Source organism: Melitaea cinxia, chromosome 9, assembly GCF_905220565.1.
Source record: "Melitaea cinxia chromosome 9, ilMelCinx1.1, whole genome shotgun sequence".
In the NCBI taxonomy this organism is placed as follows: domain Eukaryota; kingdom Metazoa; phylum Arthropoda; class Insecta; order Lepidoptera; family Nymphalidae; genus Melitaea; species Melitaea cinxia.
Genome location: NC_059402.1, coordinates 16,776,161 through 16,848,249, shown reverse-complemented (window position 1 = coordinate 16,848,249; position 72,089 = coordinate 16,776,161). Strand labels below are relative to the sequence as shown.

The window sequence follows — 72,089 nt, the reverse complement described above, 5'->3', positions numbered from 1 at the left end:
CGGCAACGCGCTTGCGATGCTTCTGGTGCTGCGGGTGTCTATAAGCTACGGTAATCGCTTACCATCAGCCGTACGCTTGTTTGCCGACCTAGTGACATAAAAAAAAAAAAACGACAGGATAGATACGTATATGAATAAAAATGAATCGTGCTAACCTCGAAAATGTTTCCACCAATAAATTGTAGCCTTTTGTAAGTTTTCTGTTATATTTGAAGAGGAGCTGTGGAATGAAAAATATAAACAATAAGCAGAAAAATGCGAAATTTCCGAAAACAAATTACAAACATCCTAACCTAACGTTTGATAATTCTTAGGACACGGCAACGTCTTCCGGTTCGGTTAATTTTATCAACTGTATTTAGAACGATGTATTGAAATCTATGTAACCTTGATGTAACCAATCATCATAATTAAATTTCTCCCGCCAAGCAAACTTTAATTATCAGAATTGTAACTGATAACAACAAATTCCCTTTGACGATTCAGCGATGTAATTGTGAGCTATGGAATAAATAGTTGTAAAAAAGTTTGTGATTAAGAGGCTTGACTAATTGACCAGTAATTCTATATATTTTTTATCAAATAAATTTACAGTGCAAAAGACGTCCGTAACCTTAATGAAAGCGTACGGTTTTTGTCTATAATCACTTATGATAACAGATGTTGATGATATGATGTCTAATGTATAGTCCGTTCAAACTATTTAATAAATTTGACATCCCTAAGGAGTTATGTAAATGATACCGATAAAGCAGGTTTCAGATACTACGATTAACGCCATCTGTTATAATTGTATTGAACTACAATCAACTGTACAAATAAATTGCAGACTTTGTTCATTCCCTTTTTCGTCTCTTATTCTGTCTAATTTTTATATAAATATACTTACTTTATTTAACACAAGGTTACCGCCACATTTTGGATCACATCTAAATGTGACATAATAAATTCACTGTTCCATATTATCTTAACTCTATGTAAATCTAAACTACATGTAAATGTTACCTAAAGATTTGTTACATTATTTTAATAATTATTTTAACAGTTGAAGTTATTACTTTAGCAGTGATAAATCTTTAAACCAAGAGATAATAATGACAAAAAGATCTATCAAAAGAATTATTTTGTTTTTAATTTTTTTTTTGCAGAGTATCGCTACGGCGTCCGCCACATCCAGACGCTATGTATGACATTAAATTTATTGGCGTTGTTTATCGCTCGTAGCAGCTTGGGAGTAGCTATTCTAGCTATGACTGACATGACAAGACGGAATGATCCAAATGTTACTGTAAGTTCCGATATAAATTAAGTTCAAATAATAAAATAGCGCATAGCAAGAAATCTCTCACGCAAAACTTTGAGCAGCCCGACTGGGGAAGTATCTCTTCTCTTACAGAAAGAGCACAACTAACTGTTCTAAAGCAATGTTGTGTTTCTGCTTTGAGCAAGGTAGCCAGAGCTCCTGGAGACGTGGTTAATAGGGTCGATAACGCGCTGGCAACGCTTCTGGTGTCGTTAACGTCTATGAGCTACGATATCCTCTTACCATCATGCGGATTGTGCAGATTGTACCCTTGTATGTCACCTTTGTAATAATAAAAAACTTAGCTACAAAATGAATTAATTCTGTTAAAACTTTGTACATTTTAAACTCTCATTTATTTTGTTTATGTTTTTATTGAACTCAAATTTGTCAAATTGAATATTGATTTTAAATTTCGATAGATAGATAAAAAATTCTACGTGACATTGGCGAAATCATGTGCTCATTTGGCACTTTTTAAAGCCATTATCCCTAAAGAAGAAGAAGACAAATTTGCAATAATCACCAAAAAGATTTTGAATAAAAAATGAACACTAGTGGCCATACCATGCACACAATTTCTTTAAGAATTACAGCTAAGTAACAATTGCACGTGTGTTCTTGTTCCAGGTGTATAATTGGGATAAAAAGACTCAAAGTCTTGTACTATCTTCATTTTTCGCGGGTTATATCCTGATGCAGATCCCTGGTGGTCTGCTAGCCAAAAGATATGGCGGAAAGCCTGTCATACTTTCTGCATTATTAGCTAACGGCGTAATTTGCGCTATCCTCCCTAGCCTCGTAGCATTTGTAAGTATTATTATAAATACGTATTAATTACTTGTATAAATACACAAAATGAGTTTCGTTAACTTGCTAGTAGACAAAAATATTTATTTGTAAATAAAAATATTTTAAATTCAAAATATATTTATCTTTATACCTATTTTATGTTGCTTTTTTGTTATAATTCAATTGCGTTTATATGATATTACCATAAATTTTATACAAAGACCGTTTTTTTTTTATTTTTAATAAATTTTCAAAATTATTTAAATTTGTTTTCAATTTGGACTCTAGGGTGGATGGCAGATAGTATGTGCGTGCCGAATATTATTAGGTCTCACACAGGCATGTCTGGTTCCTAGCACTCACACGCTTCTTGGCAAATGGCTGCCAGCACATGAGATGACATCATACAGCGGCATAGTGTATGGAGGTATCAATTATATTACTAATTTTTTTATTTCATTTTATTTTAAATTAATTCGTCTATTCTATAAGTTTTTACTGGATGGTCCGATTTTAATGATTTTTTATTCGCAAACTGTTTTTTATCACGTGGTTCTATTTAAATGTGAGCGTGATCTGACGCGTACTTTTTGAGTTACCACTAATAACAAAGGCCCACAAAAAAGTGCTCTGTACTTTTGACCACTCCACATGGAGTTGTGTTTCGATCCCCATTATCCGAATTTGAAATCCGTTTCGTCCCTTCACCCCTTTATTTTGGTGCCTGTGTTATAGATGATTTCTTATTTTTCGTTCACTTAACCCTAAAAAGATCACGTAATTTTTATTACGGAAAAGATAAACATGTGCCTGGGAAGCGCACAACTTTTAATATATGTCTTATTACAAGTTTTCGATACTCCAAATTCCTTGTACTTATCACCTTAACAAAGTTATTGAAATTTAGAAAATATTGTATACCAGGTATTCATAAGAAAAGAGAACTTAGATAACAGAGAGCGAGAGTAAATTCGAGTCGCTTGTGAGAGCTGACATACACACACTGTTTGCTATTTTTATGGATTCTAGGATTTCATTTCCGAAATAGTGAAATAAGGGAAAAAATCGCACAATCACACACTTTCCTTAGTAGATCTTGGTGAACCTAAATTAATCTTTTTGATTTATCATGAAGATATTTCGATATTTACAGGTATGCACTTCGGCACTATGATTTCTATGCCATTATCTGGTTTTTTGGCAGAAACGAAAATGGGCTGGAAGCTCATTTTCTATGTTGTATCTGGCATATTATTCGCGACTGCCGCTGTTTGGGCTTTCTTCTCAGCCAATTCTCCCGGTGAACATCGTTTTATAACTAAGGAAGAAAAAGAATATATAGAGAAAGGGTTAAATGTTGCTACTGGTAAGGTAATAATAAAATTATAATCTCTTTAAAAGAAAATAACACTGCACTTTGTCCTCTCATATGCCTAAAGAAGTTTCTCTTCAAAAAAGAAACGGTTAAAAAACTCATAAAAGAAACTTTTTCCACAATGAAGGATATCATCCAAAACAATATATATGTAATTATGTATTATGGATACTTTTGAATCAATGGACTAAGCGTTATAATTTAATTTTGAACCTTCTGATATTTTGGCTTTGAAATGGATGTGTGGCTGGATGTGAATTCAAAATATTAATCGCAGTAAGTCACGTAAAATGAAAAATTCATAGTGACACTGAAAGCTTAAAAACACATCTATTATGGAATCATCAAATCAATTCAATCAACAAGGTGAATAAATTAGCCACTACTCATAAACACTGTTTGTCCAGTGGAATTTTAAGTGAATTATAAAGTATAGAAGCAGAAATTCTTCGAGAATGGATGAATGAATGGATTAACTTCTTCGTTTACTTTGGTAAATGATCTATTAACAATTATTTGCAGGCATTAAAAACACCATGGAAACGAATTTTGACTACAACTGGATTTTGGGCTATTGCGGTCGCTCATATAGGCTCCGTCGTGGGATATATTCTTTTCTTCGTGGACATGCCCACCTACTTGGAGAAAGGCTTACAGATTTCATTAAAAAATGTAAGTAAATAAATAAAATCGCAATTATAACACGACATCGAGGTATATTGATCCTGTTCGATATTTGGAATAGCCCGATTGGGGTGTACTCGTCCCTCAAACCTACAGAAGATCAAGCCAAATAATCTCTTAAGTAGTGTTGTATTTCTACCGCGAATTAAGTGGTTAAAGCTCGTGGGAAAGTCAAGGGCATCCGCCCATAGGCTATGGCATCCTGATAGTAAAAAAAATGATGATGATATTTTAAAATATTTTTGGATTCTACAGAATCGATTTACCGCAATTATTATTTTGAAACTGACGATATTTTGGCGACATTACAGTTGCCATGGTCGTGGATGTCTGGAGACCTGCGAGATGTTATTTTGGTGATAGGCCGTAACGAACTAGCACCTTCCTTTTTTTTTTCTTTGAGGTTCTTGCACACTTCACTCTAGGAGTATTTAATATAACAATTTACCGAAACGCATATACCTCTTTTTACATAACTCGACTGGATCTAGAGAACGAGTTATGTAAAAAGCATGTAACGTCGCCGAAATGTCGCAAGTTTCAAAATAATAATTGTGGTACGTACTCGTAGAATCACAAGTGTTTATAGTGACCGTTATAGTTTGAAAACTTTTATTTTAAAATATCTACTTCTGGAATCTTATCAAGAGTGAAATAATTATGATATCAAATCAAATCAAAATGTATTTTTATCAGGTGTAAAGTAATTACCTTTTCATTACAAATTACATGTCAAAAATTTGCTTTTACCACTTTAAACACAATGATACTTGGATTTATTTGCATAGATGGATATATATATGTATGTATGTATGTCTGTGTGTGTGTGTGTGTGTGTGTGTGTGTGGCACCTACGTGTTTGTTTTACTTTTATGATAAAAATTTAAAATGTAATTATTTTCAACAGAGCGCGACATTATCAGCATTACCTTACATGGGCATGGCTATAGGGAACTTTGTTTCTACACAATTTTTTGAAAAATTATTCACTAAAGGATTTTTGTCCCTAATAGCCTGTAGAAAATTATGTACCTCTATTGGTGAGTTAATTTTTTTATATCTTTCATATTAAAATTAAAAAAAAAATTAGAATAAATAAATAAATAAATATCTACACAATACATACACGGTCTTCTGTTCCTAAAGTAAGCAACTTAATGCTTGTGTTATAGGTAACAGCCGACTGGTATAGCTACATTTTTTTTCGATAAACATACTTATAAATAATACATATATGAATACATAAATAAATATATATTACACCCAGACCGGGGTACGAATCGAACCGTCAGCCCCGGAACAGAAAGCAGGGTAACTACAAACTGCGCCAACGGGCTGGTCAGTTAATAAACCTTTTTAGGCAAAGTAAAAAATACAACGCGGACTAATGATATATACAAATTAAAGTCTGAAACTAATATCGCTTAAAATTGCAATAACATTTTTGATTTTTTCCGTATAAATCTTAATTTTTTCTTTATTTCCTTTTCAGGATTCGTTGGAATGTCACTTGGTCTAATAGTGCTATCATTCATTGGACCGGAAAATAAGGTTATGGCAATCATTGCTTTAACTCTGGCTCTTGCATCATGCGGGTTTTGGGGTGCTGGATTTACAGTACGTATTACAATTAATTAAATCGTGGGTTTATGATCGTGACTATGATAAACATGACTGAGAAGCATTATATTAGAACATTACACACACACACACACACACATATATATTAAACAATTTCTAAGCTATGTATAACAAGTGTGGCTACGGCACTAAAGAATTTAGCCACCCCCTCTCTTCCCGTGGGTGTCGTAAGAGGCGACTAAGGGATAACAAGGTTCCACAACCACCTTGGAACTTAACCCTTAATTACTCGCATGGGGTCAAAGCATTTTCGGATTAAAAAATGAAGCACTTGGCTCGGCCCGATTTCCCCTGCGCCCTCGCTAGCTTCATAATGCGGGTCTAAGTTTGTATTTTACTAGCGACCAAGACACAGGAGTGGAAAGATGAGTCGCTGCACTCTTCAGCGGTGACCCCGTGCGAGTAATTACGTTACTTTTTTGGAAGAGGTAAGTTTTTTATTTTAAGTATTTTTTTGTGTATTATGAATTATATTTGTGTTATTGTATGTTCAGTGAATAAATATTTGTTATTAATATGTTTTTTACATCTTTATACAATGAAATTATCAAAAAATTCCGTTTTACTACGAGTTTTGTCTTTTTGTCAGAGTTAGTCATGGATAGGAGAGAACAGCGAATTGCGCAATGGTTGGTAGAGGATGAAGGGTTCTGATGAAGAAGAAGTTGGAGGGTCAGGTTTCTTATGTTCAAAAACCAAATAAAGCTGTTGTGTTGTTATCTTCCATGCATCATGTAGCTTATATCGACTCAGCCTCAACTGATAAGCAGAAACTTGAAATAATAACATTTTACATAGCACTAATGGAGGAGTGGACACCAATGATCACTTGTGTGGTACATTCAACGTAGGGAGGTGAACCAAACGATGGCCGTTAGCCATTTCCTTCCACCTGGTAAATGTTTCAGGCATAAATGCACTCATTGCACATCGAGTAAATACCGAAAAATCACGTACTCACATGAGGCGTAATTTCTTGCGGCAATTGTCTGTTGAACTTATTCATAATAACCAAAAACGACGACTTGAAGTCAGAGCAACTCCTAAGAAGGTAAAAAAACGTCTGATGGAAGTACATGAGTTGTAAAATCGCGTCCCGCCAACCACTGCAAAACGTGGACGTTGCAACAGCTGTCCGAGGAAATGCGATCGCAAAGTACTAACAAAATGCAAGAAATGTACAAGATTTGTGTGCTATGATCATTCTAACATATACTGTCAACAGTGTAACGAGAGTGATTTGAGAGTTCCTAAAAAAAAAGAAAATTTACTATGATCTCAGTATACCTAAGTACAAATTGTTGATTATTGATAATAATTTTAGTTTAACTTGTTTTTTTATAATTAATTAGTAATTCATGTTATAACCTATAGATATTATAAAATAAACAAAGCACTTTAATAATAAAATAGTTTTATTTACTTATATATTTCAAAATATATTAAAAACTACTCATACTATTTGGGGTCATCTGTGACCCCATGCGAGCAGTAATGTAATATTCTTTGTGCGAGTAATTAAGGGTTAAGAAGCCGACCGATGGCGGGATAACCATCCAACTGCTGGCTTTGAAATACAAAGGCCGAAGACGGGCAGCAGCGTCTTCGGTGCGACAAAGCCAGTACTGCGGTCACCAACCCGCCTGCCCAGCGTGGTGACTATGGGCAAAACACATGAGTTCACGTTATTTTTGGCGTCAACTTGTGGAGGCCTATGTCCAGCAGTGGACTGTATAGGCTGTAATGATGATGTATAACAAGTAGTGGTCGGCTTGCAAATGACCTTCAACTACTGCTTCTTTCTAATTGAGTTTTTGACTTTTGTATATAATTTAGAAAAGTTGTAACCATCTTTGTTTTTTTCAGTTGAGCTACATAGACCTCTCTCCAAACTACGGCGGCGTGATGTTGTCTATTAATAACTGCATCGCTAACGTTGGGAGCGTCATTACTCCGATTGTTACCAGTTTTATTCTTCGTAATGATCCAGTAAGAATATTAAGACTTTCATGAAATAATAAGGTTCAACAAGATGATCATAATAACTGACGCGACCACAAGCTTGATCACTGTTATTAACAAATAATTGTGTAGGCTGTAAAGATACTGTATTGTCTAACGTTTGTAATTTGCGTTGCTTGACCCTCGAAAAAACATTTCATCTCTTCGAAACCCGTTGATGAAAAGTGGTCTTCACTTATAAGACTTGAACATTTTTTGATATTCTCGATAATAAATAAATTTATAGCACATACAAATTATATATAGCAAACCTCATTATTAAACACAACAACGTTTTAAGCAACGTCTAAAGAAGTACAATATGTCCCTTAACATATAATAATATTCAGAATTTTAACATGCATATTTTATATTATCAATACATATTTTACATTTTTATACACGTATATTAATACTATTTTGATTATTTATGTATGGATATTTGTACTTATATGTGTATTTGTATGAATTAATGAATCTATCATACACTATTTTTATTCATCCTTAAGAATATTGTACACTTCCTATCCGTCACTACTATATCATGTCCTGTGCCCAAAGGTTATCTGGAAGAAATCGCTCTTCAGCGATAAGATCGCCTTTGTACATCTTTCTTGTACATCTTTTCTTTCTTTCTTTCTTGTATCATCTTCTTTGTAATTACTACTGTTTGTTTATATTTTGGTGTACAATAAAGAATATATTATTATTAAACACTTTGATAAGTAATAGGCAGTAACAGATATAAACTTGCAACATCAAAGCAATAAGAATTGAATTTAAATGAAAAAATTACATATCAAATGTTATTAACTAATAGTTTTAATCTTTAATTTATGACACTTAATAAGAAAAGTTGCAATAAACATAATCGGGAAATATTGTCACGTCGGCAGTTTAAGGTCCCAATCTACGGGACTTCTAATATTTTGTGTTAAGTTAATTTTATTGCACAGACAGATATAACTCGTTGGCGTATCGTGTTCCTCATAACAGCGGGAATTTCCATGTTGGCCAATGCTGGGTTCGTGTTGTTCGCGACTGCGGAGAGGCAGGAGTGGGATGATCCGGACTATCTGGAGAAGAAGAAGGCTGATCCAGGTTGGAAAAAGCATTTAATGATAATATACTAATTTACTTACAGTTATTGAAATTATAATATCGTTATCTAAAAACATAAAATTACGTATTTTGTAATGTTTTTCTATTATAAACTTTTAGTTTTAAAGTAAAACGTCTTTACGTACGCTTTAATTGGGGAGTAAGCTGGTAAATGCGTGATGAGAGCGTTACTAAAAGTGTGATCGAGCAAGGCGAATGGAACAAGAAAAAGAGTTGCGAGCACAGATTTTCTTTCTCTTTTTCTCTCATAGCCATTTACGTTTTGTATAATATCTAAGGCACAGTGCAGGCCTATTGTGCAGGCTTATCACGAAAGAAGTTTTACATCAGTCGTGTGGTCTAAGCACACTCCTTTTTTGTTTTCTGATACTTTGAGTTAACTTTGATAGCAAAAACAAGCAAAAAAGTGTTAAAGAATGTTAAACTGAACGCTGTGTTTTTAAGAGCTTTATTTAAAAATTTCCTCACAAAGTTACATTATTATTTGTTAATGTACACAATTTAAATACATATTTCTGTTTACAGAAGAGTTGCAGCCTGCTTTAGAGCCTGAGAAAACCTCTTGAGGAATTTAACGAATAGAAGAGTACTATGATAATGATATGCTACTGCCAAAGCACCGCATCGGTGTAAATTATGCATTAGTTAAGATAACTTATGTTTAAGTATTATGAAGTAGTTTTTTTTTACCAAAATGAAATAAAAATGGATTTATAAAATATATTTATTTTACGTATACGTTTGTTTTTTTAAAAGAGCTTGCATTATCTTTTATTTAATAACTTAACAAAGATTTATGTTTATGTAAAACGAGACATCGCGCACCTTAAGATTAAGTGCCTACATATATATATTTTGACGATTAATTTTTATTTATATATAATAGATAATATCCTACTCAGATTTTAGTAATCGAACAAAAGTCAATATTAAGATGAAGAGAATTGCTACTACTCTGCAACAGCGTCAATATTAGCCTGTAAGGCTTGTACGCCAGCTGCATAGGTAATTCCCATGTATAATTTCAGATCATCAGCATAAAGAAGATGTGCAGTTTGAACAACATCGGGGAGATCATTGATCATAATCAAGAAAAGCGTAGGCCCTAATTTGCTACCCTGAATTACACCAGACATTGTGTAAAATTGAATTAGTTCAAAGCCATCAACTTTGATAAACTGACATCTATCCTATAGGTAATAACTAAAAAAGACAAGTAAATTAGTAGTGAAACTTATCAGAGCCATTTTATTCAAGGGGATATCATTATCGATTAAGTCGAAGGCCTTCCTGAAGTCAAAATACGCTGCGTCGACTTGGTGCCTTGAATCAAGTTGAGCACAAACATAGTCACTATGTGCTATTAATATTGTAGTGGTAAATCTCGCTTTACGAAAACCATACTGACTATAGTGCAATAAGTCACTAATTCGATGGCTATGAGATAGTTAAGAATTTTTTTAAATATCTTGACAAACACAGACTATGCCGCAATTGGTCTAAATGAGGAAACAAAGTTACCTGAACCTTTGGGAATTGAAGTGACTCTCGACAGTTTACACAATTACACAAATTGTATAAGAATAAAAGAGGCTTCTGAAGGACAAATATACAATCTTTACCTAGGAATACAGGAATATACCATTAAGTCCACTAGATGATTTTGGTTTCAGGCAACTTAGGTACTGCAATTTTTAAGTTCCTTACATCCACTACATGTATTAAGACAGATCTTGCATCAGACAAAGAATCTGCAGCTTTTTCGGATTTAGCAGGCTTCAAATACACTTTTCGTTCATGAAATATAGATCTAAAGTACTTAGCAAAAGCATCAGCATCCAATTGTCCAGTGAATTCTTTTTTTTTTTTTTTTTATATCAATACAATTTAGTACGATTCCTGCTCCTTTTCTGGTTTTTTTTTTTAAATATTTAATAATATTATTTTACATGCAATTTAAATGTTCCTGACCTGATCTTCGAGAGGATACCAAGCATAGCCCGTTCCATTGCAAGTTGACTTTAAATTTATGAAGAAGTCCTTTCGTCAGTGTCCACGTGTTGGTAAATGTCTAAATATTCAAGACGCACTGCTCGAAAATTTTGTTGTCAAGCGTTGCAACAATATAAAATCAATCAAATTTGGCAACTATTGTTTAAACAGACGTAACTTTGATACGAAACTTTTAATTGTTTGTAATTAGAATCAATGTAAATATATTTAAAATACTTTGTGAACAAAACGGATTACGATAAATAAAACAGTTACATATTTACCATGACCACAATAATATCTGAATTAATTTTTAATAATTTGTATACATCTTGTAAGTTATTAACAATTTTAGAATTTATTATACTTTAGTCCACGGATTTAAACATTTCTGCTTCGCCAGATACAGTGGTTATATGTGATAGGTACTCTGCTGATATTGCACTTTTTGGTGCTGGATTGATTACTCACCTTTTTTACTAATTTTTTTTATTCCACCCCGGTATTACATCCCGGTTTCCCGCAATCCTCATCCAGCCTACACTGGCAATCTTACGTAATCGTCGGTTTGCCAAGACGCGGTCTCCACTCCAGGATCCGTCTGCTCCAACAGTCATAGGTCCTGCGACACAGATGACCAGCCACACAACACACACTGCCACTTCAACTTACTAATTCTGTCGGCTATATCGGTTACTTTTGTTCTCTCGCGAATAGTCTAGACGACTAATAGTCTAATTTCTAATTCTAGTCTATTTAGAAAGGAAACTTCGTAAAAACGTCTATATTGGAAAAAACTTTCGATTTAAGTAAAACTTTTTATGTTAGAAATCAAATTATTTCATTAAGACAAGAGAAATAATTCTTTCTCAAAATCTAAAAAAGCCAACTTGAGCCCACTTAAAGAAAGATGTAGTGGGTGCCAATTTGTTTTTGATTTTTGAATAAAGTAGCCGTTACCATCAGGCGGACCTCATTCTTACTTTACTCTTAATTTATTGCATAAAAAATGTTTACGAGAGTATCATTTACACGTACACGTTTTTACTTTACATATGTGTAACATTACGGCTACAACTACGTACATTATATTAAACTTTATGTTATTTGTTAATTATAAACTGGGTATTTCGTGCAAAAGCGTAAATACAATTTACTTACGAGGAGCTATTTCCCAATAGCATCTTTTAGGTTGAAAGCTATAACCAAAGCACACAGTAATATTGATATTGATTTAGATAAAACTAAAGCTTCTTATTAGATTGAAGGGTAATAGTGTCCAGAGAATAAGAACCAAGAAAAGTAAAACATTATTTTAGGTAAAAAGTATGGAAAAAAAAACAGATGAACGTGTAAAAATTACGCAATCATTTTAAATTAAACCTAAATTGCGTAACTGAGCATATTTTTAGACATTATCTGACTTTTTTTAAGTAAATAAATGTAATTATCATATTTTGAAGAGAAACAAGTTATTTGAGAAGAGTTTTTCAAACTCATAGTTCAAATATTTACATCATATCTGAGTAATCACAAGATTAAATATTTCTTTGATGTTTTTATGTTTTATTTACAGCTTTTATTTTGAATAAGTTGCTGTCTAAAAAATCTGTTTTGTGGCTACGACAGTAAAGTATATAGCCACTTCCTCTCTTCCTGTGGGTGTTGTAAAAAGCGACTCAAGGATAACACAGTTCCACTAACATCTTGTAAATTAAAATCATTAATAATCATTACAGCCTATACAGTCCACTGCTGGACATAGGCCTCCATAAGTTTACGCCAAAAATAACGTGAACTCATGTGTTTTGCCCATAGTCACCACGCTGGGCAGGCGGGTTGGTGACCGCAGTACTGGCTTTGTCGCACCGAAGACGCCGCTGCCCGTCTTCGGCCTGTGTATTTCAAAGCCAGCAGTTCGATGGTTATCCCGCCACCGGTCGGCTTTTTAAGTTCCAAGGTGGTAGCGGAACTGTGTTATCCCTTAGTCGCCTCTTACGACACCCACGGGAAGAGAGGGGGTGGCTAAATTCTTTAGTACCGTAGCCACACAGTACATAAGTAAATTAAAAAGCTTATTTTATTTAAGTGAAACAGTAAGTCTCTCAATAGCTAGAGCCCAAAATGGATTGACCACAAATAAACGACAAATTAACTCTATAAAGGATGGCTCAACTGTCAACTCTAAAAGCAAGCCTTTCTCAATGGTACGGTATCGGATTGGACTATTTTATTGGATATGTATGACAAGCACTATAAAATCGCAGAGTTTGTTGGTGTTTCGTCATCCAGACCTGAAATGTTCCTTTTTTCTAAAAGCATTAAACATATAATACTAGTAGGGCTCACTGTACCGTGGGAAACCAACATTCCTAAAGACCACACAACAAAATTAAATAAATATTACAACCTAACAAACGAGCTTAACAAAAATGGTTATTTGGTTAATTTATACGCGGTAGAAGTAACAACTACAGGTCCCTACCAAATTCGGCTAGGCAGGGTGGGAACCTCGAGCAGTGAAGGTGAGCGTCGGTGCGCATCTCAAAGGTGGCCTCCTAAAACCTAGGTCGCAAGTCCTGGAAACTGCTCTGAGTTTCTCCTTCTGCCACACGATGGACCCGGCACCCGCACGGTGAATCCATGGAATGTTAAAAAGTTTGTCTCTACTTAACTCTAACTTTTATTTTCTAAGGAGCTAAATATCTGTCAAATAATTTTTAGTACAACGAACATACGACAGTAAACTAGAACACTAGAATAGATAAAATTGTATTAAGAAAAGTCAAGTTTACATTTTATACACGAGCAAATACTTTTGTTTATTCTTCTGTTTACTCTGAGATATGATTGTGACACGTCTAAAACACTACTGGTATTACGTCAAGATATTAAACATTAATTATCCCAAATTGATCCTTACATTCGAAACGAATAAGAATGTTATTGCTGTGTTTAAATTTATTATATCATTTACTTACTTGCAAACAAAATTACAGATCCATATTTTAATCGCTAGTTTCCATTTTTCATTCAAATTGTGACATCGGTGATGGTAACGAGAAAAGTAAATGTCTAAATAAGAGAACAGCGGTAAGTTCAACTTTGTTCAAAATGGAAAAACCCAACGTGATTTCAGAGAAAAGTGAGTACACATTGATTATTATATTTAAATTTAAGAAACGTTCTGGTGTTTTGGTGCATTTAAGCGTGTAAAGGACCGACGGTTTGCGATTTCTGTTCCCGCTCGAGATGGATTTTTGTATTTGTTTAAATATTCCTTTTCGGTTTATATGCTTATCACTGTAGGTCTTCCCACCTATTTTTATTAGAAATACCTGATAGGGATCGTTAATTATAGCAAGGAAAGTATCCGCAAACCCGCATTACGATAGATTAAGTTCCAATCCTTATCCTACATAACTGTACTTGCTCGCAAAACAAAAAACAAACGACTTCAGTTAAATCTACAAGTAATACAACGTAGGTCGACGAAAAAATAGCCAAGTAACTACGCATTATCAAAGATTACTCAAAAAGTAGTCATCAGATCTCGATAAAATTTAAATGTGACCCCATGATAAACACCACCTTTTGATTAAATTAAAAATTATCAAAATCGGTACACCCAGTAAAAAGTTATGCGGATTTTCGAGAGTTTCTCTCGATTTCTCTGGGATCCCATCATCAAATCCTAGTTTCCTTATCATGCTACCAAACTAGGGATATCTCATTTCCGACAAAAAAGAATTATCACATTATATTACATCTACATTATATTACTTGTCGATATAATTGAAGTCGATTTTTTTTCGTTTGCCTACAACCACAATTATTGATAATAAATTAACGCAAAATAAAAATAAAAATAACGATTAATTAAGAATTGATACAAAATACACAATCACAAGATTGAGAATAATTGCTTCTCAAAAACTGATAGGCGCTCTGACAAATCGTGATTTTTTTTTAAATCATATTTAAATACGAATATGTCGTATATTATATTATGTTATATTATATTATATTATAATACAAATTACATATTTATAAAATATAAATAATATTTTTTTACCGACATTAATAAAAAATATAAATAAATAAAAAAAAATCAAAAATAAAAAATAATAAAAATATAATAATGAGAAAATAAGAATAATATTTTTCAATTTTACCGACATAAAAATAAAAAATAAGAAATGCCTATTTAAATAAAAACTAACGAGTGCAATTAGAAAAAAAAAGAAAAAATTATTTATCAGGGACATGGGGATTTGAACCATGATCTTCTCGGTTGATCTCTCATTGATTGATTTCTCACCGAGCGATTGCAACTAAGTTGTCAGTTGCGAAATTTACCATCGTATTCTAACGATATTTTTTCACTCCCTAAAAACAGAGATAAAACGACATTTTCTAAAAATGAAGCCTAGCTAGATGGATTTATCTTCCCCGAAACCTCCTATATACTAAATTTTATGAAAATCGTTGGAGCCGTTTCCGAGTTTCAGATTATATATATTGTATATATATATACAAGAATTGCTCGTTAAATAGTATTAGATAAAGTCAATCAACCGATCCAAAATAACTTTATTCAAAATAAGCTTCAAAAGCACTTTCGAATCGCCATTTTAGAAATAAAAATTTAAAGTGATTATTATTTTTAAAAGTAAAATTACTACCGATTCATAATATAAAATCTGCTGAAAAAAATCGGAAAGAAACTCCGCAGTTACAAAATTATTAATATTTTGCATGAAATACAGTGTCACTAAGTCCACACGTCTTTATTAACTATGTAATCCTGCACCGAATAATACGCTTTGAGACAATTGCGAAATTCTTTGTGATATTTTATTCTCCATGCGAATACCATAACTCAGGAAGGGGATGTTTACTTTACCCAGTTTGAAACATGTGAATATACTATTATATATATGTATATGGTATTGTTATAAATATATTGCGACGTAATCGTTAATATGTCTTAATTTATGAAAAGCATCCCGTTAGCAGACTCGAGCTCCAAGATCGTAAATGCTGCGAATAGACGTTTTTTTTTTGCAAAATACACACATGACAGTAACAGACCATAAGACATAACACTATGGAAATAGCTAAAATATATTAAACGTGCAGTAGCAATGGCGTTCATTTGTCGTACTTTTTTTACTGCAAATACTGCGGAGCTGAGTCTTATCATTCAAGGATACGCTTACGCTTCAGCCTGTAATATCTCACTACTGGGCCTCTTTCCCTATGTAGGTGAAGGATCAGAGCTTAATCCACCACGCTGCTCCAATGCGGGTTGGCGGATATATTCCTTACTATGAGTAACAATCGCTATCAGGTGTACATTATAACAACCGAGACCGACGGCTTAACGTGCTCTCCGAGGCACGGTGGGGAGACCCACTAAGACTGCACAAACACCCAGACCACGGTAAACACCTGTATGGCCCGAATCGCCTTGTATCGAACCCGGAATCGCCAGCGCAACACGTACAATCCATAGCTGTAACAGTTGCGCCAACGCGGCGTCATTCAAGGATGAGAAATGTGAATACCACTGAATTTTTGAGTCCAAATTTATCCCCAAGAAAACTAGTATCATTGACAATAAGACTCTCGTTAATTGTTTCAAAATTATAATTCGGTTGCTTAACATTGGGCAACGCAAACACAACGCACTTAGTTTTCTCCACGTTCAAACCCAAGTTGTTTGTTTTAGACCAACCTTGAATTCGCGATAAAGAATTGTTCACATAGTTTACTTTTTAACCAACATCCAAGTAAAAAAGAAAAGAAAAGGGGAGGTTCTCAATTCGACTGTATTTTTTTTATCTATGTTACCTCAGAAATTTTGAGTTAGTAAACCGATTTCGATGATTTTTATTTTAATCGAAAGGTGATTAAAATTTAATTGCTGATAAGTAGTTTTCTATTAGTAACATCTAATAATGCGTATTTACTTAACTATGTTTTCGTCGACTTACGTTGTATTATACCGCTTAACTTTTTACTGGGTGTACCGATTTTGATAATTCTTGTTTTAATCGAAATATGATGCTTGTTTTGTCATACCATTTGAATTTGATTGGGATCTGATTTCTACTTTTTAAGTAATCTTTGATAACGCGTATTTACTTGACTATTTTTTTCGTCTACCTACTTTGTGTTAATTGTCGATGTAATTGAAGTCGGTTTATTTTTCGTTGGCGAGCAAACATAATTATTTCCTACTAACTTAGAGATCATTAGAGATGTATCATCAGCTAATAGCACTATATCACAAATGTTCTTAACATAAAATGGCAGATCATTTTTATATATTAAAAAACATTGGCACTTCATGCTTCCTTACTTTTCTCCGCGTAGCTACTCACATGTTCGACCTATCTTAATCTGGGTGTACCACACCCAACCTTATGCTCGCTGGGTTAAAAAAGATTTTAAAAAAAATTAGTGTATTCACTAAAGAAAATACGGTGTTACAAAGTTCGAATGGTCAGCTAGTTTTTTTTTTTTCTATTATCTACGATTTGGTTGGCAAAAAGAAAGTACCTGCGTACAAAGTACACACGTCAGAAAGGAAACTTCTTTTGCAAACTAATTTTTAAGTCTCGTTTATATTTATACAAACCTTTATAGAAAGCTTTAGATTTCCGTTCCAGCGCCATCGACAAAAATCTTGCCGTATCATCAAAGCGTTGCCGTTTTATTCGTAAAAATTTTAACCACATGAAGTCTCATTTCAAAAATCTCAACTGATGGTAAGCGATTACCGTAGCCTATAGACGCCTGCAACATAAACCAGATAAACTCAAAAAGGTTTGACCTCAGATTTCATGAGCTATCATCAATAGGTATGTAGAACTTTCCGAGCAATATGAAATAAAACCCACTTCGTTCAGACTATTTAATATCGGCATAAGTGTATGTCCTTATTACGTTCCAGTTGTGCATCGTCGCTCACACATAAGTTGGACTTCAATAAAGAGTTGTGTAGATGGTACCGACAAAGCACGTTTCAGAAACTACGATTAACGCCATCTATTATGATTGTATCGAACTACAAAAATTTGTAAAAATAAATATCAATCTGAATTTGTTTGTTCCCTTTTTCTTCTATTGTCTTGTCTAATTTTTTATATAAATATAAATTACGAGTACTAACTTTATTTTACACAAGGTTTCTGCTATATTTTGGATCATATTATTTTTTTCCTAATGTCGTATGCTTTAACTCAAAATACGAAATCAAATCAAATCAAAATCAAATCAAATAGTTTATTTAACTATAAAGATACACATTACATAAAGAAGAATTTGAAATAAGAATAATAATTTGAGAAAAGAAATTGAAATAAGAATAACTTATTATTATAGAATAGACAGACTGAACAAAATTGGATGATATAAAAACTATATGTATATGTTACCTAAAGATTTGTTACATTATTGTAATAGTTATTTTTACAGTTGCAGTTATTACTTTAGCAGTGATAGAACTTTATACCAAGAGCTAAAAATCACAAAAAGATAGACATCTATCAGAAGAATCATTTTGTTTTAAATTTTTTTTTCAGAGTTCGGCTACGGAGTCCGCCACATCCAGACGCTATGTATGACATTAAATTTATTGGCGTTGTTTATCGCTCGTAGCAGCTTGGGAGTAGCTATTCTAGCTATGACTGACATGACAAGACGGAATGATCCAAATGTTACTGTAAGTTCCGATATAAATTAAGTTCAAATAATAAAATAGGGCATAGCAAGAAATCTCTCACGCAAAACTTTGAGCAGCCCGACTGGGGAAGTATCTCTTCTCTTACAGAAAGAGCACAACTAACTGCTCTAAACTAATGTGTTTCTGCTTTGAGCAAGGTAGCCAGAGCTCCTGGAGAGGTGATTAATAGGATCGATAACACGCTGGCAACGCTCCTGATGTCGTTAGCGTCTATAAGCTACGATATCCTCTTACCATCATGCGGACTGTGCGGATTGTACCATTGTATGTCATCTTTGTAATAAAAAAAAACTTAGCAACAAAATGAATTAATTCTGTTAGAACTTTGTACATTTTAAACTCTCATTTATGTTGTTTATGTTTTTATTGAATTCTAATTTGTCAAATTGAATATTGATTTTAAATTTGCAATATTCTACGTGGCATTGGCGAAATCATCTGCTAATTTGGAACTATTGAAAGCCATTATCCCTAAAGAAGAAGAAGACAAATTTGCAATAATCACCAAAAAGGTTTTGAAAAAAATATGAATACTAGTGTATCATAGATGTAGTTATTCCTAACCACACTGGTCATACCAGACACACAATTTCATTAAGAATTACAGCAACAACAAGTAACAATTGCACGTGTGTTCTTGTTCCAGGTGTATGATTGGGATAAAAAGACTCAGAGTCTTATACTATCTTCATTTTTCGTGGGTTATATCCTGATGCAGATCCCTGGTGGTCTGCTAGCCAAAAGATATGGCGGAAAGCCTGTCATACTTTCTGCATTATTAGCTAACGGCGTAATTTGCGCTATCCTCCCTAGCCTGGTACAATTTGTAAGTATTATTATTTATATGCATTTCCAACGTATTTTATTTATTAATTACTTGTATAAATACACAAAATGAGTTTCGTTAACTTGCTAGTAGACAAGAATATTTATTTGTTATTAAAAATATTTTGAATTCAAAGCTCTGTACCAATCTACATAGATGGCTCCACTTTTAACGATCTGATTGTATCTTTATATTTTGTTTTTTTTTTTGTAAGAACGTGCTTGCGTTATATAATCTATTTTCTATTACCACAAATTTTATACAAAGTCACTGTCTTTTTAATAATTTTCCAAAATTTCTTTTTTAAAGCGACTTCAAAAAAGGAGGAGGTTACTCAATTCGACCGTATATATATATTAAATGTATGTTTGGGGATAACTTCGTCGTTTATGAATCGATTTTGATAAATTTTTTTTGTTGGAAAGGAGATATCCTAAGTGGTATGATAAGGAAACCAGGATCTGATGATGGGATCCCGGAGAAATCGAGGGAATACTGATTTTGATGATTTTTAGTTTAATCGAAAGCCGATATTTATTATGTGGTCACATTTGAATTTCATTGAGATCTGATTACAACTTTTGGGGTAATCTTTGATAACGCGTATTTACTTGACTATTTTTTCGTCTACCTATTACGCGAGTATTACTTGTCGATTTAATTGAAGTCCGTTTTTTTTCATTTGCCAGCAAACAATTATCATTTCATTTTGAACTTTAGGGTGGATGGCAGATAGTGTGTGCATGCCGAATATTATTAGGTCTCACACAAGCATGTCTGGTTCCTAGCACTCACACACTTCTTGGAAAATGGCTGCCAGCACATGAGATGACATCATACAGCGGCATAGTGTATGGAGGTATCTATTATATAACTAATTTTTTTTTGAGTTCATATTTTTTAATTTAGTCCAAAAAGGACGTGGTTCTTCCCAAAAATAAGAGTAATGTAGGGATCAAATGAAACTCAAATTCGGATTCAGCGCATCGAAATACATAACTCTAGTTGGCTCTGCTCAAGGGTACAGAGCTTTGTTTTTGTTGTGTGCCTGTATTATTTATAATTTCTTATTTTTCTTTTGCTTAATTTTGTATATAGATATATACTTAGTTAAAAGTTAAAAGTTTATAGCTATAAAAATCATTTTATAATGTGACTATGCTTGTTACTAAATATTGTTATTTTGGATCAAATTAAAATATTTTAACTTACCTTCCCGTCTCTATTTCGGCTTTGTCATCGATATCTCTTTATAAATTTTTAAAACTTTGTACCAAAACACGTTTCAATCTAAAAGAACTTGCATCAGACCTACAAAAGATTAAATCACTGGTCAAACTTTTTTCATTTCTGCTTTCGTTAATAAATTTTTCGAAGTTCTTTTTAATAAGCTGTGTTTGCGTTCATTCTTCGCAATTCGGGTGGGGTTAATGGGAATTTTATTTTTCTTAAAAATAAAAGATTTTCCTAACTGAAGTATATTGCTTAACCTTGTATCTATATATATTTAAACTAAGAGAACAAATGTGTTATTTTAATAATAATTTGTGTATTAAGTTTCATTTATATGGACGTATTTTGAAAATGAATTCATCAATATATAATAAAAATTGTAAATGTAATATGATTGTGCACGCTAATCTCAGAAACGGCTAATCCGATTCAGATGCGGTTTTCACTGATATATTATGGTAAGCTTCACCTAATATTTAATGTATATTTCATTTCAATCGGTTCATAAATAAAAAAGTTATGCTAATACAAAGATTCACGTTGAACATGTAAATACCAAAACGACGGTTTTTATAATCCAAAATAAACCAAAAGATATATCCAATTTTTTTGTCACTATTTCATGCGGACTAAGTCGTGGGCACAGATGTTATTTAGTATAATGTAATTCTAAGTTTCTTTGAACATCTAACTTTCAAATTTTTAAATCCAATCAATTAAAAAAAAATTAAATACATTCGAGATTCGATGAGTTTATCCTTAAATGAAATATAAAAAAAAATCATTTGTTTGTTTATTTGTTTCATTCTAGCTAAAGGGTTAACCTAAAAATTATTCATATCATGGGCTACAAAACTTTATTGAGGTTGTAACATTAATATTGATCAATCTACTTTATATGTCATTGGGGTAGGACATAGCAGAATATATCCTCTCAAACTCTATAGCAACACGTCTGGAGAAGTACATCAATATTTTTTAGCGGGTTCTATTCCCGCTCGGGATGGATATTTTTATTTGTACAAATACTTCTTTCCGATTTTTATGACTATTCTTGTGCGTCTCCCCATCGTGCCTCGAAGAGTAAGTTAAGCCGTCGGTCCTGGTTGTTATCATAAATACTCGATAGCAATGGTTTCTCAAAGTAGGGATCATATCTGCCAACCCGCAGTGGAGCAGTGTAGTGGATTGCGTTCCAATCTTTTTCCTCCATGGAGAAAGAGGCTTACAAGTGTGGTGTTACACTGGAGTTTATCGTGGGGGCGGTAACCGGGCCAATGGAAAATGGGAGGGCGTTATGACAGTCAAGAAGGCAGTTGCGACATATCTGCCTAACTAGAAATTTAAAATAATAAAATATTTTGAAAATACATCTATTTTGATACGAAAGCATTTTGTCTAGACGTCTAAAATTAGTGTTCATCTTATTTTATTATACCGAAAATGAACATTAAAACATTTAAATATGCATTAATGAACTATCATAATGATTCTGTTCAGGGTTGTCGGTAACAAGTATATGCCGGTTGGCAAAAAAATACTTTATTTACGCAATCACTCACCTTTCAACAAAAAATCGGGAACTTGTAACAGCCTGCTTGCAGGGCAAGTGCACCGGGGCACTGCAAACATACAAAGTCATACAAGTTGTTGTGTGCTCGAAATCAACAAATCAATCATCATCAATCATCTTTAAAAGGCAGAGATAGCTTTTCTAATGCTTACCTTCACTTGATACTCACCATACTTGATGCTCACCATATAATACCCAATCTAATATCAAAAGAGTTCGCCACAACTACGCAAATTTAGTGCAAATATCGTACAGCGGAATCCATCACAATCTCAACTGATACAAGAACGGACCGAGTTGGTTATAATTCAGAACAAAGAACATGTTTACAACACAGATGCTGTTTACATAAAACACGAGATATGGATACTTTGTCTGTTGTTTCGATTTAACTGCGAAGACGTGAATGAGGCGGAAATAAAAAAAATGTTTACGGAACAACGATCGAGGAAATTTATTGACGCGAGTCGCTTTTTATGCTATGTGGTTACCACACTGAAGAATAATGCCACCCCCTCTCCTGCCGTGGGTGTCGTAAGAGGCGGTTAAGGGATAACACAGTTCCACTACTACCTTGGAACTTAAAAAGCCGACCGATCGCGATGGCGGGATAACCATTCAACTGTTGGCTTTGAAATGCACAGGCCGAAGACGGGCAGTACACACAGAGAGCTCTGCGGTCACCAACCCGCCTGCCCAGCGTGGTGACTAGGGGCAAAACTTTTGGAGCCTTATATCCAGTAGTGGACTCCGAAAGGCTGATGTGACGATGTGCTAAGTCGCTTTTGGTGCATTTATTTATTTATTTCTTGTCTGTGTGCCTAATTGCAGTCTCGTAATCTTGTCTCGGATAACACTTAAAGCTGTCGGTTTCAGTTGTGACCATAAACAATTTATTGATAGTAAAAGAAGCCTGTGGTCATCGCTTTGATTTTTATAGCTTGTTTTATTCTAGTTCAGGTTATTCTAATTCACTGGTGATGAAATTTTCGTTAGCGTTAATTCATGCTTGGAACAAATATTTGTTTTCAACAAATGCTTATTTAGGTATGTTCTTATCTTCCTACCGTATCTTTGAATTATTGGCAAATTTTATTCATACTATACATTTGTATTTTAATCTATTGTAAGTTTTGCTTTTTGGGGAAATATATTAAAGTTATTTTTTTTTATATATTTATTTTATTTGGACAAACAGTAGTTGGTACATTACAATTTTCACATAAAACTATAGGTACTACAATTAAGCTTAAATGCGCAACATTTTAAGTTGTCACAACATTTTATGTTATTATTTATATTTTGGTAGTGTGAATAAAAGGGAGGATTCTCCAACCAGACGGGTGTTGTGACTGGTGGGCTAACGCTCCAACGGTTGTAGGTCTGATGATGTAATCCCAGAGAAATCGAGGGAAACTCTCGAAAATTGTAGTGACGACTACGTTTGTTAATACTTACGTTGTATTACTTATCGATGTAATTGAAGTCGGTTTTTTTCGTTTGCGAGCAAACACAATTATAATAAAGTTATTTTTAATATTGATTTTGATACAAAGTACACTCAAATACTTTGAAAATCTTAAAGTAAGTAGCTAGTTATATGCTTCTACAATTAGGGAAAACTACTTTTATACATATAGTTAAAATCGAAACATAGAAAACATTGGAGATTAATTAAAATTATTAAAATATACGAAAGCAAGAAACAAAAATTTTAAATACGAAAATTTAAAATGAAAAAACATTAAATCAAATAAATGATTTATCATATTACATTCAATTATCAAAAAAATTAATAGACATTGTTTTTCAGTTAATTTATACTGCCCTAAAAGTATCTTAGTACAAGTTTTTAATACTCTAAATTCCCTGTAAATTCCTTCACCTTACCAAACTTATTGAAATTTAGAAGATATCGCGTACCAGGTATTCATTAGAACTTAGAAATAAGAGAGTGAGAGAGGGAGAGATAGAGAAAGAGACAAGAAATATTACCCTTATCGTTCTTAACTGAGCAGTACCACACACCCTTTTTATTACTTTTTCATAAATTCTATGATTTTATTTTTATTCTTGATGAACTTAATATATCATTTTGATTTATCATGAAGATATTTCGGTATTTACAGGTTTGCACTTCGGCAATATGATTTCTATGCCATTATCTGGTTTTTTGGCAGACACGAAAATGGGCTGGAAGCTCATTTTCTACGTAATAGCAGGCATATTATTTGCAACTGCCGCTGTTTGGACTTTCTTCTCAGCCAATTCTCCTGGTGAACATCGTTTTATAACTAACGAAGAAAAAGAATATATTGAGAAAGGGTTAAATGTTGCTTCTGGTAAGGTAAAGATAAAATTATAATCTCTTTTAAAGAAAATAACTCTGCACTTGGTTCGTCAGTTACTTCTTCATGGCACTTAATCATCTTCCGTAAATATCTGCACAAGCTTTATTTTGCTACATGGATTATTAAAAAAAAAATTAAAAAAAATTACAAAACCGCTGAAAATAATGTGTGACATCATTTGCCTCTAAACATATTCGATAATAAAAGATATCATCCAAAAAATATATCGAATCCATGGAACTAACCGTGATTTAATTTCGCCACTCCTGATAATTTTGGCATCGCTGCAAGCGCCATGGTTGCAGATGACTAGATGTGAAGTCAAAATATTAATCTTAGTAAGTTCCACAGAATCAAGTGTTGATGGTGACCGTGAAAGCTTAAAAACTTATATGTATTATGGAATTAGCAAATCAATTCAATAATAAAAATCAATTCAATGATAATCAATTCAATAAGAAAGGTGACAAATACTTGTTTAGTGGAACTTAAAGTAGATTATAAAGTAAAGAAGCAGAAATGCGTTGAGAGTGGATATGCATCCATGGATTAGTTTTTTCGTTTACCAAGGAAAACTGTATCAACATTCGATACATCCTATATTAATAATTATTTGCAGGCTTTAAAAACACCATGGAAACGAATTTTGACCACAACTGGATTTTGGGCTCTTGTGGTCAGTCATATAGGCTCCGTCGTGGGATATATTCTTTTCTTCGTGGACATGCCCACCTACTTGGAGAAAGGCTTGCAGATATCATTGAAAAATGTAAGTAAATAAAAAAAATCACAATTAAAGCATACTTTCGAGGAAGGTCACAGTATATTGATCCTGTTGTCTGTCTGTGGAGGCCTACGTCCAGCAGTGGACTACGATAGGCTGAATCGACGATGATGATAATGATGATGATGATGATAATGATGACGATGATGAAAGTATATGCTATCCTGACAGGCCACTAAGTATTTTAATGTTCACAACCATTTAAAACGTCGTCAAAGTACTTCCACTATTGGTGATTTCAATTATACAGACAATTTAAAAAATTGCCCAAGATCACTTCGCGGGGGATGTAGAGAGCTTTGCTTGAAGACTCTGTGCGCGATTAAATCAAAAATAAGGATATACGTAGAAAAACAAAAGCAATCGAAATCTCGTGAGTTTCAAAGTAATAAGCCACGTAGCATCAAAAGTGACCGTAAAAGGTTGAAAACTTGTATTTTAAAATATCTACTTTCAGAATATTATCAAGAATTAAATAATTATCATATCAAATCAGATCAAAATTTGTTTTTATCTGGCGTGTTACATGAAAAATAAAAATGAAAAACAAACTACTTCTAAAACTTTAAACATAATGATTAATTTTGATCATGAATATGTGGGACCTACGTGTCTTCCTTATAAGGTAAAATTTTAAATGTAATTATTTTCAACAGAGTGCGACTTTATCTGCGTTACCATACATGGGCATGGCTATAGGAAACTTTGTTTCCACACAATTTTCTGAAAAGTTATTCAATAAAGGATTTTTGACTCTATTAGCCTGCAGAAAATTATGTACTTCTATTGGTAAGTTAATTTTTGATAACTTTGATATCAGAATTTAAAAAAACATAGAAGACAATTAAATAAACCTTTTTATGCAAAGTAAAAAAGCACAATGCGGGCTAATGATATATACATATAAAAATTAAAGTAAAGTGTAAACTAATATTGCTTAAAATTGTAACAATTTTACTCCTATAACTCCTATAACTAGCAATAATTTCCTATGCCCCTATCAGTCTGGCTTCCGCTCTCTATGTTTATGTATATGTAGTATGTATGTGTAATTGTATGATGTTATGAATATTATTTATTTTCAAGAATCAGTATATTGTCTACATTACTATACCTTCGTAGCCTGCTATATTACATTAGTCCATACTATCACAGGTTGGCTGGGAGAGATCTCTTCTAGAGATAAGTCGACCGTTGCTAGCTAAATTTGTATATGAACTACCTGCTAGTTAGCGCAGTTTGTAGTGCCCTGCTTTATTTTCCGCGGATTGCAGGTTCGATTCGCGCCTGTGTCTGGGTGTAATAATTGTATTTATTTGCATGTATTTATTTACACCGACCCCGGCTTCCCTAGCTATTACTGCCCTATCCCTTGCACTCCTGGGTGGTAATATCCTACATTTCCTATTTTCCCACTCTAACTTACCAATCTTCCTTGTTCACACCACCTATCCTTTCCCTTTCCCTATTTCCTACCCTCCCCGCCAATCCAACGTCTGCCGCGCGGATGGATGCATGGCTAGGGGCAAGCCTAGTCGTAAGCGTGCCATATTGCCCTGGGACCGGGCGAATAAGGCCAGCCTTACCCTGGCATGCGGGGCTCTGCCAGGGTGGACAAACTTTTCCCTAGCTACTCGTGGGAACGCAATGGATAACCGAAAAAATTTTATTCACAAAAATAGCGGCGGTGTGGTTCGCCACCCATCACGTCTCGTTTCTCGCGAGGGCGAAAAGCGGCCCATGGAGAGCCGCTTTGCTACGTTGAATGTAAGAGGAGGAATGGATGGTAAGGTAGATGAAGTATGTCAGATGATGGATGAAAGATTCATAGATATTTTGTGCGTGAATGAAACCAAGAGGAAAGGGTGTGACACCACGGTACATGGACCCTACACGGCATACTGGTCGGGAGTCCCCCAAACCAGCCGAGCCTGTCAGGGAGTTGGTGTGATCCTTTCCTCTCGAATGGTTGAATGTGTGATGGAGCATGAATGTGTAAGCCCAAGACTCCTCTGGATTAGGTTGAAAGTCGGACTCACTCGCTTGTTTATCCTTGGGGTCTATGCACCGACGGATCTGCGCGGAGGTGGGTCATTAAAAGACCAACAAGAGAGAGAGGAATTTTGGGATAGCATGAGAGAGGTCTTGAATAAATGCGGAGAAAATGAACGGATCGTAATGTTAGGGGACTTTAATGGGTGGGTTGGAGTAAAGCGTGATGGGTATGAAAGAGTTCTGGGTATGTTTGGGGACGAAAGAGTGAATGACAATGGGAGAAGTCTGCTTGAAGTATGCTTGGAATGGAATCTTTGCGTGGTCAACACAATGTTTGAACACAAAAAGATCCATTTGTATACAAGAGATGAGGGTGAGTCTAGAAGTATGATTGATTTTGTAATTGTGGATGAAAGACTGAGAAAGAAAGTGCTTGACACTCGGGCATACCGCGGTGTTGTTCTCGACACAGACCACTTCCTGGTCATAGCCCGAATACGTGGCCTCTTTAAACGATGGCGCCACCGAGGGGCCGAGCCTACGAGTGTTTTAGCCAGAATAAAAGTGGAAAATTTACAAGGAAAAGAAAGGAAAGATGAGTATGTAGAGAAACTGAAAGAAAGTTTTAAAGGCATAGAAGAGATAGGTGTGATTGAGAATTTGTGGGAGACTTTTAAGAAAGGGGTCGTGAATAGTGCTATTGAGGTGTCCGGGGTAGCTAAAAGAAGGAAAGGAAGAAAGAACTATAATGTGTGGATGGATAAAGATGTACAAAAGGCTGTGCAAGAAAAGAAGAAAGCGTGGTTGGATTGGTTAGCAACAAAAGCTAACCAAAAGGTTCAAAAGGCAACGGATGACGAGGTAAAGGAAGCAAGAACGAAGTATAAAAGATTGAAATCAGTAGCGAAAGAAGTTGTGTCTAGAAAGAAAGAAGAACGAAAGGATGATTTTGATAGGAGGCTCACTGAAGATTTCCAGTCAAACATTAAGTTGTTCTGGAAATCCATCAAAACAGCCAGAGGAAAAATTTCTCCCTCGGAGCTGAGCACAATCAGGAGTCAAGATGGGAGCGTTATAAATGGAGAAGAATGTGTGTTAAAGAGATGGAAAGAGTATTTTGAAAGTGTGTTTGAAAGAGAGGAAGTGCAGGTACAACATCCGGCACCTTCCATTGAGAGTAGTATAAATGTCGATGAAAGTGAGATAAGCATGGATGAAATAGTGAAAGCGCTGAAAAGTATGAGATTAGGTAAGGCTGCAGGGTATGACAGGATCACCGTCGAGATGCTGAGGGCTGGACATGGTATAGTGGCTAGCCAGCTGTACTGCCTTTTCAATTTGTGCTGGCGAAATGGGCAAGTACCGGAAGACTGGTGCAAAGCCGTAATCGTGCCGTTGTATAAGGGAAAAGGGTCACGGCAGGACTGCATAAATTACCGCGGTATAAGCCTTCTCAGCGTCGTCGGTAAATTGTATGCGAAAGTGTTGATTGAAAGGGTTGTGAATGAAACAGATGAAAAAGTATGGGATGCACAAGCGGGATTTAGAAAGGGAATGGGATGTACGGATCAGGTCTTTTCCTTGCGGTGCATAGCCGAAAAGTTTTTAGCAAAAAACAAAAAGGTCTATTACGCGTTCGTGGATCTGGAAAAGGCCTATGATAGAGTGGTGAGGAATGAATTGTGGTCAGCATTGTCCGTGTACGGTGTGAGCGGCGCACTCATGCGAGCACTACAATCTCGTTATAGGGATTCTAGTGCTTGTGTGAGGATAAACGGGGCATACACTGAATGGTTTAATATCGAAAAAGGTGTTAGACAGGGATGTGTAGCGTCACCGTGGCTGTTTAACTTGTTCATGGACAATTGCTTGACAGAGTTAAAAGAGAATGAAAGTGGGTTGAGAATGGGTGAGTTACTCGTCAAATGTCTTCTCTATGCTGATGACCAAGTACTACTTGCGTCCTCGGCCGAGGAGTTGCAGGAGATGGTAACTGCTATGAGTGGAGCTTTTGTTAGAAAGGGAATGAAGATGAATGTAAAGAAGACGAAAGTGATGGTGTTTGAAAGAGATGAGGTAGTGACAGACTGTAATATCGTGATTGGAGATGAACAAATTGAACAGGTGAATGAGTTTGTGTATCTGGGTTCGAAGTTTACAAGAGATGGAAAGTGTGAGAGTGATATTGAAAGAAGAGTGAATGCAGGAAACATGGTGAACGGAGCTTTGAACTCCTTTATGAGCAGTCGGAAGGTGTCTAAAAGGGCTCGTTTGGCTGTGCATGAGGGGGTGTTGCTTCCGACACTCATGTACGGAAGTGAAAGTTGGGTATGGCAGAAGAGACATGAAAGCAGAATAAATGCAGTTGAGATGAGAGCGTTAAGAAGTATGATAGGAGTTAAACTGAGTGACAGGATGAGAAATAGTGAGATAAAGAAACGGTGTGGTCTGAAAGAAGATGTAGTGACAAAAATTGAGAAAGGTATGCTGAGATGGTTTGGTCATGTCGAGAGAATGAATGAAGAACGACTGACGAAAAAAGTGTATAAGGCGAGTGTGAGTGGAAGTGTTGGAAGGGGTAGACCTAGGCGGACATTTCAAGACCAAATCGGGACGTCTTGAAAAAAGGCCAGGTCAAGAGTACCCTAAACCGACGAGCATGTATGAAGGGAATAATGAAAGTGGATGAAGCGAAACAAGTATGTAAGGATCGTAGCAAGTGGAAAGAAGTGGTCTCTGCCTACCCCTACGGGAAAGAGGCGTGATTATTATTATGTATGTATGTATTTACATGTAATTTTTTGTGTGTATATTTATCAAAAAAAAAAAAAAAATAGTTATAACAGTCGGCTGTTACTTGTAACACAAACATTAAGTTGCTTAAGGGTCCGGCCGCTCAAAGAATGCGTTTCTGACAAATCGTGATCGACCGAGCGATGTAACTTTGAACTGGCGTATAATTTACGCAATTTTAAAAATCGCAAATTTTTAAATATCTTATTAACGAGTGATAAAATTAAAAATCGAATAAGTATGCCAACTTACAGTAAATGTATTAATTTTGGGCTAAAATTATTACAATTACTTAATTAACAAATATAAAAACAATAGCTTTTAAAAGTCAAACCAAGTCAAACGGCGCTGTTTCAAGGTTATGTCGACTGTTTGTTTTTGTAGTGATGTGACAAAATAAAGAGGCAATTGTAATCGAATAATAAGAATATTTTTGTAATCTTACTATAATCTGTCGATATAATCTAAAATAAAACGTTATAATTTTATAATACATAATAGTTAGTTAATAATATAAAAAACTCGGTACGTCCAAACAAAACTTTTTTTGTACTTAATTTATTCTCATTATTAATAAATTCGGCTTTATTTTTTTCAGGATTCGTTGGAATGACCCTTGGTCTTATCGTGTTATCATTCATTGGACCTGAAAATAAAGTTATAGCAATCATTGCTCTAACTATAGCCCTTGGATCAACCGGATTTTGGGGTGCTGGATTTCTAGTACGTACGATTACGATTAACTAAATCTTGGATTTCAGTCGTAATAACGTACTCACTTATGGTATTAATAAACAATACAAGAGGAGTGTTCACTTTTTTTTTCGAATGACTAAATCAAAGCTCAGAGATTTAATAGCATTTCTTAAAGTAGGGCACAGCAGAAAATATTTGTTCAAAATCTGGAGCAATGTGTACGAACCAAGTCGTACATTTGCGAATCAGCGAATTTTATTAAATAAATTGGCTATTAATATAATAATTATTCAGTACGTTTTCGATCCATCAAGGCGATCGCGCGTGCTCGCACACCGAGTCATTTGATCATCATCAAGGATCAATAAATTAATTAATTTAATTAATTGTGATTCGGGTTTATTTCATATTAACAAGAAAAAGTGTGTAGAGTCGATCAAGGACGCTACATCCTTTTATGGTCCTTCGAGCTTTTATGGTCCTTCGAGAAAAAAAAAGTGACATTTCGTGAAGTGAACTGTGGACATTAGATTACAGACTATTTTTTATCGAAGAATTTTTAGCATATCAATTTAAGTAAACATGGAAGATCTTCTATCAACACAGCAGCAGTTGGTTGGAGCTATTGAGCAGCTCTACAGCAATTTCAAGAAAGACGGGCCGGAACGCAAGACCGGTGATTACATCAGGAGGAGACTTGAAACGCTAGATAAGTATTGGGAGGAATTTCAAAACAACCACCTTAAATTGTGTGGCTATAGTGACAAGTCGCATGATTATTTTGTGACCGAGCAATTCGACACAACTAGGGAGCGCTACGAGCATGTCAGGTCCGTCATCGTGAATTATCGACCACGTGACGCTAAACCGGGCACTCCGCTGCTGCGACCAGCGACTGCACTGGCTGGCGCTGGGCCGCCGCAGCCGCCCACTCGCACCTCGTCGACGGCAGCAAGGACGGACAGCGCGCACGAGTCTGAAGCACATCAGGTAACTTTCAGGGCACAGGGCGTCAATAACAGGACAGATGAGTTGCTAAGAAAGCAAGCGAGCAACTTCAGGGCGCTTCAGAGAAAGGTAGCTAGTATTAACTTAGATACGGAGTTAGATAAATGGGAGTTTGAGGATTTATTAAAAACGTTACAATCCCGGTGGTCGGCTATAGATACTTTACATCTTGAAATAGATAGTGAACTAGAGGGGAAAAATCAGGAATACGATGCGGCTTTCTATCATTATGAAAGATTGTACGAAGACATGAAAAGGGCTATTAATAGGAAAATGAGGTCTATGTGTCATAGGGAGAAATCAACTCCGCAGATGGAATTGCCTATTTTTAGCGGAAGCTTCCAGCAGTGGACATCGTTCAAGGATCTTTTTACTGAAACTATCCACACAAACGCATCTCTATCATACGCGCAAAAGATGCAGTTTTTAAAGGGTAAGCTCCGAGGAGAAGCCGAGCGTTTAGTTCAACATTTACAAATAAGCTCAGATAATTACGTTACCTGCTGGGAGATACTCAATAATAGATATAACAATAAAAAGCTTATTTTTACGTCACACATCAATACTTTAATGAATATTTCAGTGTCGCAACAACCGTCGTTCGGACATATCAAGAAAATCCACGATACGTCACTGGAGTCGCTAAATGCGATAAAAAAACCTGGGTGTAGACATAAGTTCATGGGACCCTTTATTAGTACATATTTTAAGCCAAAAACTAGATTCCGATACTTACAACGAATACATATCATCGTTAAAACAACCAAAGGAATTACCTATTTTAAAAGATTTTCTAAATTACCTAGAAACGAAATTTACGGCTCTTGAGACTTCACGGAAAAAGCAAGAAAACCCGACAGCGAAGTCTAGTTTCAAAAATACATATTATAATAATTCACCAACAGAAAATCGCTTAAATTACAAGAAACCCACATACTTTACACAATCAAAGGTTTCAAGTAACAGAGTTCAAAAACCTGCGCACATACGGCAAAATTACCGTGTCACTTTTGTTCAAATCGCGAACATGGCTTATATTATTGCACAAAGTTTCTAGAGTTGCCTAATCATATGAAACGAAAATTTATTATAGACAAAAATTTATGCAAAAATTGTCTTTATGATCACGAAGGCAAAAATTGTTATTCTGAATCGCGTTGTCGAGAATGCGATGGTAATCATAATACAATTTTGCATGACGTATTTTGCAATAAAGTATATACGTCGAAAAATACAGAGTCGAAGATTTCGAAATCGGACGTGGGTAATACACATGTTTCGGTAAATTGCAAAGACCCTGAAATCCTGTTGGCAACAGCCATGGTACAGGTTCAAGCTCGGGACGGTACATACCATAACATTCGAGCCTTACTAGATCAGGGGTCTGAGACTACTCTCATATCAGAGAGAATAGCTCACATTTTAGGTTTACCACGCAAACATTGCAAGGGAACTATAACTGGAATAGGTGAAAAGGAGAGCACTTGTAAGGGGATTATTAAAATCAAGTGTAGGTCTAATCAAGAAGACTTCTCTTTCGAAACAGATGCGTATATCATGAGAACTTTAATAAAGAATCTGCCCTCCTACAGCTTTCCTAAACCAGAGTGGCCCGCATTAGAAAATTTGCCTTTAGCGGATCCTTACTTCAATATGAGAAGACCGGTAGACCTTTTACTTGGAGTAGATGTTTTTAGTAACTTACTGTTAGACGGAATTTATAAGGCGGGGCCCACTCTCCCGATGGCTCAAAAAACGCGTTTAGGTTGGATTTTGAGTGGCTGCGTAAAAAAGAGTTTTAAATGTAACATAATTGTACATAACATCGACGATATCTGTCAATTTTGGCAATCAGAAAATATCTCAGAGCCATCTACTATATCACTTGCCGACCAGCAGGTCATTGATTTTTATAATAAAACTACTATACGTCAGTCGGATGGCAAGTATCAAGTGCGCCTCCCCCTTAAAAATGAAATAGAGAATAAATTAGGCCAGTCAAAGTCAAAGGCCATTGCACAGTTTAAACAGTTAGAAAGAAAGTTTGTTAAAAATATAAGTATAGCACGAGAGTATAAATTATTTATAAACGAATACAAGCAATTAGGTCATATGATACACTTAAATAATTCCGATTCATCCAGTTTTTACCTACCGCACCATTGTGTTATTCGAGATGAATCAACCACAACTAAGTTACGGGTGGTTTTTAATGCTTCCGCGCCTTCCACTTCCGGTTTGAGCTTAAATGACTTGACGGAAAGAGGTCCTAACTTACAACAAGATCTACAGAGTCTTCTTATCAAGTGGAGACAGTTTAGATATGGGTTTACTGCGGATATTGAAAAAATGTTTAGAATGGTTTGGTTACATCCAGATGACCAAAAATATCAAAAGATTATTTGGAGAGAATCGCCGTTAGACAAAATGAATATTTTTCAATTAAAGACAGTGACATACGGCACCAAGGCCGCGCCGTTTCTGGCGATGATGACACTTCGACGTTTAGCTCAAGATGAGAGACAGAATTATCAAGAAAGTTCCGCGCCGGAAGTTATTGAATCATCATTTTACATGGACGATTTAGTCTACGGATGTCATTCTATCAAATCAGCAAAGCGTTTAATAAACGACATTATTTCGATTTTAAAGTCAGGAGGGTTTAATTTACGAAAATGGAAGGCCAATAATCAAGATATACTCCCAAATAACTATAGTAATACAGAACAAATAAATTATGACTTTAAAAACACCGAGTCATCTAAAACGTTAGGACTTAGTTGGGACCCACAGCAAGATCAATTTACATTTACCTCAAAATTAGACTTCATGACGAAAAACCCTACAAAACGTATTTTACTTTCAAATATATCAAAATTATTTGACCCACTGGGCTGGCTATCTCCAATTTCAACTAAAATAAAACTATTATTTCAACAAGTATGGCAATTGCAATTAAAATGGGACGAACCTTTACCGGAAAATATATTGAAAGAGTGGGAAAGTATGAAAATTGACTTAGAAAATATAAATAAATTTTATATACCTAGGTGGTTAGGAACAATAAAGAATAATGTCATCGAACTCCACGGATTTTCAGATGCGTCAACAAAATGTTACGCTTGCGTTGTTTACTGCAAGGTAATGACACATGAACAGACATCGGTAACTATGATAGCAGGAAAATCAAGATTAGTTCCTGTAAATAATAAACTTACTTTACCGAAACTTGAGTTATGCTGTGCCTTATTACTCATAAAGTTATTGTCAAAAATAAAAAGTTGCCTTGAGACATACCAAATTAATTACTACTGCTGGGTTGATTCTATGGTAGTTTTAGGATGGATTAACGGTGTACCTGAGCGCTGGAAACCATTTGTGGCAAATAGAGTAAAGCAGATTATCGAAGTGGTACCGCCTAACAGCTGGAATTACGTTAAGTCGGAGGAGAACCCCGCAGACTGTGCTAGCCGTGGTTTAACAGCGTTGCAATTAAGAGATCATAAATTATGGTGGAACGGGCCGACTTGGTTAAAAACGCATAAAACTAAAGATCAATTTAATACTAAAATAACATTTTTTACATGTCAAGAAGCCAAAAAAAAACTAAAAAAATCGTAGCAACTGTAATTCATAATCAATATGAAAATATCATAACATCATTACTTTATAAATTTAGCTCGTTAAGCAAGATCGCGAGAATATTAGCCTGGGTCTATAGATTTATTAATAATAAACGTGAAAACAAGAAACACTTAACGTTAAGTGAAATAAAGCAAGCCAACATAAAAATCATTCAACAGTGTCAGCAAGAATATTTTATTCAAGAATTACGTGATATACAGAAAGGAAATAATGTATCATCAAAAAGCAAGATTTGTATGCTCCACCCTATACTTGATGAGGATAAAATTTTAAGAGTGGGGGGACGTCTAAAACACGCGAATATTAACCTAGATATGAAACACCCCATTATCATACCCAAAGCACTCTTTTATGTAAGACCAAGTCTCCGGTGTACACCCTGAAGGACGATGAAAGTCTTTGTGAAAGGGATGCAGCCACCGGAAGATGCAGAATTTATGAGGAACCGTGCCAATCACAGTGGCATGAATTAAATCAAGTGAATACTTACTTTTATTTTTATTGTAAACAACAGAACGTAAAATTACTATGCGACGATCAAGTTTCATCGTTACCGTTATTGTATTCTGGCTTATTGACAATAAATGATGGATGTATACTGAAGTTCAAGGACTTCACTGTGTATACTCATAAACAAGAAATGAGTACTTTGCACTTCAAAGCCGATATTATTACTCCAAAGTTATCTCCGATAAACTACTTTTTTAATATATCGGTTCCGACCCTCGGTGCTACTAACGCAAGCGACAAAGACGACGTCAGCGAGCATTCGAAGCGGCTTATGCAGCTGCAGGAGCAGATTGAAGAGATGAAGCAGACTGTTCCGTTGTATGACAGCGTTAGCAGCCACGACATTCATCATTATACGGCAACCTACATCATCGTTGCCGTGGCTACCGTCGGGATAGCTATTTGGGGATCGCGCAAGATCCTCCGCAGGCGGTCGGCGCAGGCGGCGGCGGAGCGCACGGAGCGGCCGACGCTGGCCACCCCGCGGCCGGCGGCAGCTCGGCGGCGGCCGCCCTCCTCCACAACGGTTATTGACCAACAGTGTGTGTGTAGTGCGAGTGACGATAGTGTTAAATAAATAGTGTTAAATTTAATTCTATTTAGATAATTAGTTTTTATTTTCTTACTAACAAGTGTAGGTTAAGAACAAATTGAAATCATCTTGTATCATCATCTCATCACTACTAACTTTTCTATTTTTCGATGTGGGAGCATGTACGAACCAAGTCGTACATTTGCGAATCAGCGAATTTTATTAAATAAATTGGCTATTAATATAATAATTATTCAGTACGTTTTCGATCCATCAAGGCGATCGCGCGTGCTCGCACACCGAGTCATTTGATCATCATCAAGGATCAATAAATTAATTAATTTAATTAATTGTGATTCGGGTTTATTTCATATTAACAAGAAAAAGTGTGTAGAGTCGATCAAGGACGCTACACAATGTGACTGATCGATCGATTGATTCAGCCTGTAATATCCCACAGCTGGGCATAGGCCACTGCTGGGCATAATTAGGCATTCTAATGGAATCGCTTTAGTACTTGTAATATCCTACTGCTGGGCAGTGCTGTGTGGCTACGGCACCAAAGAATATAGGATAACAAGGTTCCACTACTACCTTGGAACTTAAGAAGTTGACCGATGGCGGGATAACCATATAACCTCTGGCTTTGAAATACACAGGCTGAAGACGGGCAGCAGCGTCTAAGGTGCGACAATACAAGCCCTGCGGTCACCAACCCGCCTGCCCAGCATGGTGACTAAGGGCAACACACATGAGTTCACGCATTTTTGGCGCGTTTGTGGAGGCCTATGTCCAGCAGTGGACTGCAATAGGCTGGAATGATGATGATGCTGGGCATTGGCCTCTTTCTCCATGTAGTAACTATGATAAATATAACTGAGAAACGTTAAATTAGACTATTATATATACACGGCGTCTTTGGGATTGTTCAGAGGTGAGTCGGACAGTCCCCATGGAGAAGAAGTCTGGCCTTTTCGCCGAGGCCAGCCTGTCGCTGAAGCGGCTGAAGGCTCCTGCATGGGTTTTGGTCAGTATTGCACCCCCAAGTGCTGAAGCTGACATACGGTTTAGGAATGCCTACCCGGGCAACCTGGATATCACCCGTAAATGGGTTCCCCTGCGACACCAAAAAAATGACTATTATATATACTATTTTTTTAACTTAAATCGCTACTTATTTCTTACTAATTTTTTGTATGTAATTTAGACAAGTTGTAACCATCTTTGTTTTTTTCAGTTGAGCTACATAGACCTCTCTCCAAACTACGGCGGCGTCATGTTTTCTATTAGTAACTGCATCTCTAACGTTGGAAGCGTCATTACTCCGATTGTTACCAGTTTTATTCTTCAAAATGATCCGGTAAGAATATTAAGACTTTCATGAAATAATAAGGTTCAACAAGATGATCATAATAACTGACGCAACCACAAGTTTGATCACTGTTATTAACAAATAATTGTGTAGGCCGTAAAGATACTGTATTGTCTAACGTTTGTGATTTGCGTTGCTTGATCCTCGAAAAAATATTTCATCTCTTCGAAACCCGTTGATAAAAAGTGGTGTTCACTTATATGACTTGAACATTTTTTGATATTTTTGATGATAAATAAATTTATAGTAGGTACATACAAATTATACATAGCAAATCTCATTATTAAACACTTTGATAGGCAGTAAAAGCTTGCAACATCGAAGCAATGAGAACTGAATTTAAATGAAAACGTGATTAACTATTATGGTTTTAATTAATAGTTTTAATCTTTAATTCATGACACTGACATTGCAATAAATATAATAGGGAAATATTGTCACGTCGGCAGTTTAAGGTCCCAATCTACGGTACTTCTAATATTTTGTGATAAGTTAATTTTATTGCACAGACAGATATAACTCGCTGGCGTATCGTGTTCCTCATAACAGCGGGAATTTCCATGTTAGCCAATGCTGGGTTCATGTTGTTCGCGACTGCGGAGAGGCAGGAGTGGGATGATCCGCACTATCTGGAGAAGAAGAAGACTGATCCAGGTTGGAAAAAACTTTTTGTATCTTGCGCTTCAGCCTGTAATATCCCACTACTGGGCATAGGCCTCTTTCCCGATGTAGGTGAAGCTTAATCCACCACGCTGCTCCAATGCGGGTTGGCGGATATATTCCCTACTATGAGTAACGATTGCTATCAGGTGTACGTGATAACAACCGGGACCGACGGCTTAACGTGCTCTACGAGGCACGGTGGGGAGACCCACAAGGACTGCACAAACACCCAGACCACGGCAAACACCTGTATGGACAATACAAATGTTTGTCATGAGCGGGGATCGAACCCGCAATCGCCAACGCAAGAGGTACAATCCATGGCTGTAACCGTTGCGCCAACGCGGCGTCAATTTTTGTATCTTAACTATACATCAATATACTATAAACATATATATTTAAAATATTCTTGAAACTGCGTGCTTTTATTTTATTAAAATTTTACTATCGTTATGTTTAAACATAAAATGACGTATTTTGTAATGTTTGTCTGTTATGAGTTTATAGGTTTTGAAGTAAAATTTCTTTACGCATGCTTGACTTGGGGGTGTAAGCTGGTGAATACGTGACGAGAACGTTACGAAAAGTGTGATCGGGCGAGGCGAATGAAGCAAGAGAGAGCTGCGAGTACACATTTTATCTCATAGGCACATTTCTCGCGTTTCGTATATCTAAAGCAGTGTAGGCCTATTAGGCAGGCTTATCACTAAAGAAGTTTTACATCAGTCGTGTGGTCTAAGTACATCTCTTTTTGTTTCTGTTACTTTGAGCTTTGAGTTAACTTTGATAGTAAAAACAAGCAAAAACGCGCTCATGAATGTTAAACTGAACGCTATGTCTTTAAGAGCTTTATTTAAAATTTCCTCACAAAGTTACATTATTATTAGTTATTGTACACAATTTAAATACATATTTCTGTTTACAGAAGAGTTGCAGCCTGCTTTAGAGCCTGAAACAACCTCTTGAAGAATTGAACGAAATGAAGATTACTGTGTAACGCTATGTTACCGCCAAAGCACCGCATCGGTGTAAATTATGCATTAGTTAAAATAACTTATGTTTAAGTGTTATGAAGCAGTTTTGTTTACCAAAATAAATAAAAATGAATTTATAAATTTATACCTTTATTTTACCTATACGCTTGTATATGGAAAGAGTTTGCATTATATTCTATTTTATAATTTAAAGAAGATTTATATTTAAGGATAAGCGCGGTAATATTTTTGGCGATTTATTTTTATTTATATATAATAGTTATATCCTACTGGTGCTGTGTGGTTACGGCATTAAAAAATATAGCCACCCCCTCTCTTCCCGGGGGAGTCTTAAGAGGCGACTAAGGGACAACACAGTTCCACTACTACCTTAGAACTTAAAAAGCCGACCGATAGCGGGATAACCATCTAACAGATGGCTTTGAAATACACAGACCGACGACGGGCAGCAGCGTCTTCGGTGCGATAAAGCCAACCCTGCGGTCACCAACCCGCCTGCCCAGCGTAGTGACTAGGGGCAAAACACATGAGCTTACGCCATTTTTGACGTGAACTTATGGAGGTCTATGTCCAGTAGTGGACTGCGAAAGGCTGATGTGATGAGTTATATATGAGTTTTACTATGGCTATTTATATCATAAACTGATATAAATAGCCATAGTAATACCATAGTAATAGCCATAGTAATAGTAATGATATATATATTTTATCATTAAATGATGAAATTGAACTGATTCATTAAAAACAAAATAAAATTCAATAAAAGGAAAAAAAGGACAAGGAATAGAAAAAAAGGACAACAAGGTTACCTCAGCATTGTTTTGACAGCAAAAATTTACTGTCAAAAACTTTGTTATTCTGGTAGAATCTGTATAGTATAATACAATATCAACGTAACAGATAATACAATAAAAATTAAAAAAAGTAAATCTTACATCTATACAAATAAATTAAATTGAAGTTTCTATTTGTAATATTAAAATAACCGCTTTTGATAAATTGCATATGGATGTATAAAAGGTAGATATACTAAAATAGCATTTTTGTTGTTTGTCTATCTGTTTGTTACGGCTAATCTCTGAACTGACTGATTTTGACGGGACTTTTACTGGCAGATAGCTGATGTATAATAATGAGTAACTTAGGCTACTTTTATTTTAGAAATTTATCTATTTTATAACTGCAAACTGAAAAAATAACTTTTTTGTTTCCACGCGAACGAAGTCTCGAGTACAGTTAAAATATAAATAAAGTTACATAAATAAATAAATGGAGTGTAAACTATGTGACTAGAAAGATATAGATAAATTTATTAGTTCTGAATTCAATATGTATACGTCCAAGGCCACAAGCCGCCGTCGCTAAAGGAATGCCAAAATTAAATTGACGCTATATAGGATGTGTAAGATAATGAAGATTATTTGTTATCTCAACCGCACAGACCAATCTCGTTCGTGTCTTCTCCACTCTACGTGACATCAACCGTGCCCGACTGACATTAATGAAAGCCATTAAACCAATCAATCAATCATGATAATTCGAGGAGCAATAATTAAATTTAGAGAATTTTTATCCAATAATCCATATATGTAATCAAAATCAAAAGCACTTCGACGATTTTACGTGCCATAATTTTCTCAAAAGCTCCATTAATAGTGTAACACTGTTTATTAATGGACCGGCGTTAGAATTTTCTATTTTCGTTTAGTAATTTTGTTATTTTTGCGTTTCTAAGTTAACTTGCGACTCAAAGTACACCTTAGAGTTTTCTCCGATCTACATGACACTGATTATATCCGTTTTAATCTACATCAAGAAAGGAGGTTCTCGATTTCGCTTTGTTTTTTTTTTATTCTGTAGCTTTTTACTGGTTGTACCGATTTGATCATTCTTTATTCAAAAGCTGGTGCCAGTCATGTTGTTCCGTTTAAGCGAGATATGACGTGTACTTTTCGTAATTCAAAATGCGTTGACATTCGTTTTCAAATGCGTTTGATTAATATTTAACTACATGCCTTGTATTATTTTTTGATCAAATTGAAGATGTTTTTTTTTTCACTTGCGAACGAATATTATTTACTTTCATCATTGAAACAAATAATTCTGTTTGCTCGCAAAGGATACAAACCGACTTAATTACATCGACAAGTAATACAAACGTAAGTAGACGAAAAAAATTAACAAACTCACTAGTCGTCACTACGGTTTTCGAGGGTTTTCATCGATTTCTTACTTGGGATATCTCCTTTCCAACAAAAAACGAAGTATCAAAATCGAAAGTCGGTTTATAAACGACGAAGTTATCCCTGAACATATATACTCGTATTTACGGTCGAATTGAGTAACATCCTCCTTTTTTGAAGTCACCTAAATATAGTTTTGAACGAGTACTTTTCTGTTAAACATTTTTAAGATAATAAACGAACAGTAAAAAAAGTATTAAGGGTGGATGTCCTGTCTTGTCACGTTAATGTATTACTGTCAGGCAAAAAAGGGAAAAAGCCATTTTGTTTAATCATATTTTTTTTATTCCTTAACCCAACCCTGAATCTCGGTGAACTTGTTTAAGGTTAAACAATTTTTGACATATTTTTTCATTGGATAGTATAAATATTCATAAAAGGTCATTTATTGATACATATGAGTCTTAATTATCGTCACTAACATGAGATAAGACATAGTATTTTACCACAATCATTTGTATATCAATATATCCTTTATTTTGTGACTAGTATTTGCATTGCAATTAGTCACTAGTATTTTTTCGTGTCAGTCAGTTCGGCCTATTACAATCCACTGCTGGACATAAGCCTCCCCAAGTTCGCACCAGATGTTCCTGCTTTCCGCAATCTACATCCAGCCTACACCAACAATCTTATGTAGATCGTCGGTCCAGCGAACCAGAGGACGTCCTTCATTGCTTTGTGTCTCTACTACAGGACACGTCTGCTCCAACGGTCGCCATTTTGACGTGTACATGTAAATATAATTCTGTGACACCTACTATAATGATATACCTAGTACGACTCAACTCTAGTCTTTGCCTAACTTGTGCCACAGAAAAGCTATACTTTTCAGTTAAGTTCCGTGTCAAGGTACAAATCACTACATAGTATAAAACAAAGTCGCTTTCTCTGTCCCTGCACATGTATGTACGCTTAGATCTTTAAAACTGCGCAACGGATTTTGATGCAGTTTTTTTTAATAGATATATTGATTCAAGAGGAAGGTTTATATGTATAATAACATCCATTAAATAGTGGAGAAATACTGTTATTTTTGAGTTTTCTAATGTTATGTCGTAAATTTTTTTTTTTCGCTTAAATTGCAAACGCAGGCTGAACCCTACGAGATTTATCAAAATAATGTACTAAGTATTATACACCTTGAAAAGGTCTACAGAAAACTCCGCGATGGTATTACCTATCTCTTATGGATATCCCACAATAACATTTTTTTGTCATTTACTTTTTACGACAAATAATGGCTAATTTTCGAAGCGATTTTAACCAATACAGCATTAATCCTTATCCAATTAAATACCTTAAATATGTTTTTTATTTAATATAGATCTATATGGCTCTTTACAGCATATGATTTAAATGAATATTTTCGAAGATATTACAGATTTAAAAATCGCGGTACGTAGCGTTTGCGGCGGTTCCGGCCGGCTTTTACTCTAAGTTAACTCGTGCGGGCCACGGGCAGTAATGAATAAATCAAAACTACTGGATCGATTTTAATCATGTTTTCAGTGAATGACATAGGCTATAATTATATTTTATACCCGTGCGAAGCCGGAGCGGGTCGCTAGTTTTACTTATAAAAAGAATTGCTTTGCATATTTTGTAGGGAGCTTTAAAATAATAAAATTAGAGTCTGGTAATATTTTTTAAGCAACTAGGTCGGCAAAAAAGCGTACAACTCATCTGATGGTAAGCGATTACTGTAGATTATAAACCCCTGCAACACCACAACCATCGCAAGCGCGTTCAGATCCTACCCACTATGGAGCTTTGGTCACGTTACTCACCACAGAAACACAAACCCTACTGCATGAAAACAGTATTAATTAGGTGTGACCTTCTGTAAAGTCGAGGTACTTTTCGCAGTAGCCTGCTACAAATTTTGAACAGGATATTTCCTGCTGTACCCTACGGGATAACGTGTGGTCGCAAACGTAAATATCACTAAATTGCATGTTACTGAATTCGTAATAATTAACTTGATATAAATTAACTAATAACTGATAAAAGAACAATTTTTGGCCGGCTGAAGAAAATTCTCAATCGCTTTCTATTGGGTGGTTACAAGGTACGTACGTGCCTTTAACAGTTGGGTTATGCCCTTAATCGTCTATAGGCATTGGCATTTTGAGATGGGCTCAAACGGATTAGATTTCCTTGATCGCCAAGTCCGTAAACGGTTAACAGCGTACCGAATACATCATACTCAATCCATCTTCGATTATCATCCCATTCTACACTACCCATTAAGCTAAGCATATCGTCAGTAACAAAGAAAGTTTATAATTAATATTTGCATCTTATATGTGTAGAACCAAAAGAAAAATATCTAAAGGCGCATTTTTTGTCACCAAATACTTCATAAATATCATTAGAATCTCCATAAAATATTATGTAGTATTTTGTTTATGTAGTATATATTTATTTGTATATGTGTATGTATATTTACTTCTTTTAATATCATATTGCTTGTTAACTATATGCCAATTCTTTATCAACTGTTTGTACACTTCCCTACCGCTTTTATTTTTCTACGCTATGTCTTATGCCCTAAGGTTGTCTGGAAGCAATCGCTCTTAGCGATAAGACCGTCTTTGTATATCTCTCTTTGCATGTATCACTTTTTGTAATGTTTCTTTGTGGTGTACAATAAAGAGTATTTAGTATTATTATATTAGAACCATCTAGAATCTTCTTACATAACCAAAAAAAAATGTTTACTCAATAGTCTATACAGATATACAAACGGCGCAATAACGATTTTGTGGCGTGTTCAGAGAGTATGAACTATTCCATCTATATTAATGATGTGATTAGGCCTTAGTGAATGGTATAATAAAAAGTTATTGTTTTGACAATGGTCTGTATTTATTTCAGGAGAAACAAGATGGTTTAATATGCGACAAAAATTGTATTAACGTATCTATCAATAGTATTTTAATATTTTAGCGGAGTTAAAAAAAATGAGTTTTTTATTTGCCCTGCTTTTTTTTTGTATGTTACCTCATAACTTTTTACTGGGTGTACCGTTTTTAATGATTTTTTTCTTTATTTGCTGGTGCTTGTCATATGATCTCGTTTGAACTTGAGATCGATCTAACTAGTTCTTTGATTTTTATTTAACAATACGTATTTTATTATTATTGCGTTTACTACCTGCGTTTTAGGTATTACTTGTCAGTGAAAAATTGATTTTTTTTTCGTTTGCATGCAAATACAACACGTTCGTTGCCAATGGCCAAATGGAGTTCATATAAAGACATTTTAAATTCTCTTGCAATAGACGAAATTTGGTGTTCATCAAAGATAGTAAAATGCCATTTGACTACACACATGTATTGAATTTCATTTGTTTTAAATTATTTAAAAGAGGAGAGTTCATACATAGAGTTAAATCCATTCCTAAAATTATAAGATCGAAAAACATCTTTTTCAAGAGATCAACTCATCTTCCAAAAGTTTTTCTTGTAATCCTGAGTTTTCGCATTTAGGTAGATTGGAGACATTTTGTCAATTTCGTCCTTAAATAGATTTTAAGGCACATCAATGTTCATAACATGTGATAAGTAATATGAGAAATGTTAGACTGAGTAAATATTAATTGACACATAGAAATATAAAATTGAGGAATTCATGAATTTCATTGAGGTTGGGAACAGCGGGATGTATCCGTTCAACAAAAGGAATATATTCGACAACCTTCAGAAGAGCAGCGTGATAGATTAAGCTCCGATCCTTCTTCTACACGGATGAAGAGGCTTATGCCCAGCAGTAGGATGTTACAGGCTGAATCAATTATTTAAAAAAAACATAAGCTATATATTTTATTAATATTAGCTAAAACGAGTTGCTAATACACATATGTGGTGTGTATGCGGTGTTACTGGTTCAGTCACTTTTTTGGGATTCTTCGATAAATTGCCTCGATTAGCAAAATGTTTTCGATAGCTTTTTTTACATCTATCTTTTGTTACTTACTGATATTTTAATGAAAAATCGAATGGAGTATTCGAAATTTACGTAATGTAAAACGCTTTGATGAGAACTGAGGTAGAGCACAGCAGGAAATTTCCCGCTCAAAATATGGAGCAGCCCGACTGGGGTAGTACTTCGACCTCACGAAAGATCACTGCTAAATAAATACTGCTTTCAAGCAGTGTTGTGTTCTTGTTGCTGAGTAAGGTGACCAGAGCTCCAGGGGGAGGTTGGGGTTAGGGTTGGCAACACGATTGCGATGCTTCTGGTGTTCCAGAAGTCTGATAAGCTACAGTAATCGCTTACCATCAGTTGAGCCGAACGTTTGTTTGCCGACCTGCTTTTGTAAAAAAAATGAAAAATAATTATATAACCCACACAAGCGGGTTAGAAGTGTAGTCGTCATCACATTGCCAACTTTATTTCGTATAGAATATATGTATATCCAGCGGGTCTATCAGTTATGTATAACTTAGTGGATAGCATAGCTTTCGGTCGATGACCATATTCTACTGATAAAGATCTTTTTTGAGACAACCTCAAAAACTAGTGATATAATTGACCCGGTTTTGTAATTGATGTTTGGAGGTATAATGTAACATAACACAGACATAATCCTGTTTATTCTTTGACACATATCATCATTAAATTGAAGTATTGATTTTAACATCGTAATAATAATCAATCAACAGCTGAGGACTAATTATACACTTCAGCCTATCGCAGTCCACTGCTGGACATAGGCCTCCCCCAGTTCGCGCCACACATCCCGGTCTTCCGCAATCCTCATCCAGCCTACACCGGCAATTTTACGTAGATCGTCGGTCCAACGGGCCGGAGGACGTCCCACACTGCGTTTGCCAAGACGCGGTCTCCACTCTAGGACCCGTCTACTCCAACGGCCATCGGTCCTGCGACACAGATGACCAGCCCACTGCCACTTCAACTTGCTAATTCTGTGGGCTATGTCGGTTACCTTCGTTCTCTCGCGGATAGTCTCATTTCTAATCCTGTCTTTGAGAGAGACCCCAAGCATAGCCCGTTCCATTGCACGTTGAGCGACTTTAAACTTGTGGACCAGTCCCTTGGTCAGTGTCCACGTCTCGGCTCCGTATGTTAACACAGGCAGGACGCATTGCTCGAAAACTTTTGTCTTCAAGCATTGCGGAATCTTCGAAGTGAAGACTCGACGAAGTCTGCCAAACGCCGCCCAGCCCAACCGAATCCTCCTATCGGCCTCCTTCTCGAAGTTGTTGCGGCCTAGTTGGATAGTATGGCCTAGGTAAATATAATCCTGAACAACTTCGAGAAGGGTACCATCGACCGATACCGGTATCGGTATGACTTGGTTGTTAAACATAACTTTCGTCTTATCCAAGTTCATACAGGTTTAACACCGGCAGCGACCACCGGCTAGTACGGGGCACTCTGAATATATGTCTCCGAAAGGAGCGGACCCGCTTGATGAAATCTACTCTCCGACCTACGCTGCCCCAAATACTATGTGGCTCCGAGCAGTTTCAGTTGGAACTCCAAAACCGATTCGATTCGCTGGAAACTACTAGCGACGTGGACGAGATAACCGACAACGTGGTGAAGACGGTGTGTACACTGGGTCGCAGGCACTTTCCACCAACAAAGCCAACGAAGCAGTCCAAACTTTCTCCCGAAGCCTTGGATCTGATGCGGCAGAGGCGCGAGTTGCCGGCTGCTTCGCCAGAACAGAGGGCTCTTTCCAAGAGGGTACGGAAAATTATTCGCCGAGACCTCCGCTGCTCAAATACGAGAGAGGTTGCTACTCTGATTGAGCAGAATAGGGGGTCCAAAGTTTTCCAAAGACCATTGGGGAGAAGCCTTCTTGCGAAGCTTAAAACAGCAGATGGCAGAACCGTCTGCTCTCGCCCTCAGGTCCGAGAAGAGGTTGAGAATTTTTATGGACAGCTGTACTCGTCGAGCGCACGCAAGCCTGCGACTTGGGACACCGAAGATCCACGGGCACCATTGTTGCGCCATTATTCGGAGTGTATCCCGGACTTCGAAGAGGATGAGATTGGTGCAGCGCTCGGGCAGCTTAAAAACGGAAGGGCCCCGGGGGATGACGGAGTTACCACTGAACTCCTTAAAGCCGCAGGGCGACCTGTCCTGAAAGCCTTGGCAAGACTATTTAACGCCGTCATCCACCGAGGTACCACGCCGGAGGCGTGGTCCAGGAGTGTGGTGGTGCTGTTCTTTAAGAGAGGCGATAAGTCTCTGTTAAAGAATTACAGACCGATCTCACTTCTGAGCCACGTCTATAAGCTGTTTTCGAGGGTTGTTACGAATCGTCTCGCCAGAAGACTCGACGAATTCCAACCACCAGAGCAGGCTGGGTTTCGAAATGGCTACAGCACCGTGGACCACATCCATACTGTTCGGCAGATTATCCAAAAGGCGGAAGAATATAATCAACCGCTGTGTATGGCATTTGTGGACTACGAGAAAGCCTTCGACTCCGTCGAGACCTGGGCTGTCCTGGACTCTCTGCAGAGATGTCATATCGACTGGCGATATATCGAAGTACTAAAATCTATGTACGACGCGGCGACGATGACCGTTCATGTCAATGACCAAAGAACAAGACCTATTTCCCTCCGGCGCGGGGTAAGACAGGGTGATGTAATATCACCGAAACTGTTTACCACTGCGCTAGAGGATGTTTTTAAGACCTTGGATTGGGGGGAACGGGGCATCAACGTCAACGGTGAATTCATCTCTCACCTTCGTTTCGCCGACGATATTGTCATCTTTGCGGAGACGCTGGATGAGTTAGGCCAAATGCTGGCCGGCCTAAACGAGTCCTCCCGACGTGTCGGTCTCTGGACTAATTATAAAACAATCAAATTACTAACCTATATAAAATCATTACCAGCTTTGCAGCAAGAAATTAAAACAAGAATCATCAAAATCGGTATACCCAGTGAAAAGTTATGCGGTATGACACGACGTTGGTCGACGTTAAATTATTTCTTATTTCTGCAACAGATTTTTATAATTTTGTATCTATTGTTTATTCCATTTATTTTTTGGACCCTGGATATGTATATGTTTACTTATTTTTTTTTATTTCGATCTCAGATACATGATTGGGACAGGAGAATTCAAGGGACAATTTTGTCATATTTTTTCTTTGGTTATGCGTTATTATTGTTACCAGCTGAAGTGTTTTTGAAGCAAGTTGGTATAATGTAACATAACACAGACATAATCCTGTTTATTCTTTGACACATATCATCATGGGCTTGAGTCGACAATCATAAAATCCTTCGTCGAGTCCCCCAAAAAGGGAATTTTTAACGGCATAAGTTAAATAAGAATATTTAAAGTAATAATTTTAAATGTTTCGTAAAATAAATGTTTATTGAACTACTCGAATCTCTCAAACTAATCTAAATTAACGTCAGGTACGTTAGAATGGATTGTCGTTGCAATACATTCGACAACTTTTAACGTATCCTTTACTTATAGGTGTATGCATACTTTTGCTGCTGAATTCAGGAGTTCTGTTCAAAACATTAACATTATTACAAATAATTGTGTTTGTAGGCAAACGAAGAAAAACCAACTTCAGTTATATCGACAAGTAATACAACGTAGGTCGACGAAAAAATAGTCAAGTAAATACGCATTATCAAAGATTACTCCAAAAGTTGTAATCAGATTTCGATGAAATTTAAATGTGACCACATGATAAACATCGGCTTTCGATTAAATTAAAAATCATTAGAATCGGTACACCCAGTAAAAACTTATGCCGATTTTCGAGAGTTTCCCTCGATTTCTCTGGGATCCAATCATCATATCCTGGTTTTCTTATCATGGTACCAAACTAGGGATATCTCCTTACCAACAAAAAAGAATTATCGGTTCATAAACGACGGATTTCTCCCCGTACATACAATGATATATATATATATATATATATATATATATATATATATATATATATATGTATATTATATATATATATATATATATATATATATATATATATATATATATATATATATATATATATATATATACGGTCGAATTGAGTAACCTCCTCCCAGTAACCTCTGAGTATCAAATTTTCTGCTCCAAATGTAAAACAAATTGATATGCAACCAAAACTCAATGGTGATAAATTTAACTTAGTTAACCGTTTTTCTAGGAATCACCATTGATTCAAAGTTGCAGTGGGGACCTCATATCTGTCAATTGACGGATAGACTGAGTTCTGCAGCGTACGTGGTTAAAAGGATAAGGTTATTAACAGATGTGGATACAGCTAGATTAGTTTACTTCAGGTACTTGTACATAGTATAATGTCTTATAGCATTTTGCTATGGGGCAATGCGGCTGATATTAATGTCATTTTTATTCTGCAGAAAAGGGCTATCCGTTATATTTACAAAATGGGATGTAAAGAATTTCTCAATGAGAAATTTAAAGAGATCAACATTCTGACCTTTGCATCGCAGTATATTTATTAAAATATAATGTACTCACGGAAAAATAGGCATTTATTCGTTAGCCGTAGTGATCGACATGCCTCACATAATGTAACACTCAGGAACGACCACGAATTAATATTTACTAAATGCCGGCTCAGGAAAAAAAGTTGTTCCTTTATAGGAATGTCTATCTTATTATACAATAAGATTCCGGCTGCGCTTCAATCTCTGCCTTTACTGAAGTTTAAAAAAATTACCAAGCGAACTTTATGTAGTAAAGCCTATTATAACATCAATGAATATCTTAATGATGAAAAGGCATGGGATTGAATAAAGCTCGACTGGGCTATGTCTTTGAACTCAATCTGTAAATAGATATAGTAAAAATATTGTGAGCTGATGACGTATGATGGTTTCGACACACATGATTGGCTGTCTCGTGTTTGTCCTGATCATTTCACGGTCATGCTGTTACTTTTTGTCTTGTATATGACTTTAAATTTTTAAAACAGTACCGAGAGTTTTTTCCTCCGGCTTTTTTTCTCTCTGCCTACACTAGTGGCATTAGTTTATCTTATTTGAACTAACTCTCTTACTAATGTCTACCGAGACATTAGAAATTTTAAGTAACTTATTATGTTGATTATTTCGACTAAGTTAAGGTTGCACATTACACTGGGTATATGACCTAAGTTTGTAGTGTACCCAATGCTAAGATATAAAATTTTAGTTTATTGTTTGATTTTGTTTTTAAAGCCTTAACTTTCTTTTATTAGTGTCGAGTTTTTTTTTTAATTTATTTGTATTATTATTTCTGTAATTGACATTATTTTGACTTTCGTTAAGTGTGTATATCACCTTATGACGAAATAAATGTTTTCAACATTTATTTCGTCACAACACAAACATTTCATTTCATTTCTCCTCCCTTTTTGAAGTCGGTTAAAAAGCAATGAAAATTAATAGTCAGAGCGTCGTAAAGAACATAATATGACTGATACTTCACGTAATTTTAATTAGCATGACAACGCCGTACACTCACCTTGGATGGGTAAGAATTATCACACCGGAGGATATTTCAAAACACACGCGATAAACTCGTTCTTGTTTTTGTAAATTTATAGAATAGTTACAAAAATGAGCATTTTTGGAAATTGATACTTACGAAAATGAGATTTAAAAATCGAGTTGAGTGCAATCTTCTTTCAAAAATATTTAGCAAGAAGAGGAAACCATCGTTCAAGGTAAAAATAAGCAAGATTAGCTAAATATTTTTATTTTATTGACAGAAGCGAAACGTTAAGTCAACTTACGTAGATATCTCATATGTCATTCAGACAATGTTGACAGCCTCACAATACTGTAGCAGAAATAGATTAGAAATTAATCGTTTCTGTGTGACGTATAAACATATTAATGTACCTTATTACGAAGTCATAGAAATCAAAATCGTGAAAATAATTTTGTAATCATAATATTAGTTCTGTTTATTCAGCAATGTTTATTCAAGAATTCATATAAACAAACTGTAAGATAGCGATAACAACATTCATTAGAAGTTTTGTCTACACGCGCGCTTTTTAATATTTTTGTCAAAATATACGAAAGACTTGATTCTTGTTACAAATTTAGAATGTGCTTACAAAATGGACGTTGAGTTTATAAGACACAAATATGAAGATAGTTATGATGGAGTTATCACAAGAGCAAGTAAGTAGAATTAGGATGAGTAATTTTGTAATAACCAACGCTTGCGAGGAGACCTTGAAACAGCATTATTGTCCCATGTTGGAGGTTCTCGCTATGATTCAAGTAATAAAGTGCTAACAAGCATAAATAAATCGTCGAATTATACTTAAATTAATAGTGGTTTCAGAAAGTGTCCAACATCAAATATAACTTTTTTTATTTCCACTCGAATTTTGGCATTATTTTTTACCTTACAGAGTTCAAGATCGGCGTTCGTCATGTTCAAATGATTTACATGATTCTATGTTCTTTAACAATGGGTATGATGAGAAGTAGCAACAGTATCGCAATCATTGCTGTTGCAGACGATACGATGAACAATAAAACCATTGTTCCGGTAAGTTTAAAATTCAATGATAACAAGTCTTAACAAACTGGTATTTGACGACGCGTTGGCACAGTGGTCATAGCACTGGCTGTTACGCTAGCGGTCGCGGGTTCGATTCCCGCTCATGACAGACATTTGTATCGACCATATAGTTGTTAGTCGTGGTCTGGGCATTTTGTTTGTGTATTGTGTGTTTCTGGACCCCCCAAAACAGGAGACAATCCTACTGAGGAATCATAATAGGAATAAAAAGGATTCCTAAGTAACTTAATATTAACAGTAGTCAAAACAGTTTTACATTTTTTTTTCAACTATCGTCAATCTCAGATCTCAAAGGCTCTCTCTTATTAAGAAATCATATCATTTTCCATTTGCTAATCTGATGACGACGCGTTGGCGCAACGATCACAGCACCAGTTTGCGGATTCGATCCCCGCACATGTCAAACATTTGTATTGGCCATACAGATGTTTGTCGTGGTCTGGGTGTTTGTGCAGTCCTTGTGGGTCTCTCTACCGTGCCTCGAGAGCACATTAAGCCGTCGGTCTCAGTTATTATCATGTACACCTGATAGCGATCGTTACTCATAGTAGGGAATATATCCGCCGACCGCATTGGAGCAGCGTTATGGATTAAGCTCTGATCCTTCTCCTACATCGAGAAAGAGGCCTATGGCCAGCAATAGGATATTACAGGCTGAAGCGAATCTGATGTAACACGGTTAATGGATATAATGTGTTTTTCTTCTTAATGTGACTTTTACTAATACTCAATTTTACACTCCTACAAATGTCTGCTCTTGTACGTCTTAAGGTTGGCTGGTAGAGAATGCTTTTAGCAATAAGCCCGCCTTTTGTACAATTCTTTAATGTATTGTCCAATAAAGTAAGTATTAATAAATAAATAAATAAATGTTCGCCGATGACAGGTTGGAAAACATTTTTGACATCATATCCGTGAATAAAGAGACCTGTGATAATTAAGTTTTGTGTAAATAAAACAACGTCTGAAATTCAATTTTCCATAGTATTATGAAATAAGCGAGATGATCATATAATTTATGGTTTTCTAATAACATAGTTGACGGAAGAACAACAACTTCCATAATATTAAAAAGCTAAACAAATGTTTTAAATTGAAGTATTGATTTTAACATCGTAATAATAATCAATCAACAGCTGAGGACTAATTATAAAACAATCAAATTACTAACCTATATAAAATCATTACCAGCTTTGCAGCAAGAAACTAAAACAAGAATCATCAAAATCGGTATACCTAGTGAAAAGTTACACGGTATAACACGACGTAGGTCGACGAAAAATAGTAAAGTAAATACGCATTATTAGCTACAATTCGAAAAGTACTTCTTCCCGGTATGAAACTCTCGAAAATCTGCATAACTTTTTACTAGGTGTACCGATTTCAGTGATTTTTAATTTAATCGAAAACCGTTGTTTATCATGTAGTCACATTTAAATTTCATCGAGATCTGATTACAACTTTTGTAGTAATCTTTGAAATGCGTATTTACTTGACTAGTTTTGCATCTACCTACGTTGTATTACTTATCGATATAATTGAAGTCGGTTTTTTTTCGTTTGCCTGCAAACACAATTATTATATTCTTCATAGATGTATATCGTCATTTATATAATCTTCTTGTTAGATATATCCTCCCTATCTACTAAATCTTTTGGTCATATTTTATGGGCTTACCCACATGTTCAAAAATTATTCAATATATGTTCAAATATTATTATTATTATTATTATTATTTTGTATCTATTGTTTATTCCATTTATACGATTTGGACCCTGAATATGTCTTTTACTTATATTTTTTTATGTATTTTGATCTCAGATACATGATTGGGACAGGAGAATTCAAGGGACAATTTTGTCATCTTTTTTCTTTGGCTATGCGTTATTATTGTTACCAGCTGAAGTGTTTTTGAAGCAAGTTGGTGATAAGTTAATATTAACAGCTGTTCTGCTTATTAACGGAGCCTTATCTGCTGCTATGCCAACTATTGTTAACAAGGTATTTTTAAATTTATCAATACTATTAAAGGTTATGTAAGTCCACACTCATATACTTCCATATAAGAACTATTTGACAGAAATATGTAGTGAAATAACCTTAAATTTGTATGTAAAATTCTTAATTTTAAAACTAATACACTATTAAAAATTATAGCTTTGTTATTTGAAAATGTTCTGCGTTATATTTTTGTTTGGGTTACGACCATTTTCATACCTATTAATAATAATGATTTAGATTTTTTGAATATTGAATACAAAATTGATTTGAATATGGAATAGAATACATTATAAAATCAAATTATTGTAGTCTTGTCGTGTATTTCTATTATTACTTTTGTTTAAGGAAACTAAACGAAATTGGAAAGTCCAAGTCGATACTAAGTGTATTTATTGATCTAAATATATTGATTTAAAAATAAAGAGATTATTATAGATTAAATAAAAAATAACATAATATACAAAACTTCTTGGAACTTCTTGCAAAGTTTTTCTAAATAATCTTAAGAAGTTAAGTTATGACTTATAACGAAATTTAAAAGTAGGTTAATATATTAAAGCACCCGGAAAACATTTCCATTTTAGGGAGGATGGATTGCCGTCTGCAACGCTGAATTTTTAACAGGAATGACACAAGCTTGCCTAACTCCAATAAATCAGCAACTAATTTCGAACTGGCTTCCGCCCAATGAAAGGAGATTATTTGGAAATCTCATCCAAGGAGGTAAATAAATTACTTGACAGTAATTTATGGATGTTTATACCCTTTTCTATAAATTTTAACGAAAGTCTCTTTTGCGATTGGCTCTCAATCTATTTTCTAGTCTTGACATGAAATATTTGCATAGTTTTTTTTTTCTTTTTTTTATATATACATCAGTTGGTCAACAAACATACGGCTCACCCAATGGTAAGCTATGACCATAGATTATAGATGTCTGCAAGACCAGAAGCATCGCAAACGCGCTGCCGACCCCTATCCCTAATTCCCCCCAGGAACTCTGGTCACCTCACTCACCACAGGAACATAACATTGCTTGAAAGTGTTATTTAGCTGCAATGTTCTGAAATGTCTAAGTACTTTCCCAGTCGGGCTGCTGCATTTTTTTAGCAGGAAATTTCCTGCTGTGCCCTACTTCAGTTAAATATAATATAGTATTCTGTTAATAATTAATACGTATTTGAAACGTAATTGTACTCGTAATATACTAATTACGTTTCATTGTTATTTATTTGTATATGTTATCTTTATATATACATTATTTTTGTATTTATATTTAGTTTCTTTGAATTTACTTTATTCACACGTACTGTGTATAAAATGTAGTTTAATTAATACATTTTCATACTTTTATCTTTATGTTATCTGGGAGCACGGTAGTGCCCCCGCCAAGACGAGCCAAAAAAAAAAACGAAAAGCACTACCTACCTTTTCTCGAAGGGCTTCGTCGTTTTTTTGAACCCTCATAACTTGGGTTTGAATTATACCAGATTTAGTATTTTCTCTATTAGGATTTGTCTGTAAGAGATCGCTATTAATGATAAGACCGCCATTCCTCTTTTTTTAATTTGCACGATTTTATTTTTGTGTTACCGACACATTACGAAATTCTAAACATTTTTCAATATCATATCAAAAATCTATCTTTTTTTTAAGTTAGAAATTTATTGTTTGCCTAAATTTCAAATGTGCAATAAAATAAATAAAATTTACATTTACATAAGTATACACAACTTTTTTTCTATTTCAGCTATTCTACTTGGGACCATCATAGCCTTACCCATATCAGGGTTACTATCTCAAGCGCAGCTGGGTTGGGAGCTGATATTTTACACAGAAGCCATGATAACGTTATCCATGGCTGCAATGTGGGTACTCCTAACAGCGAGCACACCAGATCGGCACCAGGCAATGGGAGATACTGAAAAAGAATTCATTAAACAAGCACTAGCGTGTTACAAAAAGGTTGGTACTTTAGTAACTTAAGAAGTTGTTTTACGATTCAGTCTGTAATGTCCCACGGCTGGGCATCTGCTTCTTTTTCCACGTAGCAGAAGTATTATTTACTTATCAGGTACTTATAATAACAACCGGGACCGACAGCTGACGTGCTCTCAGAGGCACGATGAGGACCTATAAGGACAGACATGCAAAGCGGAAGGAAATGTTCGTAAATACAAGTATCCATCCCGAGCAGGAATCGAACCAACCGCAAACCGCGAAGAACACCAGAGAGTTTGTTAGATATAAAAAAGAAAAGATTATCAATTCGACTGTATTTTTTTATGTATGTTACCTCAGAACTTTTGACTGAGTATACCAATTTTGATGATTTTTTTAAACGAAAGTTGGTGTGTCATGGTCTGCTATTTTAATTTAATTGAGATCTGATAAATACTTTTTGAGCTATCTCTAATAATGCGTATTTACTTGAATATTTTTTATTATTATATATTTAATATTATGCCCCATAACTTTTTACTAGGATGACCGATTTCAATGATTTCATTTATAATTGAAAATTGCTACATCGTCGGTCCCATTTAAGTTTGATTGAGATCTGACGAGTAATTTTTGACCTGTGTCTCATAGCGCGTATTGACTTGACTATTCGTCTACCTACGTTGTATTACTTAATTATTAATTAATTTATTTAAGGTCGATGTAATTGAAGTCAGTTTTTTTTTTCGTTCACGAGCAAACACAAAATATTATTAATACATAATTATATTATTGAGAAATATTATTTTCTAGGCAGAATCTTGAATTTTTTTTTTAAATTGGTCCATTTATTGTAGTCTTATAACAATTATGACGATTCGAGTTAATATTTACAGAAAAAACTACAAAAACCGTGGCGACGTATTTTAAAATCGAAGGGGTTTTGGGCGGTAGCGTCCGCTCATTCTGCTGCCAGCGCTACATTTGTTTTCTTTTTAGTGAATATTCCAGCATTTTTATTTTCCTTCAACTCCTCTTTGAAAACTGTAAGTATTTTCTATCAAGTAACTAAAATTACTTGATGAATTTTTAATTTAAACACACATTACTCTCTTCAGCAGTTCATTGCTAAGGTATTACAATTAAGTTGTAATAAAATTCATTATTAAACTTTAAAATGAATGACTAAAAAGCAGACCGAAGTCAAAAAGTGGTTCAAGTTTCAAAGCTCTCGTATTCTGACTCCTTTTATTTTAAAGTTAAAGGTCTGCATATAATTATAAAATTATTTAATGTACAAACGCTTACTTAATTCTTATATATTTTATGAAATTTTTTGTAAGCAGTTTTTTTTTATAAAACGTATAAAGTGCCTTACTTACTCTCGTCACTAGCATTTATAGGTACAACGAGGTCGGCAAACAAGCGTACGGCTCATGGTAAGCAATTGCCGTAGTTTATAGTCGCCTGCAACACCAGAAGCATCACAAACGTGTTGCCGACCCTATCCTCAATCCCCCAGGAGCTCTTATCACCTTCACTTACTCACTATCACCTTACTCACTAAAGAAACACAACACTGCTTGAAAGCATTATTACTTAGCTGTGATCTTCTGTCAGGTTGAGGTACTAAGTAAAATAGGTAAACTGGAGAATTTTATGGTAGTTTCATCTGTTTATTTCAGAGCTGCTGGCAAACATCGCTTCCGCTGGTCTCGGCGTGGGCAGTTTACATATTAACTTCGCCCACAATCGACATTATTTACAGAATTGGCTACGCAGATTTCCTATTTGACATTAAATATTTTCGGAAAATCATTAATGGCTTAGGTATGTATTTGTACATTATATTCTAAGTTGTCACGAGAAATTCTACCGTTTTTGCATTGAAACATTGTCTCGTTTGTGAAAAAAAACCGCTTTTAGTTACGGGAAGTGCTGCTACTACATTGAATAAGTAAATAAATAAACGCTTCACACTCTACGGCCCCCAGTGGGATTTTCTCCTGTGTCGAGGATCCAGAAACACACAAAATACAACAAGCAAACAAGCGTACAGCTCACCTGGTGGTAAGCGATTACCATAGCTTATAGACACCTGCAACACTAGAAGCATCACAAGCACGTTACTGGCCTTATCCCCAATTCCCCCCAGGAGCTCTGGTCACCTTGCTCACCAACAGGAACAAGGAGGAATACAATACTGCTTGAAAACAGTATTGTTTAGCCGTGGTCTTCTGTAAGGTCGATGTACTACCCCAGTCGGGCTGCTCCATATTTTGAGCTGTACATCTTGAAGTCATCATGAAATAATGGTATTAAGCAAGTTATTTAATCCAACCTATTTTTCACAATACAGGATCTTCTGGGATTTTCATAGGATTGACGATATTGCCTAGTTTGGCCTCTCATTGGGATCACTGGGGTGTCATCATGTTAATCGGCACTTTGGGTTCCCTAGGTCTGCAGTTTTCGGGATTTCTCGTAAGTACCCGTAACTACAATTAACTCCACAGCTGAAGGACTACTTTAGTTTTTATAAACCAACTAAAGCACCTTACTTACCTACCTTACTCACCAGGAGGACTCAACACTGCTTGAGAACACTGTTGCTTATCTGTGATTTTCTGTAAGCTTCATTTCCCAGTTGGGCTGCTTCAAACTTTGAACAGTAAATTTTCTGCTTTACCCTACCTCAAAGACTCACATTCCTCATGTGTTTTATTTATTGATTTATACTCTATATCGCGCCAAAAGTCAATACAATAACATATTACAAATTAAGAACAGTGTACAAAGGCGGTCTTATCGCTAGAAGAGCGATCTCTTCCAGACAACCTTTGGGCATATAGGATATGGCATAGTAAAGTGGTAGGGTGTTTTAGTTAAATTTATTTATCAATGTCGATAATTATTTAGGCTAGTGATGTTATTTTTCAGAGAAATATCAGTGATATGACACAAAACTATGCGGGTACAGTAGTAATGATGTCCTCCATTGTGTCAAGTGTCGTTGGAGCGTTGGTGCCGTTGATATCTGGTTTCATCATTGGAAATGATTCGGTAAGTAAATATTTATGTAGCAGTTTCGGTTATTTGTGACTTGGGATAGTATTGGAGTTTTATCTTAAATAATTGTGTTTGCTCGCAAACGAAAAAAAAACCGACTTCAATTACATCGACGAGTAATACAAAGTAGATCGACAAAAAAATAGTCAAGTAACTACGCGTTATCAAAGATAACTCAAATAGTAGTTTATCTCAATAAAATTTATATGTGACCACATGACAAACATCAGCTTTCGACTAAATTAAAAATTATTAAAATCGGTACACCCAGTAAAAGGTTATTGCGGATTTTCAAGAGTTTCCCTCGATTTCTCTGGGATCCCATCATCAGATCCTGGTTTCCTTATCACGGTACTAAACTAGGGATATTTCCTTTCTAACAAAAAAAGAATTATCAAAATCGGTCCATCCAGTAGAAAGTTATGCGGTATAATACAACGTAGGTCGACGAAAAAAGCGTCAAGTAAAAACGCATTATTAGATATAACTCGAAAAGTAGTTGTTAGATCTCAAATAAATTTAAATGGAACCAAATGACACACTCCACCTTTCGATTAAAAAAAATTGTCGAAACCGGTCCACCCAATCAAAAGTTCTGAAGTCACATACATAAAAAAATACAGGCGAATTGAGAACCTCCTCCTTTTTTGGAAGTCGGCTAAAAACTATATAAAAACCATGGTATGAAAAAACATGGGAAGTAAAATCGTGAAAAACAGTTAATACTGAGTACAAATTCTACTGTAAAAGAAGATATCAACGTATTTTTAAATGTCACGGTAACCGTTCTTTAGGACTAAGCGATCACGTGTCGGAGCTGTACACATAGTTCTTGTTAGCTAAACTTTGTCACGCTGTCGATTTATTTTTTATAGGCCATACCGATGTTTGTCATGGTCGGGACATTTGTCATCGTAGTGTATATATTTCCGGACAAGGTATTCTTTTATGCTTGAACTTTTCTTAATTGAAAAAAAAAACTACTTGAATTAGAGTGTGAGGTGTTTATTTACTGTATCATTCAAAGTTGAAGGTTGCGTATCTCTTCTGAATTATTTTTCACATTTACATAACTTAATTTTAACACCCTGTGCATCTAAATCGTCTTTTGGAGTTTGAGGACAAGTGTCTTTACAGCGCCGTTTCCAATTCCGCTTCCGTTCAAGACATAAGTCACGAGAATGTCTCTAATAAATATATATTTAACCCTCATTAATCCTAACGCAGAATTTCATTAAAAGTTGAAGGTTTATTATTGTCATTGTTTAGGGACATAGCCCTAAAAGGGATACTCTTTAGAATACAATACAATACAATACAATACAATACAAATACTCTTTATAGTACACTATCAGAGGAAAAATATATAAAATTAAAGTTAGCTAAAAACATTTTTTTCCAGAAAGATATAGAACGTTGGAGGATGGTCTTCTTGACGATAGCATCCTTCAACGTCGGCTGTAATATAATATACACGGTGTTCGCGAGTAACGAGCGACAAGATTGGGATGACGTCGGAAAACAGAAGTTCGGATACAGTAATGGTATTATACATTTATTATATTGGAATATAGTAAATTAACAACTGACATAATAAATCCTAATTCTTACCTTTGGATCTAGAATCGTCTGCGTTTCCAGAAAACTATAACCTGGGGATCTTTAAGTCGCGAGTGAATAGGTTACTTGTAGGTAAGCGTGCTCCATCCATGTACTGTGTGGCTACGCGTACTGTGTGGCTACGGTACCAAAAAATATAGACACCCCCCTCTCTTCCCGTGGGTGTCGTAAGAGGCGACTTAGGGATAACACAGTTCCGCTACCACGATATCGATGGATAGCCATCCAAGTGCAGGCTTTGAAATACACAGACCGCAGACGGGCAGCAGCGTCTTCAGTGCGACAAAGCCAGCCCTGCGGTCACCAACCCGCCTGCCTAGCGTGGTGACTACGGGCAAACACACAAATTCACGCCATTTTTGGCGTGAACTTGTGGAGGCCTATGTCCAGCAGTGGATTGCGATAGGCTGAAATGATGAAGCGTGCTCCATCTTAGACCGCATTTTCACTTATCATCACGTGTAATAGTGGTCAAACGCAAGCCTATCACTGTATAAAAAAAAGTATTCTGTATTTTTCTTTGTTTGAAGTTAACTCCTTAAGAATCGATTTTCATATAAGGCTCCCGATATTAAAAAAAAAATGAGGAGTAAAATCTACTGAACGAATGACCTCGTTACGTTTTTTTTAACGCCATCTATCGGATATCGGAGATGGTGTTACAACGTTTTCTAATATCGCCAAACCCAATGGGATTTCGATAGATGGCGTTATTTGATTTGTTTATTTAACATTTGATGTGGTATTAATCTTTTTCTTAGACTAGTAAGCCTTTTTTATGCCTATTTTTTTTGAATTTATTTACCAAATAAACAATACTGTACTTATTCATTATAATCAGCATTAAAAAACCATGTAAGTTTATGACAATACTATTTAGTAATAACCAATGAACGAAAAAAATAATAATAAAATAATCACATATTTACCCACCCTATTACTATTAGAAGTATTTATTTAGACAGTCGATATGAAGAAGTAAACTACAGCCGTGCGTCGGAGCTGACACAAACATTTTTTCGGAAAACGGTAGTCGAAATGGATAAATCTGGCATGACATTAAGACTGGCCTTAATACATTTCATAGTATTAAACGTCAAAAATGCACACACATCAAAATATAGCACATATACAGTCATATATACTTATAAATACATATAATATTAAGCTTAGGCAGGTCTATACAGGATTCTGGGGCGAGGTGGCGAATGCTAGCGCGACCCCATCTCGCCCCACCCAGGCGGACGACTGCTCACACGTGGTGGTTTTTTAGTCAGTAGGAGTCTGACATAACCCTCTGGCGCCCCCGCGCTGGAGGGTATCTATGATGGATTTTCCCCACGTAAAAAAAAAGTTCTATACAGGATTCGAAAATCGAAAAATATTATTTATATTTTATAAATATGTAATTCGTATTAATATCGCTAATATGATTTCCAAGAAACACGATTTACTAAAAATAACCAGCTAAGCTCTGTCACCCAGGTACTTAACATAATATATCATACGATGATACAAGTATGATAAAGCGACCTTAAAGTTTTATTTCAAACATTGTCTTTATCTAATCATTCTCTAGCCCTCTGATATTTCGTATTATTCACAAATATACATGAAACTTTAAGTAATATACATAAGTACGATTGATTTATTTAGGAAGTTACATATAGTTCCTTTGAAAAATAAACATATTTAGAAAACACTACGCTTCAGCCTGTAATATCCCACTACTGGGCATAGATTTCTTTCCCCATGTAGGAGAGCTTAATCCACCACGCTGCTCCAATGCGGGTTGGCGGATATATTTCCCTATTATGAGCAACGATCGCTATCAGGTGTACATGATAACAACCGGGACCGACGGCTTAATGTGCTCTCCGAGGTACATGGGGAGACCCACAAGGACTGCACAAACACCCAGACCACGGCAAACACCAGTATGGCCAAAACAAATGTTTGTCATGTGCGGGGATCGAACCTGCAACCGCCAGCGCAACAGATACAATCCATGGCTATAACCGTTGCGCCAACGCGGCGTCGTCGATATTTGAAAAACCATTACACAATTTAATTTATTTTATTATTATTATTGTTTAAATTGACAGAAAATTTTAGTTATTCTAATCGATAACATAATTCTAATATTGTTTCAGATGTAACAAATCTAGAACTCGAAGAATTAAGCCACACGAAAACGGCAATGCGAAACCCAGAAAGCGACAATTTATTATGATTTAATGTTCTCAAATATATTCCTGTGTATTGATAATTCATATGATATCCCTATATATAATTGTATATACAATAAATTGTTAAGAAAGCAAAATAAAGAAGAAAACTTTTAGCTACCATTGTATTAATATCATCATCATTATCATCATCATCATTATTTCAGCCTATTGCAGTCCACTGCTGGCCATAGGCTTTCACAAGTTCGCGCCAAAAATGGCGTGAACTCATGTATTTTGCCCATAGTCACCACGCTGGGCATGCGGGTTGGTCACCGCAGGGTTGGCTGTGTCAGTGTGCTCAGGCAAGAACTGAGTGAATTTTATAAACTATTAATAAATCGCAGTGTCAAAATTACGCAGACGTAGATTTGAGTGTTAAGTGTTTTTTTACATTGCCAATTATATGTCGCTCTTTCAAGAATAACCTCTAAATGAAACATGTTTGTATTGTCTAATGACATAACAAAAAAAACCGACTTCAAAGAGGAAACTAAAAAGTGAAAAATAAATTTACTTAGTACAAAGTAATTCGTATTTTGATTTAGTTAATCAGAAATGATTAAATAAATACTTTACTACTCTAGTATCTACTCGTAAGTTGTATTCAGTTTTCTTTCATAATTTGTTTCATTGACTATTAGGTTGAATACTGTTATTATTCTGTTATTGTTTTGACATATCTAATAATATTTTTTGTACTTGCTTGTTGTGTGTGTGTTGTTTGTATTTGTTATTGTAGCCAGGTTGTTGTAGCATTTACTTGGCACCAACTTCAAAATTATAAAATATTTATTTAATCATTTCTGATTAACTACATCAAAATACGAATTACTTTGTACTAAGTAAATTTATTTTTCACTTTTTAGTTTCCTTTTTGAAGTCGGTTTTTTTTTTTTTTGTTAAAAATTATTTTATTTTACAATTTTTAGTGATGGGTAGACCTAACAAGGATGCTTTTTCTCTTATGTCGGGAGTTCGGAAACATACACAATACACAAGCACAAACACCCAGATCATGACAAACATCTATATGACCAATACAAATGTCTGTCGTGCGCGGGGATTGAACCCACTAACGCCAGCGCAACAGCCGGCGCTGTGACCGCTGCGCTAACGCGTCGACATACTATGAGTAAAGTTCGCTATCAGGTGTACGTAATAACAACCGGGACTGACAGCCTAGCGTGTTCTCCGAGGCTAGGTTGGGAGATCCACAAGGATTAACAACTAGACGGAAAATAAATATTTGTATAAACATAAATATCCACTCCGAGCGGGAATACAATCCGCGACCGTCGGTGTTTAGGCACCGCCGACACGGCACATGCACCATTATATCAAAGCGGTCGTCAAACAGCAAAAGGTAACTGCTGTAAATTGTTGAGAAATTCCCTCGAGTGTTTATGGGCTCCATCATCAAACCTGGTCCTGCGACACAGATGATCACACAGCAGGTAATTGCTATAAATCGTTGAAAAGTTCCCCCGACTATCTTTCGTCTCCATCATCAGACTTTAATGGCACTTGTAACTCATATAGGTGCAAAGTTCTCATCAATAGAAACGAATTAAGTTCAAACAGCAGGTAATTGCTATAAGTCGTTGAAGAGTACCCTCGACTATCTTACGTCTCCATCATCAGACTGAAATGGCACTTATAACTCATACAGGTGCAAAGTCCTCATCAATAAAAACGAATTAAGTTCAAAAATCAGGCAATTGCTATAAATTGTTGAAGAGTTCCCTCGACTATCTTTCTTCTCCATCATCAGATCGACTCTAGCCCTTTATTAAATAGTAGTGCTTTATAGTACTTAATGAAAACATGATTAAATTTACTAGTCACCCTTACAATTTTTGAAATTTTCCCTCGATTTCTCTGGGATCCCATCATCAGATCCTTGTTTCCTTATCATGGTACCAAACTATGAATGTCTCCTTTCCAACAAAAAAAGAATTATCCAAATCAGTCCATAAACGAAGAAGTTATCTCCGAAGATACATAAAATAATTGTGTTTGCTCGCAAACGAAAAAAAAACCGACTTCAATTACATCGACAAGTAATACAACGTAGATCGACGAAAAAATAGTTAAGCAACTACGCGTTATCAAAGATTACTCAAAAAGTAGTTATCAGATCTCGATAAAATTTATATGTGACCACATGATAAACATTAGCTTTCGATTAAATTAAAAATTATCAAAATCGGTACACCCAGTAAAAAGTTATTCCGGATTTTCGAGAGTTTCCCTTGATTTCTCTGGGATCCCATCATCAGATCCTGGTTTCCTTATCACGGTACCAAACTAGGGATATCCCCTTTTCAACAAAAAAAGAATTATCAAAATCGGTACATCCAGTAGAAAGTTATGCGGTATAATACAACGTAGGTCGACGAAAAAAGCGTCAAGTAAAAACGCATTATTAGATATAACTCGAAAAGTAATTGTTAGATTTCAAATAAATTTAAATGGGACCAATTGGCACACACCACCTTTCGATTAAAACAAAATTTGTCGAAATCGGTCTACCCGGTCAAAAGTTCTGATGTAACATACATAAAAAAAAAAAAAAAAAAAAAAAAAAAATACAGTCGAATTGAGAACCTCCTCCTTTTTTGGAAGTCGGTTAAAAAAATATATATATACGGTCGAATTGAGTAACCTCTTCCTTTTTTTGAAGTCAGTTAAAAAGCTGTGAACGTTGTATGTAAAGAAATTCTGGTATTTATTTATGCCATTGGAAAAAGAAGAGAATACAACGAAAATGAAAGGAAAAATAAATTACGGGCGATGTGAGGTCGGAAAGTGGTAGGGAGGGGGGGGTTAAGGGTAAAAATGGTTTATCTCCATTTCCGGCTGAACTACAAGTTCTATCGAAAAAAGTTTAATGGCAAAGTTGTAGATACTTAAAAGATATACAATTTTTGTCTTTACATTTTTTTCACATAACCTCAAAATTCATGTGAAAAATTCAATAAACCATGTTTCTGGTTTTTTATTTTTATCTTTTAATAATAATAATAATCATTTATTTCAGAAAAAATCCATAATCAAAATTAAATTAAATTAAATTAGGTGTTAGTAACAAACAGACTTCAAATAAAATAAAAGTTTATTTCTTGTAAAATAAAATTTTACAAGAAATTTTTTTGTTTTACAAAATTTGGTAAAAACTTACCTTTTTATGTTCCAAAGACACTGTAATTTTTTTTATTTAAAATATTAATTTTTTCACCTTATTTTGACCTCAATATCGAAAAAGCACCTTCATTTTCAATCGAAAATTCTTACACGTCAAAATATCAGCTTTTTTAAAAAAATCGGTGGGCTTTTTCTCGTTGAAATCTCTATTTCTTTTCTATAACTCAAAGTGACACATTCGTTCGCGGTGAAATCTGCCCATCTCGTCTTTTTGGTGTTGTATCTGTGCGTTGAGATTGGGTCCAATGTTTTTAAGAACCCCTCGGTGCCAGACTAAACCTTATATCGTTGTGATCAGATGTCATCAGCTTTCTTTCCACTCTCCAGATCTCTTATATATATGTAAACCACTCTAAATTAAAAAAATAATAGTATAGACTTTATTCTAGTGACATAAGGTTCACATTATTTAATAATATCAATTTGTTTGTCTTATATTTTGATCCTTACTCTGTGAGATATAAGGTATGAGATTAGGCTTAATATTTCACTCAAGACATTAAAATTGAATACCTAATTTTCAACTTTATATCTAAGAATATAAGGTAAGTAATTTAATGTATATATGTCGAGTCCTAATCTTAATGGTTGCGTTGCTGTCGTGTCTTGTTACATGGTATATGAGAAGCTATTTGTAAGTGCTGTATTCCTAAGAATTTATTACACGTAAGCCTAAAGTAAATAATGATACAGTCGAAAGACAACATTATGACTTATATTATAGTAATACATATAGATATAATGTTTTAAAAGACTTGTCGAATTATTAATATTACGTTTGTTTTGTTGATTGACTACATTATGACTTATTGAACTGATTTTCACATTTTTTATACAACTCAGTCGGCACACAAGCGTATGGCTCACCTGATGGTAAGCGATTACCGTAGCCTATAGCCGCCTGCAACCCTACAAGCATCGTAAGAGCGTCGTCGACCGGTAGTGCGGACTCAATCTCTCCTCCTGGAGGAGTTATAGCAATCTTACTCACCAACAGGAACACAACACTGCTTGAAAGCAGTATTATTTAGCTGTGATCTTCTGTAAGGTCGAGGTGCTACCCCAGTCGAGCTGCTCCAAATTTTGAGCTGGATATTTCCTGCCGTGCGTTACCTCAGTTATACACAATCAAAAAAATGCCTGGAAGTAGCTTGTTAGTTTCATTGTTGTAGTTTTTAGCCTATTGTGTGTTAGAAATATATGTTATTTAATAATTCTCGTTTGAAATACAAGTCTGTAGTCAAAACAAGTAGCTGACTTCACATTATATTTCGTTATTTCATTCGAAGATATACTTATAACTATGTTTATATCTTCGAATGAAATAACTCATATAATAATGATCGAACTACGCTTCTCGAAGTTCAGTTGATCATCATCTATTATATTTCGTTAATTCATTCGAAGATATAAACATAGTTATAATTATATCTTCGAATGAAATAACTCATATAATAATGATCGAACGATCGAAGTTCAGTTGATCATCTATTGATAACTTCTTCGTTGACTAACTAACTTCAGGGTGTCGGTTTTTTTGTAACAGTGTGCGCGCGCATCGTAAAATTGTACTTTCATCATTTTACTCTAACACACCAAAAGAAGTATAACTAAACTCATGATCATCTCAACTCTGTTTCAAATAATATCGCTATCTAATTCCATGAACAGAAAGGGTGACCACATTGGTCCTCTAACGGTCGCCAGCGTCTAGTGTGTAAGTAGATGCTACATACTAATATAGCATAGTACCTATATTAAATGTGTAATGTATGCAAAAAATATGTGTAATGGTATACTCGACGGGTGCAAAGTAAAAAGAGTTATATACAAAACTGCAACTTTTCAGGAGAGCGCAAAATAGGAAAAAGTGCTCCCATTTTGTCAATTTCAAACGAAATTTGTTGAATTTTTCATCACTGCTATATTTTTTATAAAGACAAACAATTGTATATTTCATTTCTTCTAATTATTTTTAATTTACGAGATATTGCAGTTGTCATTGTGCTTAAAAGTATGACAACTGAACTAACTACCGCTTGGTCGTTTCTACATAGGGATTAATAAATCTGGATTTAATAAAGATGTTTCATATATTTCAGTAAGTGTAAAAAGTATGACTTTTCCAATTCCAAAAATTTCCAAAAACGTCTTGCCATGTCAATTGTGATGTATTAAAATGGTTTATTATTATGATAACACTTTCACACAAACCTTAGTACGTAAAAATCAAAAACAAACAAACATTGTTGCCGGCCGGCGAAGCACATGACATCTGACTGATGACACAATAGGAATGAACGTGCGCCCCCCGCGCGGACTGCGTAAGCGGCCAAGCGGTAGTTGAACGCATGTACGTCGTGTAACTTTACAAAACAGCAGTAGTTGTCTTCTTTTACTTGACAAAAGTACATGAAATGAGGCGATATTTGTATTTTTTATTTTGCCATGTTGTAAAATATAAAGTTTTTAGTTAGTTACTGCAAAAAAAAACCTCAAAATTGTAGTTAACTTTTTTTATTTTGCACCCGTCGTACTTATACACATATATAATATACCTTTAAGATACATAATATTAGGCGAAAGTAAAATTAATTCATTAATATACTGGACTTGAAACAATAAACTTCCCGAGTAGAAATTTTTTCGTCTTCCTTATAAGGACCGGACCAGGCATGCCTGATCAGGACTAGATAAGGCATGTAACGTAGATGATTTGTCAGGACTTGATCAGTATGAGATGAGATTTCCTGATCTGGATCCGATCAGGAAATCTCATCTCATCCTGATCAGCCGGTTCGGTCCGGTCCTTTTAAAAAACACGAATCTATATTCTCGAAGCAATTTTTTAACAAAAAAAAGCGAATTGATATTAAAAATATGTTACTTAACATAATTATTATGATATTTATTTCCGTTTATTTTTTCATTAAATATTAATTATTTTTATTTATTTTTATGTTTTTAATTAATTATTATTAATAATTAAATTTTATTTATCAACTTCTAATAATTAACTACTAATTAACTATTTCCTATTACTTACGACTGCTCCACTGTGAAGAAATGAACTCCCTGCTAGACTGTCTTGATAACTGAATATATACTAAGTGCGCTTAAAAAAATTAATAGTGCGATTCAGGCGCAGTTTGCTTAATTTCTTTCAGGCTATCCTGATCTGGACCGGACCGGGTCCTGATCCAGTATGCCTTACCATACTTGATTATATTTTACATCAGTCTATCCTTGTCTGGACCGGACCGGGTCCTGATACAGTATGCCTTACCATACTTAATTATATTTTACATCAGGCTATCCTTGTTTGGACCAGACCTGGTTCTGATAGAGGTTGCCGGATCTGGCATGCCTCATTCCATCCTGATCCGTTCCAGATACATGATCTGGTTGAGCCTGACCTTTTTTCTAATCAGGTTGTTTTAATAAACATCCCAAGGTACCTTACATGGCGACCCTGTCATACAAGGCGGGCTGCCGGAGTTCGGTCGCTTGTTAGAAATATTAATTATAATTTTAAAAGACTAAAAATTTGCCGGTCAAATGTGAAAAATGTAGAGGTTGTGGACGAGAACGCCGTTGGGTCTGTCTCTCAGGCATATCACCTGTCAAACATTAACATTGTCCTGGTGCTCATATGCACTATGCTAGCTATTGCGGGACTTTGTGGGCTATTTCTGCTATACAGAGGATATCATCATGGATGGATCCGCAATGAGGTATTGTCACAGTCCTTGAGGCGTTCAATCCATCATGCTGTTCTTATTTTTATTATGTTAAACAATTCCTAGCAGTAAAACTACAATGGCGCTTGAATTTTTTATGTCCACGTGTAAAATTCTGACCATCTCTGTTCTTTAAATATAAATGAACAAAAAACCCAAAACAAGAACTTTGTATTCATTAAAGCGTTTACTTTATAAGTAAATATTTTAAACATGTAAATAGTGGATACAAAACACAATTATGCAGAAGACGATAAGCTAGCTACAAAATAAACAAGATTAAATGAATATATAGAATGTAGCGAGAGTAATTTTGCGGAGAGTGCGGAAGAAATAAACAAAATTACATTTAGTTGTACCGTTCGAAAATTAAACAAACTTTTTTTTTCTTTTTTTAAGAGTTGATTTTCGATTATATTAATAGTTAACAATAACATTTCTATAAATCTTGAATATATAATATTTATTGTAAACTGTTGCGTAATAAATCATTACATTATTATTATTCTTGGGCTTAATGACTTTCAATAGAAATCATTTTATTAAGTTCTGTTAGAATAGTTCTATAAAGCAAAAACTAGATGGCGCTGCCCTATTTTTAAGGGCCAACAGCACTCTACACTTCGAAAAAAAAATCTACTGTTACGTGTTATCCGGATATATATTAAATTCACACTACCCTGGTCAACTCGACTGAGGATGAAAAACTGTGATCGTTATTCGTTATTACGAGTACTGGCAGAGACAGCCGGATAAGTATCACATCATAGGATTCATAGGGAATATATATTCGTCCACGGTCCATGTCCATGTAGTGGAGCAGCGTAGTTGATTAAGCTCGATCCTTCTTCTATACCGATGACTTGGAGATAGAGCCTATGCTCAGCAATAAGGTATTAAAAGCTGAATGATGAATCGTAATAGTTGAAAAAAATAAAAAAATCGAACATCTCGAAAAATTAAGACCAATGCATATATAAGTGAAATATTTTGAAAAACTTATTTTTACTTCACGTGTTTGTTAGTTTGCGACATAGAACAGTAGACACTATTCATCACATCAGGTAGCTTCAGCTTGTTATATCCCACTGCTGGGCATATACCTTTTTCCGCATGAAGGAGAAGGATCATCTGTATGGCCAATACAAATTTTTGTCACGTGCGGAAATCGAACCCGCAACCGCCACAAACCAGTGTTGTAACCGTTACGCCCACGCGTCGTCGTATCATCAGGTAGGCTGTAATAAAATAACTTGTATCAGTTTAATCTTGGCTAATGAAGCTCAAGTCAAGTAGGTATGTAATTTAAAACAAGTATCCTTATTAACATTTTTCATTTTACACATAATTAAGTATAGTGTACTGTAATTTTCAAAAGTAATGTTGAACCAGTTTTTTTTTTTTTAATTTCCACCACCATTTTTTTATCACAAAGATGGCAAACAAGCTTTATTTTTTGTAAAGCGATTTAAAATTCTATGAGATTAAAAATAAATAATTTACTACGTTCCAAGCAAATACAAAAAAAAACTCCTGAGTACAATATTAAAGTATAAACACAAAATGGTGGATTTTACAAATTCCCTACCAAGCGAACAAAAACCACTTTGTTACATACATTTAACTGAGTCTTTCTTCTGACAGTTATTCTTTATAGATGGATGACTTTTTTGGTACGACCCCGTTGATTTATTGTAAGTCGACATAGAATGTTTGGGGATCCGTGGCTTGTGTTAAATATTTTGCTATAAAGAAATGTCTTAAGAAAATATAAGGGGGGCGAAAAACTACAGAAAGCATTGTTTTCGTGAAAAGAACTTCCTTTTATGTTT

The 72,089-nt window shown here is 35.2% G+C and overlaps 3 protein-coding genes across 3 annotated transcripts in view; all 3 read left to right on the top strand.

Annotated features, from left to right (window-relative positions):
* Positions 1–9,484, top strand: part of LOC123656193 (putative inorganic phosphate cotransporter) — a 12,840-nt gene extending 3,356 nt beyond the window's left edge. The window contains exons 2-11 of the mRNA XM_045591898.1: positions 1,149–1,288; positions 1,934–2,113; positions 2,384–2,522; positions 3,249–3,466; positions 3,993–4,142; positions 5,062–5,194; positions 5,647–5,771; positions 7,662–7,784; positions 8,753–8,897; positions 9,444–9,484. Of these exons, the coding sequence (XP_045447854.1) occupies positions 1,149–1,288; positions 1,934–2,113; positions 2,384–2,522; positions 3,249–3,466; positions 3,993–4,142; positions 5,062–5,194; positions 5,647–5,771; positions 7,662–7,784; positions 8,753–8,897; positions 9,444–9,484 (1,394 nt within the window). The remainder of the gene's footprint in view (positions 1–1,148; positions 1,289–1,933; positions 2,114–2,383; positions 2,523–3,248; positions 3,467–3,992; positions 4,143–5,061; positions 5,195–5,646; positions 5,772–7,661; positions 7,785–8,752; positions 8,898–9,443) is intronic.
* A 4,540-nt stretch (positions 9,485–14,024) lies between these two features.
* On the top strand, positions 14,025–39,610 carry LOC123656192 (putative inorganic phosphate cotransporter). Its single transcript, XM_045591897.1, has 11 exons — positions 14,025–14,055; positions 18,503–18,636; positions 19,310–19,489; positions 20,210–20,348; positions 24,425–24,642; positions 25,266–25,415; positions 26,087–26,219; positions 30,817–30,941; positions 37,847–37,969; positions 38,491–38,635; positions 39,570–39,610. The coding sequence occupies exons 1-11, from the start codon at positions 14,025–14,027 to the stop codon at positions 39,608–39,610; spliced, it is 1,419 nt and encodes a 472-aa protein (XP_045447853.1).
* A 12,368-nt stretch (positions 39,611–51,978) lies between these two features.
* On the top strand, positions 51,979–63,426 carry LOC123656413 (putative inorganic phosphate cotransporter). Its single transcript, XM_045592102.1, has 11 exons — positions 51,979–52,042; positions 52,279–52,418; positions 54,273–54,452; positions 55,037–55,175; positions 56,203–56,417; positions 57,290–57,439; positions 58,079–58,223; positions 58,753–58,877; positions 59,334–59,456; positions 60,865–61,006; positions 63,236–63,426. Exons 1-11 carry the CDS (start codon positions 51,979–51,981, stop codon positions 63,313–63,315), a joined length of 1,503 nt encoding a protein of 500 aa, XP_045448058.1. The 3' UTR covers positions 63,316–63,426.
* The last annotated feature ends 8,663 nt before the right edge of the window (positions 63,427–72,089 follow it).

Coding starts and splice junctions, on each gene's coding strand:
- LOC123656192 (XM_045591897.1), top strand. CDS start 14,025: ATGGAAAAACCCAACGTGATTTCAGAGAAAA. Junction 14,056..18,502: donor CAACGTGATTTCAGAGAAAA/GTGAGTACACAT, acceptor TTTTTTTTTCAG/AGTTCGGCTACGGAGTCCGC. Junction 26,220..30,816: donor AAAATTATGTACTTCTATTG/GTAAGTTAATTT, acceptor TATTTTTTTCAG/GATTCGTTGGAATGACCCTT.
- LOC123656413 (XM_045592102.1), top strand. CDS start 51,979: ATGGACGTTGAGTTTATAAGACACAAATATGAAGATAGTTATGATGGA. Junction 58,224..58,752: donor GAAAATCATTAATGGCTTAG/GTATGTATTTGT, acceptor TTCACAATACAG/GATCTTCTGGGATTTTCATA. Junction 59,457..60,864: donor TCATCATTGGAAATGATTCG/GTAAGTAAATAT, acceptor ATTTTTTTCCAG/AAAGATATAGAACGTTGGAG.